At 45.8% G+C, this 72,089-nt stretch overlaps 1 protein-coding gene across 1 annotated transcript; it reads left to right on the top strand.

The window, feature by feature from the left end:
* The first annotated feature begins 13,987 nt into the window (after positions 1-13,987).
* TBC1D31 (TBC1 domain family member 31) lies at positions 13,988-67,927 on the top strand. Its single transcript, XM_069731863.1, has 22 exons — positions 13,988-14,145; positions 14,965-15,079; positions 16,047-16,193; positions 17,180-17,295; positions 18,274-18,452; positions 19,435-19,586; positions 20,835-20,994; positions 27,467-27,667; positions 27,765-27,956; positions 28,626-28,705; positions 29,609-29,755; positions 32,219-32,352; positions 33,040-33,173; positions 37,227-37,406; positions 52,361-52,593; positions 53,048-53,200; positions 53,655-53,883; positions 54,023-54,157; positions 54,853-55,047; positions 64,265-64,418; positions 65,474-65,599; positions 67,645-67,927. Exons 2-22 carry the CDS (start codon positions 15,003-15,005, stop codon positions 67,785-67,787), a joined length of 3,267 nt encoding a protein of 1,088 aa, XP_069587964.1. The 5' UTR covers positions 13,988-14,145; positions 14,965-15,002; the 3' UTR covers positions 67,788-67,927.
* The last annotated feature ends 4,162 nt before the right edge of the window (positions 67,928-72,089 follow it).

The raw sequence follows: 72,089 nt of genomic DNA, 5'->3' as shown, positions 1-72,089 counted from the left end.
TTTTTGCAGGCGCTGAAGTATGGTAAGTATGGTTAAATGAAGAATAATAAAATACTTTGTTCTGGCTGTGTCTTGTTCTTTTTTTTTAACTCTTTCACTACACTAGGATTAATAATGGATAGGCGTCTTATTGACGCCTCTCCATTATTAACATGGCTTAATGTCACCTTACAATAGCAAGGTGACATTAACCCCTTATTACCCCATATCTCACCACTACTCGGGAGTGGGAAGAGAGGGGCTAAGTGCCATTTCTGGGGCGGTTGCAGACTGGTATTTGTAGCTGGGGTGGGGGCCAATATCCATGGTCCCTCTCTAGGCTATATCAGCCCACAGCTGTCTGCGTAGCCTTTCTGGCTATGAAATATAGGGGGACCCCACGTGATTTTTTTTGGACGGTCCCCCTATTTTAATAGCCAGTAAAGGCTACGCAGACAGCTGCGGGCTGATATTCATAGCTTGGGAGGGGCCATGGGTATTAACCCCTTCCCAGGCTAAAAATATTGGCCGTCGGCTTTCCCCCACTAGCGCAGAAAATTGCGCGTGAGCCCACGCCTTTTTTTTTTTACATAAACATATTGTTTACTACATGTTGCATGTCCACGTATATTGCCCAGCCACGTAGTATATTGCCCAGCGTCGTAGTATACAGCACAGAGCCACGTACTATATTGCCCAGTCACGTACTATATTGCCCAGCTACGTAGTATATTGCACAGTCACGTAGTATATTGCTCAGTCACGTAGTATATTGCACAGCCACGTAGTATATTGCCCAGCCACGTAGTATATTGCCCAGCCACGTAGTATATTGCCCAATTGCATAGTATATTGCCCAGTGACGTAGTATATTGCCCAGCCACGTAGTATATTGCCCAGTTACGTAGTATATTGCCCAGTGACGTAGTATATTGCCCAGTGACGTAGTATATTGCCCAGTGACGTAGTATACAGCACAGAGCCACGTAGTATATTGCACAGCGACGTAGTATACAGCACAGAGCCACGTAGTATATTGCCCAGCCACGTATGTCACAGGTTAAAAAGTAAAAAATAAATATACCTTCTGATCCGAGGGCCCAGGATCGCCAGCTTCCGGTCCCAGGGTGTGATGACGTCGTGGTCACATGACCATGACGTCATGGCAGGTCCTTCTCGCGCAGGACCTGTGATGACGTCGCGGTCACATGACCGTGACGTCATGGAAGGTCCTTCTCTCGCAGGCGCGCAGGACCTGTGATGACATCCCAGTCACATGACCATGACGTCATGGAAGGTCCTTCTCGCGCAGGACCTGTGATGACATCCCGGTCACATGACCGTGACGTCATGGAAGGTCCTTCTCACGCAGGCGCGCAGGACCTGTGATGACTTCGCGGTCACATGACCGTGACGTCATGGAAGGTCCTTGTCGCATACCATCTTTATCACCGGAGTGTCGCGAGGAGCGGGAAAGGCGCCGGAGGGTGATTATATGATGATTTTTAATTTTTTTAAATTATTTTTAACATTAGATCTTTTTACTATTGACGCTCCATAGGCAGCAACAATAGTAAAAACTTGGTCACACAGGGTTAATAGCGGCGGTAAAGGGGTGAGTTACCCACGGCATAACGCGGTCCATTACCGCTGGTATTAACCCTGAGTGAGCGGTGACTGCGGGGAGTATGGAGCGGGCACTGACGGGAGGGGAGTAGGGAGGGACTAATCGGACTGTGGCCGTCGCTGATTGGTCGCGGCAGCCATGACAGGCAGCTGGCGAGACCAATCAGCGACTTGGATTCCATGACAGACAGAGGCCGCGACCAATGAATATCTGTGACAGACAGACAGACGGAAGTGACCCTTAGACAATTATATAGTTGATTAACCCCTTTCTGCCAGCTGATTGAACAATACAAAAAGTACATACCATGAGATACGGCCTTTTTTTTGCACTTTATCATATCCTTTTTTGCAGGATGTGGCCAGGCCTCTTTATGTTGGCTAGGTTTTTCTGGGGCGTCTGTCACTGTGTGCTGCATTTTTTTAGTGCTGGGCAGCCCGCCTGTTAATACAAGGGGCGTCATCAATAGGTTGCATACAGACACTGTGCACTACACTTATCAGTGTGACTGGCGTCCTATGTGAGTTATATCAATGTGCATTTTTTCTGCTAGGCAGCCAACCCCTGCAATGTTTGGTTGGGGTGGCTGTTTTTATCAAGTAGTTTGCACCTGTGCCGCCCCTAGCCTTTATCAGTGGAGGCCTGCTGCATCCTGCTTAGTGTGCATTTGTCATCAGACAGGGTTTTGGGAAGGCCGTATCTCATGGTATGTATTTTTTCTGAGTTTTTTCTATGTTAGCAACAATACAAAAAGCCATAAAATATCTGTCAAAATTATGGATAATTTGTGATGACACAACAAACTGAAGCCGCAGTACACAAGCCTCCAGAAGAAGCAAATATTGCGAAACGTGCGTTGGAGCTACGGACTCAGCGGGCACCATACCCACATGAGTAAGCACTATATGTATCACCTTATTAGCACTCTGCACTTTATCACAGCGTTAACACATGTTTCTGCCTATTATTTTGCCATTTTGTTTTCAATTGGGAAACGCTGCATGATTAAGATTTACTAGATGTTGGACAGATTCTAACGCATCGGGTAATCTAGAATATGTATGTAGTATATAGCATAGCCATGTAGTTTATAGCACAGCCCACGTAGTATATAGCACAGCCCACACAGCCCACACAGTATATAACACAGCCCACGTAGTATATAACACAGCCCACGTAGTATATATAGAAAGTCTCTAATGACCTACTAACAGCTAAATCTAATGGTCACTACTCCATGCTAATTCTCTTGGATCTCTCTGCAGCATTCGACACTGTGGATCATCAGCTCCTCCTCACTATGCTCCGCTCCATCGGCCTCAAGGACACCGTTCTCTCCTGGTTCTCCTCCTATCTCTCTGACCGATCCTTCACTGTATGTTTTGCTGGTTCCTCCTCCTCTCACCTTCCCCTTACTGTTGGGGTTCCTCAAGGATCAGTCCTAGGCCCCTTCCTCTTCTCGTTGTATACTGCCCCTATTGGACAAACAATCAGTAGATTTGGTTTCCAGTACCATCTCTATGCTGACGACACCCAATTATACACTTCTTCTCCTGATCTCACGCCTGCCTTATTAGAAAACACCAGTGATTGTCTTACCGCTGTCTCTAACATCATGTCCTCCCTCTATCTGAAACTAAACCTGTCAAAAACTGAACTCCTCGTGTTCTCTCCCTCTACTAACCTACCTTTGCCTGACATTGCCATCTCCGTGTGCGGTTCCACCATTACTCCAAAGCAACATGCCCGCTGCCTTGGGGTCATCCTTGATTCTGACCTTTAATTCACCCCCCACATCCGATCACTGGCTCGCTCTTCTTACCTGCATCTCAAAAACATTTCTAGAATTCGCCCTTTTTTTACTTTCGACTCTGCAAAAACTCTGACTGTTTCACTTATTCAATCTCGTCTGGACTATTGTAACTCTCTACTAATCGGCCTCCCTCTTACCAAACTCTCCCCGCTCCAATCTGTCCTGAATGCTGCTGCCAGGATCATATTACTCACCAACCGTTACACCGATGCCTCTACCTTGTGCCAGTCATTACACTGGCTACCCATCCACTCCAGAATCCAGTACAAAACTACTACCCTCATCCACAAAGCACTCCATGGCTCAGCACCACCCTACATCTCCTCTCTGGTCTCAGTCTACCACCCTACCTGTGCCCTCCGCTCCGCTAATGACCTTGAGGTTAGCATCCTCAATAATCAGAACCTCCCACTCCCGTCTCCAAGACTTTACACGTGCTGCTCCGATTCTTTGGAATGCACTACCTAGGTTAATACGATTAATCCCCAATCCCCACAGTTTTAAGCGTGCCCTAAACACTCATTTGTTCAGACTGGCCTACCGCCTCAATGCATTAACCTAACGATCCCTGTGTGGCCTATTTAAAAAAAAAAAAAAATAAGGTTCCTCAGTTAATAGCCCTCTGTGTCTGTACTGCTACATACTTAGGCTGTTAACTGGTTCATGCAGCTTTACATGAACACCCGAGCCTTACACTATAGCTGGTCCGAATAACTATAGCAATTGTTATCATCCACCTCTCGTGTCTCCCCTTTTCCCCATAGTTTGTAGCTTGCGAGCAGCAGGGCCCTCATTCCTCCTGGTATCTGTTTTGAACTGTATTTCTGTTATGCTGTAATGTCTATTGTCTGTACAAGTCCCCTCTATAATTTGTAAAGCGTTGCGGAATATGTTGGCGCTATATAAATAAAAATTATTATTATTATATTATTATATATATAACACAGGCCTCGTAGTATATTGCAACGTGGGCACCATATCCCTGTTAAAAAAAAAAATAAAATAAAATAAAAAATAGTTATATACTCACCATCCGGCGTCCCCTGCATCCAGGCCATGCCCTTAACCAATGCTCGTTGTGACGCTCCATTGCCAGTAATGTCTTTCGGCCATAACACGTGATGATGTAGCGGTCTCGTGAGAACGCTACGTCATGTTTGGGCATTGCCACAATGCATTCTTTGAACCGGAGCTTCGTGAGTAGTGGGAAAGGCTGGTGCGGAAGGTGAGAATGTAATGTAAATTTGTTTTTGTATTATTTTTAACATCATATGTTTTTATTATTGATGCTGCATAGGCAGCATCAATAGTAAAAAAAATTGGGCACACGGAGAGTAAGTTCACACTGCGTTCAGTGTCTCCGTTAAATGGACTACGTTACACCGCGGCATAACGCGGTGTAACGTAGTCCGTTAACGCCACCATTGAATGCAATGTCGGACGCATCGTTAGCGATGTGCCGTCATTTGAGTGACGGACCCAGAGACGCGGACTGCAGCGTTTCCGGGTCTGTCACTGCTAGCGCAGATGGAGCTAGCAGATGCTCTATCTGCGCTAGCGCGATGTAGCGCCGGCACTTGAGCTAGCAGCAGCCCGTTAGCGCATGTGCTGAACGGGCTGCTGCTAACGCAATGTGAACTTAGCGGTTAATGACAGCGTTAACGGACTGCGTTACACCGCGTTATGCCACGGTGAAACGCAGTCCTAAAACGCTATGTGGGCGCTGACTGGAGGGGAGTATGGAGGGGGCACTGACTGTGCGTGTAGCTGAATGAATATACGCAGTGAGATCTCTTTACAGTATATCATATATGTATACTAAACTATATATACTATGAAATAGATGAGAAAGAAAAAAAGCTCAAAGCTTGATCACCATGGTTGTGCAGTTCTTGGTGCTGCTTTACAGCTTGTGACCAAGATGTGACCTCTCCTCATCAGCCTGAACATAGAGGAGGGAGGGGTTGGGGTGTGTTTTGGAGTGGGTGTGCCAGGTGCAGAGTTACAGGCGAGTGCAATGCATCATGGATCTTGTAGTATTAGAGCACAATAAGTCAGGAGAAAGGAAGTTGTCGATTAACCCCATGAGAGCTGGATCCAGCACTAAAGATGTGCTGCTAAAGCATGTTAACAGGTAATATTGCTGAAATAAACACAGTAGATGTTTTGAGTGGCACATAATAGCAAGATTTATGAAAAAAAAAAAAAACTTTATAGTAGTGGACAACTTCTTTAAAGGGACACTGTCACCTGAATTTGGAGGGAACAATCTTCAGCCATAGAGGCGGGGTTTTCAGGTGTTTGATCCACCCTTTCCTTACCCGCTGGCTGCATGCTGGCTGCAATATTGGAGTGAAGTTCATTCTCTGTCCTCCATAGTACACGCCTGCACAAGGCAATCTTGCCGCAATCTTTCCGCAGCATGTGCACACCGAATGTCAATTTCACATTGACTTACATTGGCTGTGCACTACACTGCAGAGTTGATGCAATTCCGCACATACAAAAACACCGCGGAAACACCTCAAAATCCACAACGTGTGCACATAGCCTTAGGGTATGTGCACACAACGTCTTTTTCAGGTTTATTCTGCTCTGACAATCACCTGAAAAAGCGCTAAATGCTCAAAAGAATAAATATAAGCAACTCTATATAAAAACGACTTTCTGAGCATACGTTCCGATCTTGTGCTTTTTTTTAACTGCTTCAGGTTTTAAAAGATGTAAAGCAGTTAAAAGACTTGAAGTGACCGTTCTTCCAGTGGATTCCAATCTGAAAATGCTCTTTATTAATAATACAAGTCAATGGGAAAGCTCATAAGATGCCTGGGCATCTTTTTGAGAGTTTTTGTTTGTTTTGCTAGTGTTTTTTTTCGCTGTTGAATAGGGTAAAAAGGAAAAAAACGTCCAGAAAATTGCAGTAAAAAATATACCACAAAAATGCTGGAAAACGCTAAAAAGAAAACCTGCTGGTGGTCAAGAAAGTTGGAAAAGCACCCAGGAACAGATTTAAAAAAACAAACAAACTAAAGTTAAAAAAGACAATTCATCAAGAAAAAAACATTGGCATTTCCTGAAGCACTGTTGTGTGCACTGTTGTGTGCACTGTAGTGTAGCGGTAGCACTCTATGCAGTGATGAGGCAGTAACCAGCAAAGTTGCAACACAAAAGTCTCTTTAATGTTCAACTCACAATAGGACAGTAAACAATATCCTCCGGATCGCAGCTGGGAACCATATCCTCTGGATTACAGTCACTAAACACGCCATTCCACCTCTGACCTGTTGCTGTGGGCGACTGCACCGCCGTGTTAATGTTCTACTCACAGCATTACACAGTACACGATATCCTCCGGATCACAGCCGGGAACCATATCCTCCAGTTTACAGTCACTAATCATGCCAGTCCACCTCCTGAGACCAGTTGCCGTGGGCGACTGCACTGCTGTGTATGCTGTGGGGGGCCAGGCTTTTCAACTGCCTTGGCTATTTGGCTCCAGTGGCCTGTGTTGCCTCACACAGGTGGAGTGCTGCAGAGCTTTCCGCTCTGTACTCCTCCAAACAGCAGGCTGACACTGATTCTGAACCTGACACTCCCAAACCCTATACTGCAGGGTTTTTAACTAGAACCTGTAGCCTTCAGCCATATGGAAAACCCAGCCAGGAATTATACGGACGTAACGACTACCATCTTGCTGTCTGTTTCAAAACACAAGAGCCCAGAGCAGGTTTTCCCTAAATCTGCCTTGGACAACTAGCATGTCCAAGACATATTCTCACTTTAGTGTGCATTGCAACCACAGCTACGCCTGTGACAGCAAAGCACTTTCATGGCCTCAATACGCCTCCGTGCGCATCCTGGGGGAAACATACAGTGACCCTCACATGTAACATCAGTCACTGCCTCACAGCACATACCCTTATAGCCAATACATACTTGGGCTAAAGGTTGCCAGCCAGAGATGGGTCCGAGATGACACGTGCGGTCAGGAAAAAATCAGCACGACGTCAAAACACCCCAAAGTGCGTTTCGCCACTTGCTTCTTCTGGGGGCGTCATTGTTGAATGGGGTTAAAAAAAAATTCAGAAAATGGCAGTAAAAAACATGCCACAAAAATTCTGGAAAACGCTAAAAAAACTGTTGGTTGTCAAGAACGTTGAAAAAAATACACGGGCATTTCCTGAAGCTAAAAGACATTGTGTGCACATACTCTTATAGCCAATACATGCTCAGGCTAAAGGTTGCCAGCCAGGGTAAAGAAGAGAATCGTAAAACTAAAATCGATCTTTATTAGCAAACAAAATAAAATACAGAGTGCCTTGTATAGGGGACACCCCTGTATCCTGCCTGATAGGTGGACTGCTACAGTGATAGGAGTGTGGTAATCAGAATATGGGATACTAATAAGATAGAGTCAAATGATTCCTCACATGATAAATCACAAAGAACCCAATTAATAGAATCCCTATACTTATAAATATAATATTAACTAGTGTAAAGTGTCCAGATTAGAAAAAAAGGGAATATACTAGAAGCAGTATGAACTGACATCGGAATCCTATCTAAGGTATCACAAGGGGTATAAATCCATCAGCGCCACAAATAAATGCACCATAATACTAATATTACCATCAAAAATCAAGGTAAGCTTACATATAAGTACAATTGTGACCATGTACGTAGGAACTCACAGTATCAGTAGCATAGCTACTGGGGGGGGGGGGGGCAGAGGGGGCCATCGCCCCGGGCCCGGTGCTCTGAGGGGGTCCAACCGGAGCTACGCTACTGTAACTGTATTGGCATGCACAGCGCACCAATACAATTACTGTACATTCTGCGGCAGAGCAGGGAGAATCGATCTCCCTACTCTGCCGCCCTACCCCTGCGGCTACATGCCGCTACAGCTGACTGCATTGATGGGAGGAGCGTTACGCTCCATCTCCCATCATCCCCCTGTCAGCGTCTGACGTCGCCGACACTGACAGCGGGCGCGATGACGTCACTGCCCGGCGCCCGCAGTCCGGAGATGTGTGGGAACTCAGAGAAGCAGAGGAACCAGGAAGAAGAAAGGTGAGTATTTATTTACTGGGTGCTGCCTTATTACAGGGTCTGCCTATGGGGGTGCAGCCTTATTACAGAGTCTGACTATGGGGGCTGCTTTATTGCAGAGTCTGCCTATGTGGTTTCTGCCTTATTACAGGGTCTGACTATGGGGGTGCTGCCTTATTACAGGGTCTGCCCATGGGGGTGCTGCCTTATTACAGGTTCTGCCTATGGGGGTGCTGCCTTATTACAGAGTCTACCCATGGGGGCTGCTTTATTGCAGAGTCTGCCTATGTTGTTTCTGCCTTATTACAGGGTCTGACTATGGGAGTGCAGCCTTATTACAGGGTCTGACTATGGGGGTTCTAGCTTATTACCGGGTCTGCCTATGGGGTTTCTGCCTTATTACAGGGTCTGACTATGGGAGTGCTGCCTTATTACAGGGTCTGACTATGGGGGTGCTGTCTTATTACAGGGTCTGCCTATGGGGTGCTGCCTTATTACAGAGCTTGCTTATGGGGGTGCTGCCTTATACTACAGGGTCTGCCTATGGGGGAGCTGCCTTATTACAGAGTCTGACTATGGGAGTGCAGCCTTATTACAGGGTCTGACTATGGGGGTGCTAGCTTATTACCGGGTCTGCCTATGGGGTTTCTGCCTTATTACAGAGTCTGCCTATGGGAGTGCTGCCTTATTACAGGGTCTGCCTATCAGGGTGCTGCCTTATACTACAGGGTCTGCCTATGGGGGCTGACTTATGCTATAGAAACTGTCTATGGGAGCTGCCTTGTGCTATAGAGTCTGCCTATGGGTGCTGCCTTATGCTATAGAGTCTGCCTATGGGGAGTGCATTATACTATATTATAATAATAATAATAATAATTTTATTTATATAGCGCCAACATATTTCGCAGCGCTTTACAAATTATAGAGGGGACTTGTACAGACAATAAACATTACAGCATAACAGAAATACAGTTCAAAACAGATACCAGGAGGAGTGAGGGCCCTGCTCGCAAGCTTACAAACTATGGGGAAAAGGGGAGACACGAGAGGTGGATGGTAACAATTGCTTTAGTTATTCGGACCAGCTATAGTGTAAGGCTCAGGTGTTCATGTAAAGCTGCATGAACCAGTTACCTGCCTAAGTATGTAGCAGTACAGACACAGAGGGCTAATACTGCATAAAGTGTATGAGAACATGATGCGAGGAACCTTTTTTTTTTTTTTGAGGACTATCTGGTGCATTATACTATGTGGAGGCCTATGGGGAGTGCATTATACTATACTGTGGACTATTTGGTGCATTATGCTATATGGAGGCTATCTAGGGGGCCATCGTACAGTGTGGGGATTACAGTGAGGGGGCCATCATACAGTGTTGGAGCCATCAAGCAGTTTAGGGGGCTACTGAGGGGTCAGTATACTGTGTGGGTGGTACTATACAGTGAGGGGGCATTATACTGTGTATAAGAGAGCATCATGCTGTGTATAAGGGAGCTGTACAGGGGGAGACTTGGCACATTATTAAATGTGAAGTGGGCACTTATTGTTATTGGGGAACTCAGGTTACTGTGAATGTCAAAGGGGCACACAGGGCATTATTACTTTCTAGGGGGCAAAATGTGGGCACTGTTTTCTAGAGCACTTGCACCCGGCATTACTATATTATAGAGGCTTGCTTTAGAAGGCACAGAGAACCACACAGCAGGTGCAGTAATATGGACACATACGGCAACAGCGGCTCAGTATTGGGGTATCAGGTGCAGTAATATGGACACATACGGCAGCAGCGGCTCAGTATTGGGGTATCAGGTGCAGTAATAGAGACACATATGGCAGCAGCGGCTCAGTATTGGGGTATCAGCAGGATGAGGAGTTTGTGCAGGTTGGGAATAGATGGTGATGGCTGGAATATGAGAAGTGAAATGTGTCTTTGTTGTATTCTCTGCATCCGAGTCCTGGCTGGAAAAAGTTGTCATGTTGGTCTGGGCCAGATGGAAAAGATGGGAAAAATGAACAATCGTCATCAGAAAGAACGTCAGCAGTAAGTCATTATCTGTAACTGTGCTGTGCTCTCTTATATGTTCTGTAGGGCTGGTATCTACCACTGACCATATGGCGGTAATATCCATGTTGGTCTTTATATAGAGATTACTTTCAGTAACATCGCTGTCATCTGGTGAGGTTCTCCTACATCCACTATTAGGGTGCGTCACCGAGTTGTGATCAGGGTTACCTAGTTAGAGGCCCACTCAGAAGTTTCGCCCCCCCGAACCAAAACAATAGCTACATCTCTGCCCAGTATATTACATTTAGTCCAGTGGTAACCTTACTTATAAGTGTGTCAAGGAAGGTACATCACATAACCCACATATAATAGAGGGAAAGCTCTGAAGATAATACCTGTACAATGGATCAGAGATGACAGGTGAGATCAGGAAATAAAAAGCACAGCGTCCCCACACCGACGCGCGTTTCAGTACTTGCTTCTTCCATAGCCATCGTTGTTGAATGGGGTTAAAACAAACGTCCAGAAAATGGCAATAAAATAAAAGCCACAAAAATGCTGGAAAACGCTAAAAAAAACCTGCTGGCAGTCAAGGAATTTGGAAAAGCACCAAGGAAACAACAACAACAACAAAACGTTAAAAAAGACGATTTTTGCAGAAACAAAACCACTAGCATTCCCTGAAACAAAAAGATCAAACAAAAAAGCAAAAACAAAGGAGCTCCCTGATGAAGGCAGCGTGCTGAAACGCGCGCTGGGGAGGACGCCATCCAGGAGAGTGAGACCCTTATTGTCTTACTACTCTTCTATTCTTGGATCGATTTTTCACATAATTTCATTGGGTCTCTTCTCTATTTAATATATAACTCATGCTGTTCTAATGTGCCTTTATAGCATCCTAAAGATTATTCATACTTACACCAAGGATTTATGTTCATATTCACTGGAGCTGTTTTTACACTAAGCACTTTATTACTTGACATTTACTCTATACAACTTCTTGTATGCACTTTACCATTCTGTGGTTGTTCCTTACCTATTATTTATTTATTTTTATTAGTTATAATTTTGTATTAATATTGAGATTGGCACTTTACATTTGACCTGATTACATCTTATTGTTCATTGTCAATTTTCTTATCTGGGTGTGCGGCCTTGTTTTTAATTCTTTTTAAACATTGATTTGCTGTTCCTATGATTACTACCTGCCTAATATGGAAATGAATAAATACTATTAATTTTTTCACAATACTACGATTGAACTTTATGGTCATCTCTCTATTTGTTTTTTCTCTGAAGCAAAAATATGTTGTGTGCACATTCACTTATAGGCCTCAAATCCCACTATCTCTACTTCACTTTCAGGCCCGGCCATGTGTCCAGGCTACAGATTTGTGCCTCTTTGGGGTATTTCTCAAATCAAGGAAAAGAGCCCAATATGGTTTCACACGTCCTGATATTTCCAGTAACGGAAAAAACGGTACCGGAGATACCAGTGTCCGTGTGTATACTACGTGCGGCACATGTGTGGCAACTGTGTGCTGCATCAGGACCACACAGACAGCCGCCGGGGAAGAAGCGCTACAGTAAGCGCTGTTCCCCTGTGTGTGGTGCTGAACGCGGCTTTCATCCTGTGGGAAAATGCAAGAGATGAGGTCACGGCAGTTCAAGCTCTGTGACAGTGACCTCATCACTTGCATACTCCTGAGGTCACAGGAGTTCATGGCGGCAGCGAGCACAGACTCAGTGACGTCACCGCTAGTTACTGAGCCTGTGCGCGCTGCTTTTCATTCATTCCCCAGTAGTTTACAGGCGGGACGGTCGCATTAGCACCGCTCCGGTTGTAAACTGTACATTCCCCAGTCTGGAACTGACTGTACGCCGGATAGGTATGGGTATATTGTTGTTTTTTTATTTTTTACAGGAGATCGAGGGCTTCGCTTGGATTACCAGTATAATAAAGATGGCAAAACTGTGTTTATTGATTTATTTGATTAAAAGACTTTATTCTTACTGTGTTTTATCAACCCTTTAACAACTATAGGATTAGTAATGGCGAGGTGTCCTATTGACGCCTCTCCATTACTAATCCGGCTTAATGTCACCTTCCAATAGGAAGGTGACATTAACCCCTCTTAACCCAACTTGCCACCACTACAGGGCAGTGGGAAGAACCCTTCAAAGCTCCAGAATTGGGGCATCTAATAGATGTGCCTTTTCTGGGCAGCTGCGGGCTGCTAGTTTTAGGCTGGGTGGGGCCCATATCCATGGCCCCTTACTAGCCTGAGAATAGCAGCCCGCAACACAGGGGGACCCCACGTTGGGTTTTTCATTCATTCATTCTCCCCCGCTCGCCGGCAGAGCAGGGGAGAATAATGACAGCCGCGTTCAGCACCACACGCAGGGGAACAGCGCTTACTGTAGCGCTTCTTCCCCGGCGGCCGTCCTTGCACAAGGAGGACAGTGTACACTGTTCTCCATGGGCACGTGTGTCGCACGTTTTGCATCCCAGTCAAAACGGACATGTTTGCAAGAAAAAAAAGGAACCATGTGAATAAGATTTTAGAAATCTCATTTATTTTACTGCTACTGTAAAATGCATGAAAGAAGAAACTGCACCATGTGAACATACCTATAGGTACATTTCTTGATGGGTCAAAAAATATTGCCGTGTGGCCCCAAACTTATTGCTGCCATCTTACAGTACGTAGGCTTATTTATCACTTTTCCTTCTCTTTTTGGGTTGGGGGTGGGGGATGGAGATAAAATAACAGTGACGTTGATATTTATTTTTAATGGTGCTCACCGAGCTCTATAAAGAACATCATTTTACAGTTCGGGTTGTTATGGATGTGGTACAGCACATTTTCAAAGCATTTTAATACCAGCGGGACTAAAGTTTATACTTTCTCTTTAGTAAAGCTGACAGGTGATTGGCTACTATGCGTTATATAAAATGAAAGCTGACAGGTGATTGGTTACTATGCGTTATATAAAATGAAAGCTGACAGGTGATTGGTTGCTATGTATACATTATACATGTAAACTGAAAGCTGATTGGTTGCTATGCATAATGTAAACTGAAAGCTGACAGCTGATTGGTTGCTATGCATAATGTAAACTGAAAGCTGACAGGTGATTGGTTGCTATGCATAATGTAAACTGAAAGCTGACAGCTGATTGTTTGCTATGTATAATATGAGGTGAAAGCTGACACGATCCCTATGCATAACTACTCTTATTTCCCCTAACGCCAGTATTTATAAATGTATCCATCCCCCTCAAGTCTGCATGTACGACCCCTCTGTCAGTAGACTGTAGTCTGCCTATGTATTCACATTGCAATATTATTAATCCTTTTACATTACTGGCAATTTTCCCACAGTTAAGATGGCGGTCTCGGAGACATGCGCATACGTCATCCCTCGTCCCGTGCGTCTATGTTTTTAACGGTCAACATGACGTCACACGTTCAGCTTGAAGCATTACCCAGGATTCCAAGCAGTTCCACTGTAGAGCGTATGGGCACTGTAGCAGTAAGGGGGCGTGGCTTACCTTCCCGCTGCGTTGCCCGGCGACTGCACAGGTGAAGCTGCCGGGAAGGGGGCGGGGCTTCCTTCTCCTTAGAGTTTTACCTCAGCCGCTTGCTGTCCTCCGTGCGCTGCAGACCAGGTACAGTACATATCGCACGGGGGCCGCGACTGCGGACGATATGTCACGATAGGCACAGTGTTTAGCTGAACTCTTAACCTTTCAGCTCTATGTAAGAAAGCTGGGTGACAACCAACACGGCCGCCATGACAGTTGTCACTTATGGTTGTCACTCAGCTTTCCCAGAGTCCTGTGCGGCCCATGTGCCTGGAAATCCTGAGAGGTGTGTGACCCCCAGGGCAGCTGGCTTTTTACCTCCATGATGTCACTTTTTTTCCCCAATATTTCTGCAGACAGCGCGGTTTTTGGCTCGGGGGGTGGCGACACGAGCTGAAGGTTCATCTGTCTGACTTTCTGGTGTATATATATATATATATATATATATATATATATATATATTTTATCTGAATATTTTTGTATTGCCGTACCTAGAGGCCTGCACCGTGCGATCACCTGCACAGCGCTCATGGCCGCGTGCTGCTCATCTCCCATACGACTCAGCACCGGCGCTCCTACAGTCGGTCAGCATGTGACCTCTGCAGCCAATCGGTGGCCTCTGCAGTCACATGCTACATTCCTGCCATCATGCCTCCCATCGCTGAGTGGTGATGCCAGGCGTACTGATTGGCTGCAGCGGTCACACGCTAGACTGGCAGGAGCACCGCACTGATCTGATATCGCCGATTCTGCTCCTGTCCAATGAACGGGCTTTTTGCAGAGTATTTCACTTTGACCAGTAGCAGGGGGTCCGTGACACTGCCCCCCATCTTCTAGCCTCAGGTCCCAATACAGGGTTCCCCTCTAATGCTTCTTTTTCGTGTTTTTTGTTTTTTTTTACAGCTCGTCGAAAAAAGCACTGTCCTTTTTAATCTGGTGTCATGCAGATTACAGATCTGGGAAGCAAAGAGACGGGGAAGATCTGGCACAGAAAACCCACCCCGGCTACTAACGATGGGTACGTGTAGGGGCACACGGTCAGTAAGCGCCGCCGGTTGGATGCTGCGTCCATCCACAGCGTCCAGATGTAACAGCATAGTGGAGGGGGATTTCAAGCGCTGCCGATTCCTGATCGTGGGCATACCCCCTAAGAGTTGGCTGAGGACGGCACGCTGAATGCTGTTCTCATACATTTATTAAAGGGGCTTTCAAACTTCTTAAAAAATTAAGGCAATCGCGTGAAAATAATTGAAAAAACACCAAACTTTCCAGCTCTCCCCATCGGTCCTACTCGCAGTAGCGACGTCCTCAACTACTTTTTTGACTTTTACATCCAGTTAATACTTTTATCCATTTACGCAACGGGTTCACAAGGGTAGTCGGGGATGTCGTTGCAGCTGTATGAAACCAATGGCCGGAGGGGGTGCACCAGAACGGTGGTGGATTAATCCGGTAAAGTCTTTCGTTAGAGGGGTTGTCCAGGCTTCTGTGTGACTGCGGACTTGTACACTGTCAGGATTCTCCAGGAGCAGCAGGCGTGTGACTGCTAGTGTGTGATTTGGATACATACGGTCACTTGCCGACTAGACGTGCGCGGCTTCATTGAACACGAGTGATGCCGGATACGTGTAGTCGGATTGTGGCCAGAAGTGTATAAATCGCACATTTGTCGCGAGGGATTCCTAAAATTAGGACACAGAACAGCGCTTTACGCACACAGTTTTCCTAGGGGTTCCTATAAGTTGTCACCTATTCACAGGATAGGTGGTAACTACTAAATCAGTAAGGGAGCGACTGTGGAGACCCCAATGTCTCGTTGGGCTGTCTCTGGCAGTACTATAGGTATTAGAGCGGCCGCTGTCACGTGTGACCTCTACCCCTTATTCTGGACTCGCTGAGGGTCTCGGCGATCACTCTCACTGATCTAGTAGTCCTCATTTATCCCTGTGACTAGAATTTATAACTTTTTTTCATTTTCTTTGCAGGATTATAGTGAATGTAGTCCATGGAGCTGCGGGTCCTCAGTCAAAAACGATGCGTTTTTTGCAAGTTGCATTTGACAGCTCCGGCGATCGCTTCCTGGCTGGAGATCACTTAGGAAGCATCTATGTTTTCAACCTTAACAGAAACAGGTAAAAATGTCCTTGTCCTCAGAAAATGACTTGCGAAACAAAACACGTAGAGCCTGTTTTATTTTATTTAGCACCAAATTCATTCTTCAGTGAATTTACTCCCGTTTTGAAGTTTAGAGTCATAGACTGTTAGAGTTGGAAGGGACCTCCGGGGTCATTGTGTCCAACCCCCGGCTCAATGCAGGATTCACTAAACAAACTCAGAGTGTGTGAAGACTTCCATTGAAGGAGAACTCGCCACCTCTCGTGGCCGCCTGTTCCTCTCATTGATAACCCTCACATTCAAGAAGCTTTTTCTAATATCTAATCTGTATCTTCTCCCTTTCAGTTTCATCCTCGTATTTCCACGAGTAAATAACAATAATAATGGTCCCTCTACACTGTGACAACCCTTCAGATATTTGTAGCCAGCTACTAAGTCTCCTCTTAGCCTTCTTTTTTGCCAGCTAAACATTCCCAGGTCCATTGTTTGTGTGTTTTATCCCGTTTCCCCCTGTAGACCTATGGTTTGTTTTTTGTTATCCAGCTGTTCCCCTGACTTATTCCTCATTTGTGACTGTGTAAGAAGTTGCACACTTTTGGTGTAGACTCTCCAGTGTTCCCTTTCTCCTTGGGCAATTTTTTTTTTTTAAATGTACCATCCCTGACTTCTCACACATCCAATTTCTGCTTTGTGTTTCCCCCTTACTGTTACTGTACACTCACTCGCAGGTTGAGCACGCTCAGTTCCTCCTGCCTCTGTTCCTCTACAGTTGTTGTCTCTCCCTGTCCTCTCCATGGGCGGAGGATACAGAGGGAGGAGGCTCATCATCCTCTCCACACCGTGATGACAGGCCTCCTGCTCCTCACAAGCTTACGGCTGACAATGGGTTAATGTGCTCCAGCGTTGTGGTGGTCTTCACAGCCCTGATATAGTGGCAGAGATAGTGTGTAACAACCCAAGTGCTAATATTCTGTTTCTGTCCCACGTTCCCTTATTCCCTTAGGTTCGATCTGGTGCAGAGAACCCTGCAGGCGTGCACGGCGCTGGCATTTAATCTGCATAGGAAATCTGAGTTCCTGGTGGCTCTGGCTGACTACTCGGTGAAGTGTTTTGATGCAGGTAATTGCAATATCTAACAACACTTTTCAGGGCCGGTGTGGGCAAACAGTTTTGTCTTGGGGACTATGATATTGATGACGTATTCTTCAATCTGTGGAGGGTGGGGTATGGCTCCTGTCCGCGGTGGTGGCCGTCCCCGGCCTTGGTCCGCGGTGGTGGCCGTGCCCGGGCGCTGGTCCGCGGTGGTGGCCGTGCCCGGGCGCTGGTCCGCGGTGGTGGCCGTGCCCGGGCGCTGGTCCGCGGTGGTGGCCGTGCCCGGGTGCTGCAGCTCAGATCACATTCACTTCAACAGGAGCTCAGCTGCAGTACCCGAAAAAATGGCCAATATATTGTGTACGGAGCTGCTCTGTTCCGGCCCCATGTACTGATTACTTCCAGCGTCACTGAACTGCAGAGAGTTGATCAGTTGGGTTCTCTTGCCTCCACCACAATTGGGTTGTCTTGCCTCCTCCAATCTGACAGTGGTGACCTGTCCTGATGCTGACTCTTTGGCCGCCTTCAATATACACAGGTTTTTGTCGTGCTCAGACATCTGCTGTATAATTTACAGTTTCCTTCCTCCTCTATAAATGCATAAGAAGCAAAGTTTTGCATTCAACAGTGTGTATGTTTTGGCTGACCGGTTCTGTGGCATCAATGGCTGCCCTTCTGATAATTCCCCACCTTTTCCAGAAATTGCTAAACTAACAAATTATGGGCATAAACTGTGTGCGCCATGAATATTTCACATCTTGGCTCAATTGCCCAAAAGGCACCGCCCCAGTCATAACCACAATACATGTGATACGAAGAACCTCGGCCATTTAGGTCAGGAAGTGCCAGCTCCTGGAGCAGGAGTCTGTAGGTGTGTAATAACCGCTGAATCCTAATACAATGAGCTCCTTATCCATTGCTGGTGTCTGGGAAATGATCGATGTCGATGCTTAGGATGCAGGTTATTTGCTCTTCATCTGGTGACTTTTATTTTTGGTTTTGCAGATAACAAGGAGCTGGTGAGCTGGATGCGAGGCCACGATTCCACCGTCACATCCATCTCTATACACGGGTCAGGCAGACACGCCGTCACCACATCCAGCGAGACGGCTCAGCTCTGGGACTTGGACACTTTCCAGAGAAAAAGAAAGCTGAATGTTCGCCAGTCTGTAGGAATACAAAAGGTGGGCATGTGACCCCCTCTGTGCATTACTGAAGGGATATGCACTATCACACAAGCACTCTTGTCAATCAAGGGACATCTTATTTCCCAGCAAACGTAGATTGTCCATTGAATTAACTGCAAGGTGAAGTCTCAACCCACCACCCCCATACACTTTGGGACGCATTCAGACGTCCATGCAAATGGGTCTTAAAGGGAACCTGTCACCTGAATTTGGCGGGACTGGTTTTGGGTCATATGGGCGGAGTTTTCGGGTGTTTGATTCACCCTTTCCTTACCCGCTGGCTGCATGCTGGCTGCAATATTGGATTGAAGTTCATTCTCTGTCCTCCATAGTACACACCTGCACAAGGCAAGATTGCTTTGCGCAGGCGTGTACTATGGAGGACAGAGAATGAACTTCAATCCAATATTGCAGCCAGCATGCAGCCAGCGGGTAAGGAAAGGGTGAATCAAACACCCGAAAACTCCGCCCATATGACCCAAAACCAGTCCCGCCAAATTCAGGTGACAGAGTCCCTTTAAGATAAGACAGCAATGCACAGACTGGCCGCAACTCTCCCAACCCGAGCGTGATGGCTTCATAGAAATACATGAAGCTCTGTGGTCAGGAGACCGGTGACAAGTCCATGCAAATCTCAGACCGATTTGCACGAACATCTGAATGCGTCCTTAGATTAACTTCCCCAACAAGTCTCTGGGCCCCTGTACACCTGACTGTCAGATGAACCTGTTACTATCAGTGTTCTGCCAACATTGGTCTAATGTTTATAGTGGGGCTTAATTGGACAACGAGGGAGTACCAGACTCCTAGAAATGACTATTAATTTATCCAGTTGATTCTAGTGTCCCTCCGTCATAGGATAGACTATGAGCGCCCTCTGCTGGATTCATGTACTTACAGCCAGGACACTTGGTGCTTTTTTTATTATTATTTTTTTGCAATTTGTAATTTCTCCTTTTTTATAATTATTTTTTTACAGGTATTTTTCCTTCCATTAAGTAACACAATCCTGAGTTGCTTTAAGGATAATTCCATCTTTGCCTGGGAAAGTGATACCCTGACCTGCAAATACCAGCTGCCAGCTCCAGATGGGGGATCTGTTTTCCCGTATAAAGCTTTTGCAATTACAAGGTATTTATAGCCCCTCGACACTGTGGAAAAAAATCATTGTGATTCTTAAAGAAGATGACTCTGCATCGCAACTATATTAAGATGCTTACCTATTGCCGTCTTCTCTGGTCTTCGGTGCTGCTGCTCTTCTCCTCTTCTGGCCCACATGACCGCTCTTCAGCTTTGCCGGCTCACACTGTGCGGAACATGCTACTTCTATTAGTGTAAGTCTATGGACTCAGCGCGAGGCCCCATAGTCTTACATTGACAAAGTGACTTCCACTCCATTCATTAACCCCGTGTGAGCCAGCTACTCTGATTTCAGGTCATGTGGGCCAGAAAAGAAGCGGAGCTGCGCAGGAAACTGGAGAAGATGGCGATCGGGAAGCACTTTAAATATATTTGCACGTTTATTTTTAGGTGGAATTATGGAAATACATTTTTACTGAGACAACTTCTTTAAACTTTAAAGGTATTTTTAGTAGAATTCTATAGATATTAATTCCACTATAAAATCCTTAAAGGGAACCTGTCACCCCGAAAATCGTGGGTGAGGTAAGCCCACCGGCATCAGGGGCTTATCTGCAGCATTCTGTAATGCTGTAGATAAGCCCCCGATGTTACCTGAAAAAGGAGAAAAAGACGTTATATTATACTCACCCAGGGGCGGTCCCGCTGCTGGTCAGGTCAGATGGGCATCTCTGGTCCGCTGCGGCGCCTCCCATCTTCATTACAAGACGTCCTCTTCTGATCTTCAGCCACGGCTCCGGCGCAGGCGTACTTTGCTCTGCCCTCTTGAGGGCAGAGGATAGTACTGCAGAGCGCAGGCGCCGGAAAGGTCAGAGGCCCGGTGCCTACGCACTGCAGTACTTTGTCTGCCCTCAACAGGGCAGAGCAAAGTACGCCTGCGCCGGAGCCGTGGCTGAAGATCAGAAGAGGACGTCTTGTAATGAAGATGGGAGGCGCCGCAGCGGACCAGAGACGCCCATCTGACCTGACCAGCAGCGGGACCGCCCCTGGGTGAGTATAATATAACGTCTTTTTCTCCTTTTTCAGGTAACATCGGGGGCTTATCTACAGCATTACAGAATGCTGCAGATAAGCCCCTGATGCCGGTGAGCTTACCTCACCCGCAATTTTCGGGGTGACAGGTTCCCTTTAATATGTGTAATATTGCTGGATTTTTTTTTTAAATAATTAAAGGAGTTTTTCACAACTATGATATTCATGATTTAAATTACAATTAGTGGCTTGGTGTTTTTCTTGCAGGGACGGCAGGATGTTGGCAGCTGGAGGAAAATCCAACAATCTGCATCTGTGGTGCTTGAGCTCCAAGCAGCTGTTGAGAATTCTCCAGATGCCCAGTACTGTGCGCAGCGTGCGCCAGTTGGAGTTCCTGCCTGACAACTTTGATGGTGGCTCCAGCCAGGTCAGTGAGTTGCTATTGTCCTGGGTTGCATATAGTACTTTTTCCTATGTTGTTGTTAAAAGAAAGTGACAAAGTGGCTCTTTTCTATTGGTTTTGATTTGCAATTTCATGATTTTTTTTATTTTTTTTCATTTTGTATCATCTTTGTATGAACTGAGAAGTTTTCACAATTTCTTTAAAAATTGACTCGAGAGGTACGAAGCCTCACCTAAAGTGACTTTGTCTAAACTTGATATCCATTGCAGAGATATTAGTATTAGTGCGTTCCAAAAGCAACAATGTGAAACCTTTGCTTTGCAGTACAACTGGGCATTTCTTCAGAGTCTTCTCCAGTGGCGTGCGCTTTCACCCCTCCCTCCCAGATGCTGCCAGTCACAGCCCAGCAGTGTCCTAGTCTGTTAGACTTTTAGGTCAGCTTTGATTGGCAGTACCTGAGAGGTTGAGCTGAAAGCTCAAGTCCCTAGAGAAACCTTTGAAGAAACGCTCAGTTGCACTAAAAGCAGAGACTTCACATACTGCGCTACAAAAGCAACAAATGTGAAAATCTCAGCGATGCAGCACAAAATGGGAAAGAGCGGCAGAATCATGAAAGGGAATTATTTATTTATTTTTTTTCAAGGTATTTTAAATAATATATACTTTTATCAAGTGTCATTATTTTACTCTGTCGCCTCATTGGGGACACAGGACCATGGGTGTTATGATGCTGTCCACTAGGAGGCGACACTATGCATAATCTGAAAAAGATTCACCGTGGCTCCTCCTCTGCAATATACACCCCTGGATGGCGTCAGCCTTCTCCAGTTTTTGCTTAGTGTCGCATAGGAGGCACACCTAAAATTTTTTTTTTTTTACTCTGTATTTTTCCGACGGGATTACAGATGAAGAAAAGTGGGTCTCCTGCGAGACTCTCGGCATGGCTCTTTCCTCGGCCCCCTATTACAGGGTGTCCGGTTGAAGTAGAGATGGCTATTCCCTATGTCGCTCCTTCCCCAGTCCCTCGGGTGCTGGTTCGAAGTCGAGACCCCCCCCCCCCCCCCTTCCCCAATTCCTTTTGGTTTCTGGGTTGAGGTCAAGGCGAGGATAAAGCCCCCTGAAGGTGACATCAGCACCCTCCCTAATCCCCCTCTTGAGGCATTAGGTTGAGACGCCTCAGGTAGGGCCTGTACAGGCAGCACTCTGCAGCTCCCAGCAATGGGCCAGCATGCTGCGCCTGCAGCCAGGGACCCCAGCCCAGCTGCGGGCTCCTGTCGGGGCCGGGGGGGAGTGCAGGCAGGCATGGCACATACAGACACAGGGCTCCCGGCGCCCCTGTCTCTGCGGCAGCACCAGCTCTATAGTGCCTCAGGGGGACCCCTCACAGGGCCCCCCTTCCGCTTATAGCCCCACCGCTATCCTGCCTTTAAATCCGAGGGGGTCCAGTTCAGAGCAGGGATAGCATCAAACGCCATCACAATTCGGCGTATCCTCTGGCTGCGGTAATGGGAAGCGGACGCAGCCTCATAGAAGTCCCTCACGCACCTCCCCTACCTAAGTGGGCGACTCTTCGGTGAACAGTTGGACACGATGATCTCCAACGCCACCGGGGGTAAGAGTACCTCTCTTCCCCAACTGAAACCTAAACGCACTTAAAAGAAGCGTAACCAAACTCCATTCCGATCCATTTGGAACTCCTCGGGCTGGTCCGTCTCGCGTCCAGCACAAAATAGTAACCGTTCCCCACGCAGGGACAACTCGCGTTCGAAGCAAAGGTCGGACAAGACCTGGCAGTCAAAAGCAGGCCAGTCTAAGCCCAGAGGAGAAAAATCTCAGACTTTCTCCTCATCATGACTCACCGACTCCGGAAGACACCACACCCGTAGGCGGCCGACTTTTGCTCTTTCATCAAGTCTGGCTGCCTATTACAGAAGACAGGTGGGTCAGGGAACTAGTGTCTTCCGGATACAAGATAGAGTTCACCTCCAACCTACCGGACCGATTCTTCCTCTCTGTCCCATAAAACCACCAGTTAAGGCTCGTGCCTTCCACCAAACGGTCTCCTCGCTTTTTCAATCAGGAGTCATAGTACCGGTCCCCACGGCCGAGCGCTTCCGAGGGTTCTACTCCAATCTATTCGTAGTTCCCAAGTAAGGAGGCAGTGTACGGCCCATACTGGACCTAAAACAGCTCAACAAATATGTACGGGTCCGTCACTTCCGCATGGAGTCCCTTCGGTCCATCATTGCGTCCATGGAGAAGGGAGAATATTTTGCCTCCATAGACCTACAAGACGCATACCTGCATATACCGATTGCACCTGCCCATCAGAGATTTCTCAGGTTTGCAATCGACCAGGACCACTACCAGTTCGTGGCTCTCCCGTTCGGACTCGCCACGGCTCCCAGAGTGTTCACCAAAGTCATGGCAGCCACCATGGACGTTCTGCACTCCAGAGGCATAGTAGTCTTTCCATACCTGGACGATGTACTCATCAAGGCTCCCACCTTCAAGGACTGCGAGCTCAGCGTCTCAATCACAATCGTCACTGAGTCGCATTGGGCTGGTTAGTCAACCTACAAAAGTTATCACCAACCCCGAGTCAGTCTCTGACCTACCTGGGAATGCTAATCAACACCTCCAGGGGTCTAGTGCTCCTTCCCAAGGACAAGGCACTGGCTCTCCGCCTAGGAGTTCGCACCCTCCTCCGCAAACCCCCTCGATCTCTCCAGTTTGCCATGAGAGTCCTCGGCAAGTGGTCCCCAGTGGAAGCGACCATGCCCATCAACATCCTGGAAATTCGTGCCATCCTCCTGGCATTGAGGGCCTTCCATCACTTACTGGCAGCCTCTCACATCAGAATACAGTCGGACAATGCCATGGCTGTGGCAAATGTGAATCACCAAGGGCGGACCCGCAGTACCCAGGCGATTCGAGAAGTGTCACACATCCTCCACTGGGCGGAGGACACAGGGTCAGTTCTCTTGGCGGCCCACATTCTGGGTGTGGACAACTGGGAAGCAGACTTCCTCAGCCAACAAGGAATAGACTCGGGAGAGTGGTCTCTCCAACCCGAAATTTTTCGCCAGATCTGCCATCGCTGGGGGACCCCGGATGTGGACCTAATGGCATCCCACTTCAATGCCAAGGTCTCCAACTTCATGGCCAGAACACACGATCCGCGGTCGCTCGGAGCAGACGCTCTGGTTCAGGACTGGACTTTGTTCCAGCTTCTGTAAATTTTTTCACCTCTTCCCCCTGATATCCAGAGTGGTGAGGAAGATCAAGCAAGAGGGAGTTTTAACCATCCTAATCGCACCTGCCTGGCCAAGACGTACATGGTACGCCGACATCATACAACTTACAGCAGACGCCCCCTGGCATCTCCCCGACTGCCCGGATTTTCTATCACAAAGCCCATTCTACCACCAGAACTCAGGGGCCCTCAATTTGACGGCGTGGCCCTTGAAACCTGGGTTCTAACCCATACAGGGCTCTCGCCGAACGTCATTAGGACCATGATAAGGGCACAGAAGCCAACTTCTGCCAAGATTTATTACCGTACCTGGAAAGCTTTCTTTACCTTGTGCGAATCTCGTGGCCAGACCCCATTCCCTTATTCCCTCCCCAAACTACTTGGTTTTCTCCAATCGGGTCTGGAGGCCAGGCTTAAGAGCCAGGTGTCAGCCCTCTCAGTGCTTTTTCAAAGGCGCATTGCTGCCAAGCCGCAAGTAAGGACTTTTCTTCAGGGGATTTCCCGATTTGGTTCCCCCCTACAGACGACCACTAGAAACGTGGAACCTCAACCTGGTCCTGACAGCATTGCAGGAACCACCCTTCGAACCCCTTAAGGAGGTCCTGCTCCGCCTCTTATCCCAGAAGGTGGTTTTCCTGGTGGCAATCACCTCGCTACGCAGGGTGTCTGAACTGACAGCACTCTCCTGCAGACGGCCCTTTCTGGCTTTTCACCAGGACAAGGTAGTCCTCCGTACGGTCCCTTCCTTCCTTCCGAAGGTTGTGTCCAACTTCCACCTCAATGAGGAAATTTCTCTGCCTTCCCTTTGTCCGGTCCCGGTTCATAGAGTGGAGAAGGCTCTGCATACGCTTGACCTTGTCAGGGCATTATGTATATACTAGATGGCAGCCCGAATCGGGAGTCTAGAATCCATATATACTTTATTTATTCAAATGTAAGAATAATACAATTAATAAATAGTAAGAAAGAACAAAAATAATAGGCAGTATATGGAGAAAACACCAAACAAAAGTTCAAAATTGGTGTGAAAATGTCACTGAACCACTTCACAACTAAATATATATAGTTTTGGTAAATGGTATTATCATTTTTTTGACGAAATTCGGCAGGAGCTTGAAGAGCAACGTCACTGGGCCCGCCTCCACGCAGTAGAAACTTGCTGTGAGGTAAAAATTCAAAAATCACACCAAAATGGCGGGCGGAGTGTGTCACAGTACGGCACGTTTCTGTTTGGTCGCTCGCAGCAGGCGGCAACCAATCAGACACTGGACACTGTTGACATCACTTATCTCCGGACATTAGCTCCGGAAATTAGCTCCGGACATTAGCTCCGGACAAAGCCACGGAAGTTGGCACAAGTTGCAGGAAGTAGTATTCTAGGCAATTATATATTAGATGTGTCTAGGACTGCGTCCTTCCGGAGGTCTGATTCTCTTTTCCGTCTTCTGGAAGGCGGCTGCAAGGGTCTGCCAGCTTCCAAAGCTACCCTTGCCAGGTGGATCAAATCCACCATACAAGAAGCCAACTGCTTTAAGAATTCTCCTCTTCCAGCCGGTAATACGGCACACTCTACACGGGCAATAGGGGCCTCCTGGGCCATTTGGAACCAGGCTTCAGCACAACAAGCGTGTAACTTGGACTAGCCTACACACGTTTACTAAACACTACAGGGTTCATACCCAGTCCTCAGCGGACGCGAGCCTGGGTAAATGTGTTCTGCAGGCGGTGGTGCCCCAAGTGTAGGGGCCTGTCTGCACAATATTCGTCCATTGCTTCCCACCCAGGGACTGCTTTGGGACTTCCCAAGGTCCTGTGTCCCCCAATGAGGCGACAGAGTAAAGGAGATTTTTGTGTACTCACCGTAAAATCTTTCTCTTAGCCTCTAATTGGGGGCACAGCTCCCACCCTGTTGCCCTTTCCGGGCCGTTGTCACTGTTGAGTTCTCATTGTTTTCTTGAGCACGTACATAGTTGCCTTCTTATAGGCATGGTTATGTTATTCATGTTACTTTCCTCCTAATGCTTTTGCACAAAACTGGAGAAGGCTGACGCTGTCCAGAGGTGTATACTGCAGAGGAGGTGCCACGGTTAATCTTTTTCAGATTATGCATAGTGTCGCCTCCTAGTGAACAGTAGCATAAAGGTACCTTCACACTGAGCAACTTTACAACGAGAACGACAATGATCCGTGACGTTGCAGCGTCCTGGATAGCGATCTCGTTGTGTTTGACACGCAGCAGCGATCTGGATCCCGCTGTGACATCGCTGGTCGTAGCTAGAAGTCCAGAACTTTATTTTGTCGTCAGGTCGGCGTAATTCGTCATATTTGACAGCAAAAGCAACGATGCCAGCAATGTCTTTACATGGAGCTAACAACCAGCGAGAACGATAAGTACGTCACTGGATCGCTCCTGCATCGTTCTGGTGTTGCCGTGTTTGACGTCTCTATAGCGACCTAAACAGCGACGCTGCAGCGATAGGCTCTTTGTCTATATCGCTGCAGCGTCGCTTAATGTGACGGCGCCTTAACACCCATGGTCCTGTGTCCCCCAATTAGAGGGTAAGAGAAAGAGATTTTACGGTGAGTACACAAAAATTTCCTTTTTTTTTTTTTTTTCTTTTTTTACAGCTGCGAACATTATTAAATTTTTACTGTTAGCATTTTTCTATTATTTATTTATATCGCAGTCGCCGGCTGAGGAATACTCTCATCAGCCACAGCCTTCTCTCACTGTTATTAGCAGCAGCAGGTGTAGTCTGATGGGAGTAGTAGTCCCATCAGCCGATGCCTGTGACCGTAGGTAAACTTTTTTTACCTGCTGGTCACAGCTGCGGGCTCATGCTATCATCTGACGGCAAATGTGCCACGGTTCTCTGACCGTGATAATCTTGCCACTGATCAGAAACACCCGGTGTTCGGGGCGCCGAACCCGAACAGTAACAGACTTCCTGGTGAAGTCTGTGCCTGAACAGTAGGTGTTTGGTATTGACACCAAACTTTACTGTTTTGGTTCATCCGTCTCTAGTGATGGGTGCCCTTTAAGTTTTTACTATGAATGGAAGAAGCATATTATATATATATATATATCATCACAAAGGACCTGTGACATTTATTAGGGCACCGTGCTCTTTCATCCCGTGTCGTCCTCTTGCAGCTTTTACCATGATTGTTAATTGGCCTCTCTAGAGTGATATCTGGCAGACAAGGATATCGCGTGTATGAATTTTTTTTTTTTTTTAGGTTTTAGGGGTTCTCAGCCAAGATGGGCTAATGAGATTCATCAATATTCAGACGTGTAAACTTGTGTTCGATATTGGAAGCCACGATGACGGCATTGTGACATCATCTGTCAGTCCAAATGGCAGATACATCGCCGGCCTCATGGAAAATGGCAGCATAAACCTTTACAGCGTCCAAGCTCTGACCAAAGAAATCAATAAGGTAGGGCCTAGATCAGTTGTTCTGATGAACGTCTTTGACCTATGTTTTGCTTTTGGAGATCCAGTTACTAATCTCGGTGCTCCTTTCTTTATTGCAGCCGCCACCACCGCTGGTGAAAGTCGTGGATTTAACAAAAGACAAGGACTCAACAGGTAATAAATCTGCAATAGCGAGTGAGAAAGTGAACATCTCGGCCGGACGACCTTGCCGGCCTTGGAAGTCCAAACAAGAAGTGGTGAAGACTAAATATCTACAGCCAGAAGAATATAACACATCTGATAACAAAGAGGTGTGTCTGAGGAAATGTTGTTTTGCTTGTAAAAAAAAAAAAAAAAATGGTGTTAAGATAAAGCCAGAGATGTGCAGGGAAACTAAGTGTGCAAAAGACAAACGGTGCAGAAGTTGAAGTGAAACGCAATTGAAAAATGTATTTCTAGCCCAAAATACATGCATTTAAAGAGAAAAATCAATAGTTCACATGGGAAAAAAAAGAAACTCTGCAATATATCTTATTAGAGAACTGATATAGGAGATGACAGTTAGTGCTCATAAAGTTCTATGGAGAACTAGAACTTGCAGTAAAATGTCTGTCACCTCTATCTCCCCACATAGAATTTTTGGCGCACCAATTGTTTTCTTGTATCACAGTAATGAGAAAATATGTCGTCTTTGAACACAGATTTTGTAGATTTTACCAGTGAATTGAGAATGAATGATCAGTCCAGGAGAAGAAAGAAGCAGATTTCTTTGATAAAATATTTTACAGAGTTGCTTATTTTCACGTGTACTATTGATTTATCAAATAAAAATTAAAACAATTATTAATTTAAATACCCAAATTGATATGTGGTTGCAATAAAAGGATATTACCATTTATAAAGTTTTGGGGCTTATATAAAACCACATGCAACCAATCTGCCTGTTACTAACCCTCTAAATATCTTGCTTTCTCCTTCAGAATGAGACATCGTGTGTGCTGAGCAAGCAGCGGCTTCGAGCTATCCTGAAGGGGTTTGGAGAATATCCTGCAAAGTACAGGTATAAAAAACATAATCTTGGCCATATGACCATTCTTACATTTATTATGTCTTTTTCTGGATGCCCTTTGTCCCATCGTATTTCCATTCTCTGTGCTGATCACGCCTGTGTTCTGTACAAGAGTCGCTGCCAGATTCCTCTGGCAGCAGCTTATCTCAGCAAGAGCAAATGGATCGGCCGTCCAATATGTGAAGTGTCGGTTCGTTATCTCGCTCGCCATCTTCATTAAACTGCCGGAAGAACGCGTCAATATTGGCCTAATGTGTAAGGGAGCCTTTAGAGCAGTGTTCCCCAACTCCGGTCCTCAAGAGCCACCAACAGGTCATGTTTTCAGGATTTCCTTAGTATTGCCCAGGTGATCATTGCATTACCTGGAAAGGCAAGAATTCCATAACCTGGGCAATACTAAGGAAATCCTGAATACATGACCTTTTGGTGGCTCTTGAGGACCGGAGTTGGGAGCACTGTTTTAGAGGATCACCGTGTTCCCATTTATTCTTGTGATTTGTTGAAATCTTAAAACTGAGTTTAGAATGACTGTCGGCAGAGAATGACTGTTCAAACCAAGCACCTGCACCCAGTGCACCCTTGGTGTGGCCAAACATTGTTTTACCCCTTCCCATCTGTTTGTTTTCCATCTCTGTTCTTTTCTTGCTCAATAAAGCTAGAGCTGTCAATCACAGAGGGGAGATGGCGTGAAAGCAAGCAGGTGGGAAGGTGCGCTGCAGTTTTTGGCCACGTCAAGTTGCCGACATTCTGTGCGTACCGAGTCCCTGTAAGTGTGAATCTTTGCTTTGAACCATTTCTCATTTGTTAAACTTTTTGGAGCATTTATGGTGTAGATGAGAAAACCTGGCTCAGTATATAATGTGTGTCACTGCTGCGCACTTCATGTTGCCACAGGATGTTCATCTGGCGTTCCCTGCTCCATCTGCCGGAGAACCACGCCGCGTTCAGCAGCCTCACCGACAAGGGCACACATACCCAGTACCTCCTGCTTCACCGGGAATACCCCCTTAAGAGTATGAAGCTCCTGAGAGTCTTACAGAGGTAGGAACAAGTTGCTGTCAGAACTTAATCCATTTTGGATACAAATTCTACCTTTAATGGGCGATCCGGGAGAAGATTGTGTTCACATGATGTCTCCATTTATGATACGGAGGACTCCAACAGGCAACGTATCGACCTAATTAAGGCTACTTTCACACATCAGGTTTTTGCTGTCAGGCTAAATCCGGCTAAATTAAAAAAAAAACAAAAACGTACCCTGCAAATGTTGCCGCCGGATCCGTTTGTTTTCTTATAGACTTGTATTAGTGCTGGATTGCACCGGATGACATTGCGTTTCATCCAGTTTTTGCCGGATCCGGCAAATCAGCCATTTCCGGTTTCTGGAAAAAACATCCATAGCAACGTTTTTTGTCTCCGGCGAGAAAGCCGGAAGCGCCGGATCTGGCGCTTCCGGCTGTATGCTAGAATGGAAGCCTATGGGAGCAGGAAGGTGCCAGATCCGGAAAATGACGGATTCCGGCACCGGATTTTATTTTTTTTAAACTGAGCATGCTCCAACTTTTTTTGTTTATCCAATAATCTAGATATGCTAGCCGGATCCGTCGAAAAAATGGATCCGTTGCATCAGTTTTCACAATCTGCGCCGGATCCGATTTTTCCCAACATTCGCCGGATTGTGCCTGATGCGAAAAACCTGATGTGTGAAAGTAGCCTAAGGTAGATTGTGGTCCATCAGGTGCCATCGAGGTGTCTGCTGCACTGGTAAAATAAGCTGGGATATGTGGCATTAGATACAACACTTAGGTATTTCATGTGCAGTTATTTCTTTTTCATTCCCATGGACTTGATTAGGCGATCTGCAGAAACCATCCACTATAACTCATTCATTGAGTCCCTGGATCAGGCATACGGGTCCTTGAAAATTAAAATAGGTGTGTGACTAGCGTCATGACTTGTATATAATAGTATATCAAGGGGATCAGACTTCAACAGCGCCCGTGCAGACATTGCTTTATGTGACCAGAAAAAATTACAACTTTGGCCATTAGAGAATCTGTCTCCAGGTTTTCCCAATATAAACCAAGGCCACCACCTTTATCTGCTGGATTCCCACAGACCATCGACCTGTATCTAAGCTCCAAACTCCACTCGTATATCCCAAGAAATACCTCTTACACTTCAGGCGTGTTTCACGGTCTGGTCTGATGTCTCGGCGCCTCATCAATCTGGATCTACGCCGCTGCCGTCCTCCTGGCTTTATTGATGTGGATAACGTCATCCACAGATCGCGGCAAATCTTGCGCCTGCGCAGGTAAGGTGCAGGCACTCTGTGTAACCAAGGGAAGAGCAAAGTCCTGTAATGTGCCGCGACGACTTCATTTCCGCACTGTTAGCCAGAAGTATAAAAGGTATTTGCAGGGGCAGTGGGGGCTTAGCTACAGGTCAGTGGACTGCTGTAATAGATAGGGGATGGCTGTAGAGCAGGCAGATGGCCGGATGGGCAAACTGCAGCCAGCGGGCCACAACTCTGACCTAACAGGTACTCGTGCTTTTTTCTTTAATGTGCACAGACACTATATGCCAGTGTACTTAAAGGGGTATTCCCATTTCCAAGATCCTATCCCAATATGTAGAATAATTTTAGCAAATGCCTCCAGTTTGGTTTCAATAAGTTTTTATTTAGAAATCTAGTAAACCAAGTTCAAGTTATAAACTCCCATACAAGGGGGTGTAAATTAACAAATTAACATAAATTTAAAAAAAACAAAAAACTTCAAATAGTATAAGGGAAGACAGGACATAGACAGGGGTAGGGAAAGGCACAAAGGATTTAATTAAACGACATCCAATAATCTATAATGGTAACATCGATAATCAGTCCAGGTGGCAAAAAAAATGCCTCCAGTTTAGTAATGTATAGTTCTCCTGATAACATATGTTGCTTACCTCATGTGCAGACAATCACAGTAGCTTTGGTATCCATGGATACGACCACTCACATAGTGAGTTAGTTAGTTCCTAGTGGTCATAGCCGTGGATACCTAAGTTACTGCAATGCCCTGCACATAAGGTAAACGACCACTAATCTGAGAACGATACTACATTTCTAATTGGAGGTATTTGCTAATACTATTTACTCTGTCGCCTCATTGGGGGACACAGGACCCCTACTATATAACCGGATAGGATCTTTGGAGATGGAAATACTCGTATTAAGTATGTCAGGATATTGTAGGAACACAATGCTATGTTTGATGAAAAATTTTAAAATGAGAAGTTTAGTTCTGGAAAGTTGAGATAAAAAAAAGTGGTCTGAAGGCCAAAGTTTCCTTTTGTTATTTTTTTCCAATGGCTTCATTTTGCATGAAAACTAAAAACCCTTTAAACCTCTTATTCCGCTTCCCAGACTGAAAATATTTGTTATAAGACGGGCACATTTGGATTTGCATCATTGTTCTGACCGTCTTCCACGTAGTAATTGTGTTCTTACTTACTCACTAGGACACTCTCTACATTGGCCCACTGGTCCGCAATATTTGGAGAAACAAAGTACCTTCCTCTCTTGACATTTCCATTTGTCAAACTTTTTCAGAACAACCAGCTCATCTGCTTCGAAGTAGTGGCCACAGTGATAAGTAAGATTTTTTTTTTTATATATATATATACTGGGAATGTCACTTTTTAAATGCTCAACTCCTTTGACGATCACTACTTTTTCATCCTACAAATTAGACTTTTGAAATAATCTTTATTAAAAAATCTCCTACTGTTTTTCTACCAGATTGACTGACTGTGTCACTCCTTCACATAGCTGGTTACCCCGATGCCTTTAATGTAGAACCAACAGCACCTTTACTCCTGCTGTGTCCGTTTCTGTGTTCTCGCCCTTCCTCCTGTGTTTTAGAGATACCTGCAGGGAAGGAACGGTTATGTAACCAAGGCAGATCAGAGTCTGGAGAGAATATGGAAAGCATTTATGTTATGTTAGGCTAGATAGATCACGTGCTGTTGGGTGTACTGCACACATGATAAGTTGCAGGAGATGGTAGAAAGAAATCGCACACTCCTTCACAACAGTGACTGGGAGAAATCGGTCCAGGAATGAAGCTGTGCTTAATATGACAGCTAGGGAAGACATCCCAGAATATTCCATTACCTCGGAATTCTCTAGAATGTTTCAATATAGGTTTTCCACATCAGATGACATCTGTAACACCCAGATACTAATTTTATATGATCCTCCTGAAAATTATATGTAACTGTGGGTAATAATTTAATTGCGATTTTTTTTTTTTTTATTTATTTATTTTTTTTCTTGCTAGCTAATTGGTGTCAGCATTGGTTTGAGTATTTCCCAAATCCTCCAATTAACATTCTTGGTATGGTTGAGAATGTGTTGGCACATCACGACAAGGAGCTTCTACAGCACTTTGTGAAGTATGACGTCACATCGCAGGTAACCAATACAACCTACCACATGTTCTTCAGATATATTGTATGTATGCATGGCAAATTATGTGCTTCTAACATATTTTATAACTATGAGAATACTGCCTCTAATGTACACGAATAGAACTACTATAATACTGCTCCTATATACATGAATATAACTACTGTAATACTTCTCCTGTGTACAAGAATATAACTACTATAATACTGCTCCTATGTACAAGAATATAACTACTATAATACTGCTCCATATGTACAAGAATATAAATACTATAATAATGCCTCCTATGTACAAGAATATAACTACTATAATACTGCTCCTATGTACAAGAATATAACTACTATAATACTGCTCCATATGTACAAGAATATAAATACTATAATAATGCCTCCTATGTACAAGAATATAACTACTATAATAATGCCTCCTATGTACAAGAATATAACTACTATAATACTGCTCCTATGTACAAGAATATAACTACTATAATACTGCCCCTATGTACAAGAATATAACTACTATAATACTGCTCCTATGTACAAGAATATAACTACTATAATGCTGCTCCTATGTACATGAATATAACTACTGTAATACTTCTCCTGTGTACAAGAATATAACTACTATAATACTGCTCCTATGTACAAGAATATAACTACTATAATACTGCTCCTATGTACAAGAATATAACTACTATAATACTGCCCCATATGTACAAGAATATAAATACTATAATAATGCCTCCTATGTACAAGAATATAACTACTATAATACTGCTCCTATGTACAAGAATATAACTACTATAATACTGCCCCTATGTACAAGAATATAACTACTATAATACTGCCCCCTATGTACAAGAATATAACTACTATAATACTGCCCCTATGTACAAGAATATAACTACTATAATACTGCCTCTATGTACAAGAATATAACTACTATAATACTGCCCCTATGTACAAGAATATAACTACTATAATACTGCTCCTATGTACAAGAATATACCGTATATACTCGAGTATAAGCCGACCCGAGTATAAGCCGACCCCCCTAATTTTGCCACAAAAAACTGGGAAAACTTATTGACTCGAGTATAAGCCTAGGGTGGAAATGCAGCATTTACCGGTGAATTTCAAAAATAAAAATAGATCATTATTTCCCCATAGCTGTGCCATATAGTGCTCTACACCGTTCATTATTTCCCCATAGCTGTGCCCCATATAGTGCTCTGCACCTTTCATTGTGCCCCATAGCTGTGCCATATACGGTGCTCTGCACCGTTCATTGTGCCCCATTGCTGTGCCATATACGGTGCTCTGCACCGTTCATTGTGCCCCATATCTGTGCCCATATACGGTGCTCTGCTCCGTTCATTGTGCCCCATTGCTGTGCCATATACAGTGCTCTGCACCGTTCATTGTGCCCCATTGCTGTGCCATATACGGTGCTCTGCACCGTTCACTGTGCCCCATAGCTGTGCCCATATACGGTGCTCTGCTCCGTTCATTGTGCCCCATTGCTGTGCCATATACGGTGCTCTGCACCGTTCATTGTGCCCCATATCTGTGCCCATATACGGTGCTCTGCTCCGTTCATTGTGCCCCATTGCTGTGCCATATACGGTGCTCTGCTCCGTTCATTGTGCCCCATTGCTGTGCCATATACAGTGCTCTGCACCGTTCATTGTGCCCCATTGCTGTGCCATATACGGTGCTCTGCACCGTTCACTGTGCCCCATAGCTGTGCCCATATACGGTGCTCTGCTCCGTTCATTGTGCCCCATTGCTGTGCCATATACAGTGCTCTGCACCGTTCATTGTGCCCCATTGCTGTGCCATATACGGTGCTCTGCACCATTCACTGTGCCCCATAGCTGTGCCCATATACGGTGCTCTGCTCCGTTCATTGTGCCCCATTGCTGTGCCATATACGGTGCTCTGCACCGTTCATTGTGCCCCATATCTGTGCCCATATACGGTGCTCTGCTCCGTTCATTGTGCCCCATTGCTGTGCCATATACGGTGCTCTGCACCGTTCATTGTGCCCCATATCTGTGCCCATATACGGTGCTCTGCACCGTTCATTGTGCCCCATTGCTGTGCCATATACGGTGCTCTGCTCCGTTCATTGTGCCCCATTGCTGTGCCATATACGGTGCTCTGCACCGTTCATTGTGCCCCATAGAAATCTCTGCCGCCGCTGCTGCAATAAAAAAAAAAAAACCACATACTCACCTCCCTTGATTGCAGCTCCCGGCGTCTCGTTCCGGCGCCTCCATCTTCCCGGCGTCTCTGCTCTGACTGATCAGGCAGAGGGCGCCTCGCACACTGTATGCGTCATCGCGCCCTCTGCCTGAACAGTCAGAGCGCAGACGCCGGGAAGATGGAGGCGCCGGCCGGGAAGATGGAGCGGCGCCCGGCGGCTGGAACGAGGACAGGTGAATATGCTATACTTACCTAGTCCTGGCGATCCTCGCGCTGTCCCTCTGCCTGGTCTTCGGTGCCGCAGCTCTTCCTGTCAGCGGTCACCGGCACCGCTGATTAGAGGAATGAATAGGCGGCTCCGCCCCTATGGGAGGTGGAGCCGCTTATTCATATCTCTAATGAGCGGTCCCACGTGACCGCTGAAGAGGGGAAGAAGCTGCAGCACAGAAGCCCGTGGGACGGCAGGGACAGCGCGAGGATCGCTGGGACTAGGTAAGTATGCCTCAGCGCCCTCACCCCCTCACCCGCCGACCCTGCCACCCACATTGACTCGAGTATAAGCCGAGAGGGGCACTTTCAGCCCAAAAATTTGGGCTGAAAATCTCGGCTTATACTCGAGTATATACGGTAACTACTATATTACTGCCCCATGTACAAGAATATAACTACTATAATACTGCCCTTATGTACAAGAATATATCTACTATAATACTGCCCCTATGTACAAGAATATAACTACTATAATACTGCTCCTATGTACAAGAATATAACTACTATAATACTGCCCCTATGTACAAGAATATAACTACTATAATACTGCCCCTATGTACAAGAATATAACTACTATAATACTGCCCCTATGTACAAGAATATAACTACTATAATACTGCTCCTATGTACAAGAATATAACTACTATAATACTGCCCCTATGTACAAGAATATAACTACTATAATACTGCCCCTATGTACAAGAATATAACTACTATAATACTGCTCCTGTGTACAAGAATATAACTATTATAATTATTATTATAATTGTGCCTCTATGTACAAGAATATAACTACTATAATACTGCCCCTATGTACAAGAATATAACTACTATATTACTGCCCCGATGTACAGGAATATAACTACTATAATACTGCCCCTATGTACAAGAATATAACTACTATAATACTGCCCCTATGTACAAGAATATAACTACTATAATACTGCTCCTATGTACAAGAATATAACTACTATAATACTGCCCCTATGTACAAGAATATAACTACTATAATACTGTCCCTATATACAAGAATATAACTACTATAATACTGCCCCTATGTACAAGAATATAACTACTATAATACTGCCCCTATGTACAAGAATATAACTACTATAATACTGCTCCTATGTACAAGAATATAACTACTATATTACTGCCCCGATGTACAGGAATATAACTACTATAATACTGCCCCTATGTACAAGAATATAACTACTATAATACTGCCCCTATGTACAAGAATATAACTACTATAATACTGCTCCTATGTACAAGAATATAACTACTATAATACTGCCCCTATGTACAAGAATATAACTACTATAATACTGCCCCTATGTACAAGAATATAACTACTATAATACTGCCCCTATGTACAAGAATATAACTACTATAATACTGCTCCTATGTACAAGAAGATAACTATTATAATTATTATTATAATTGTGCCTCTATGTACAAGAATATAACTACTATAATACTGCCCCTATGTACAAGAATATAACTACTATAATACTGCTCCCATGTACTACTACTATAATACTGCCACGCAGTGGTTTACGGTGTGCGCTCTCATGTGCAGGTTTACGCATGGCCTCTGTTGGAAACTCTATTTTCTGAGGTTTTGACAAGAGAAGAATGGCTGAAGCTGTTTGATAATGTGTTCTCCAATCATCCTTCTTTCCTGCTGATGGCGGTTGTGTCCTATATCTTGTGCTCTCGTTCCCCATTACTGCACTGCAGCCAGAAGGAAGACTTTGAGGTAATACAATGACTTCCCTACAGTCGAGGTCATAACTGTTGTATTGAAGTGCAATAATAAGGGAAGCATGAGAACAGCCACAGTCACACACGCAGAAAAGTGAATCTGTGTATATATATACACACACACACACACACACACACACATATATATTCTGGGCGTAAAGTAAGCCCATTGTCTAATGTTTAGATTTTATACTGAGCTTCATATGAGACCTTGATTTTTCACTGTAATGCTGCAATACTGTGGTTTTGTAGCATATAGTATAAGCGATTGGTTGATCACAGGTTCAAGTCCCTTTTAATAGGACTAAAAAATAAAGTAAAAAAATTATCTAAAATCTAGAATCGGCCTTCTTTCTGTATTGCTTCATTTGGGGACACAGACTATGGGTGTATGCTGCTGCCACTAGGAGACTGACTGTATGCAAAATACTAGCTCCTCCCCAGCAGTTTACACCCGATCAACTGACACCAAGATGATCAGTTTTAACCTGGTGTCAGTAGGAGGTAGACACGGCTCTCTGCTCTCAGATCCATTTCTACTTTAGGGATTTGTGTGTTATTAATTTTCTTCCTATTCTCCTTCCCCTCATTGGGGGACACAGGACCATGGGTGTAATGCTGCTGCCACTAGGAGGCTAACGTAAAGAAAAACACAAAAAGATTAGCTCCTTTTTTCAGGGTCCGCTTGTATCTAATAATAATAATAATTTTATTTATATAGCGCCAATATTTTCCGCAGCGCTTTACCAATTATAGAGGGGACTTGTACAGACAATAGACATTACAGCATAACAGAAATATAGTTCAATACAGATACCAAGAGGAATGAGGGCCCTGCTCGCAAGCTTACAAACTATGAGGAAAAGGGGAGACACGAGAGATGGATGGTAACAATTGCTTTAGTTTGTCGGACCAGCTATAGTGAAAGGCTCGAGTGTTCATGTAAAGCTGCATGAACCAGTTCACTGCCTAAGTATGTAGCAGTACAGACACAGAGGGCTATTAACTGCATAAAGTGTATGAGAACATGATGCGAGGAACCTGATTATGGTTTAAGTTTTTTTTTTTTTTTTTTTGAATGGGCCACACAGGGATCGTTAGGTTAATGCGTTGAGGCAGTAGGCCAATCTCAACAAATGAATTTTTAGGGCACACTTAAAACTGTGGGGATTAATCGTATTAACCTGAGTAGTGCATTCCAAAGAATCGGCGCAGCACGTGTAAAGTCTTGGAGACGGGAGTGGGAGGTTCTGATTATTGAGGATGCTAACCTCAGGTCATTAGCGGAGCAGAGGGCACGGGTCGGGTGGTAGACTGAGACCAGAGAGGAGATGTAGGGTGGTGCTGAGCCATGGAGTGCTTTGTGGATGAAGGTAGTAGTTTTGTACTGGATTCTGGAGTGGATGGGTAGCCAGTGTAATGACTGGCACAAGGTAGAGGCATCGGTGTAACGGTTGGTGAGGAATATAATCCTGGCAGCAGCATTCAGAACAGATTGGAGCGGGGAGAGTTTGGTAAGCGGGAGGCCGATTAGTAGAGAGTTACAATAGTCCAGACGAGAATGAATAAGTGAAACAGAAAGAGTTTTTGCAGAGTCGAAAGTAAGAAAAGGGCGAATTCTAGAAATGTTTTTGAGATGCAGGTAAGAGCAGCGAGCCAGTGATCGGATGTGGGGGGTGAATGAAAGCTCAGAATCAAGGATGACCCCAAGGCAGCGGGCATGTTGCTTTGGAGTAATGGTGGAACCGCACACGGAGATGGCAATGTCAGGCAAAGGTAGGTTAGTAGAGGGAGAGAACACGAGGAGTTCAGTTTTTGACAGGTTCAGTTTCAGATAGAGGGAGGACATGATGTTAGAGACAGTGGTAAGACAATCACTGGTGTTTACTAAAAAGGTCGGCGTGATATCAGGAGAAGAAGTGTATAATTGGGTGTCGTCAGCATAGAGATGGTACTGGAAACCAAATCTACTGATTGTTTGTCCAATAGGGGCGGTATACAAAGAGAAGAGGAGGGGGCCTAGGACTGATCCTTGAGGAACCCCAACAGTAAGGGGAAGGTGAGAGGAGGAGGAACCAGCAAAACATACAGTGAAGGATCGGTCAGAGAGATAGGAGAACCAAGAGAGAACGGTGTCCTTGAGGCCGATGGAGCGGAGCATAGTGAGGAGGAGCTGATGATCCACAGTGTCGAATGCTGCGGAGAGAACCAAGAGAATTAGCATGGAGTAGTGACCATTAGATTTAGCTGTTAGTAGATCATTAGAGACTTTAGTGAGGGCAGTTTCAGTAGAGTGTAAAGAGCGGAAACCAGATTGAAGAGGGTCGAGAAGAGAGTTATCTGAGAGATAGCGGGTAAGACAGGAGTGGACCAGGCGTTCGAGGAGTCTAGAGATGAAGGGAAGATTAGAGACAGGTCTATAATTAGCGGCACAGTTTTGATTGAGGGATGGTTTTTTAAGTAATGGATGTATGATGGCATGCTTAAATGAGGAGGGAAAAATACTGGAAGAGAGAGAAAGGTTGAATATTTGTTAGGTGACAGGTGACAGGCGAAAGGGAAAGGGACTGGAGGAGATGTGACGGAATGGGGTCACTGGTGCAAGTAGTTGGGCGAGAAGATGCAAGGAGCCTGATTACCGTATAAGCCGACCCCCCCCCCAATTTTGCCACAAAAAACTGGGGAAATGACTCGAATATAAGCTTAGGGTGCGAAATGCAGCAGCTACCGGTAAATGTCAAAAGTAAAAATAAATACCAATAAAAGTAAAATGAATTGAGACATCAGTAGGTTAAATGTTTTTGAATATCCATATTGAATCAGGAGCCCCATATAATGCTCCATGTGGTTTATGATGGCCCCATAAGATGTGCCATATTAAAATATGCCCCATATAATCCTGCATGTAGGTTAATAAAGGCCCCATAAGATGCTCCATAGACACATTTGCCCCATATGTTGCTGCACAAATGCTGATTATGGCCCCATAAGATGCTCTATAAAGATATTTGCCCCATGTAGTGCTGCACAAACCTTGATTATAGCCCTATAAGATGCTCCATACAGACACTTGCCCCATATACCGTAGTGCTCCACAAACGTTAATTACGGCCCCATACAGACACTTGCCTCATATAGTGCTGCACAAACGTTATGGCCCCATATAGTGCTGCACAAACGTTATGGCCCCATAGATGCCCCATACAGACACTTGCCCCATATAGTGCTGCACAAACGATATGGCCCCATATAGTGCTGCACAAACGTTATGGCCCATATAGTGCTGCACAACCATTATGGCCCCATGAAGTGCTGCACAAACATTATGGCCCCATATAGTGCTGCACAAACGTTATGGCCCCTTAGATGCTCCATACAGACACTTGCTCCATTTGCTGCGATAAAAAAACCACATACTCGCCTCTCCGTCGCTCAGGCCCCCGGCACTTTCAATAGTCACCTGCACCTCGTTCCGGCGCCACTCCATGCTCAGCACTGACGTTCAGCAGAGAGCGCGCACTAACCACGTCACCACGCCCTCTGACCTGAGCGTCACTGCTGAAGACAGAGCGGCGCCCGGAACGAGGAAAGGTGACTATCGCGCAGCGCTACGCTCCCCTCCCCGTATACTCACCTGGTCCTGGTGCTGTGCAGTCCCTGCTTCCCCAACGCCGCAGCTTCATCCTGTACTGAGCGGTCACCGTTACCGCTCATTACAGGATGGGAGGTGGAGCCGCATATTCATAACTGTAATGAGCGGTACCATGTGACCGCTCAGTACAGGAAGAAGCTGCTGCTGCCGGCGCCGGGGAAGCCAGGGACCACGCCTGGACTAGGTGAGTATTTTTAGACAGCCCTCGCTCCCCCTCCCCTGCCGACCCCTGGGTATGACTCGAGTATAAGCCGAGAGGGGGACTTTCAGCCCAAAAAAGTGGTCTGAAAATCTCGGCTTATACTCGAGTACATACAGTACTTCTTCTTCTGTAACTGGTTCAAAGTCAGAGAGTATGAACTAGATGCAGTGGGGGAGGGAGGACAGTGCATGGTATGAAGGAATTGGGAGATAATTTCCTGTCGAATGTGGTCAATTTTTTCTAAGAAGTAATTGGCCAGATCGTCAGCGTGGAGATCCGTGGTTGGGGCCTGCACTCTTGGGTTGAGTAGAGACAGGAAAGTGTCAGAGATGTTTAGGGTTATTGGACAGCGAGGTGATGAAGGTGTTGAAATAGGTTTGTTTGGAGAGGCGAAGGGCAGAGTTGTATCTTTTTAGCATGGGCTTATAATGGATGAAATCTTCGGGTAGATTAGATTTTCTCCACAGACGTTCTGCGCACCTGGAGCACCGCTGCAGGAAACGTGTTTGCAGCGTGTGCCACGGTTGTCGCCGTCTGTGCCGAGTTGTTCTATGTATAGGAGGTGCAGCTTCATCCAGGGCACTTTGCTGGGTTTCATTGTAATGCTTCAGAGCAGAATCGGGACATGAGATGGAGGAGATTGGGGCCAATGAGGACTGCAAGTTCTTCATAAGTTTCTGGGTGTTAATGGCCTGTATGTTTCTATAAGTTTGGAAAGTGGGGGTGACCTGAGCGGGATGGCAGTTCTTGATAGAGAATGAAAGAAGGTTGTGGTCAGAGAGCCGGGGAGGGGAGTTTGTGAAATCATCCACTGAGCAAAGCCGGGAGAAGGCCAAGTCGAGGGAGTTTCCATCTTCATGCGATGGAGAGTTAGTATGCTGCGAGAGGCCGAAAGAGGAGAATAGAGATAAAAGGTGAGAAGCAGATGGGGAGAGGGAAGAGGCAATGGGGATGTTGAAATCACCCATGATGAGGGTGGGGGTGTCACAGGAGAGAAAGTGTGGAAGCCAGGTGGCAAAGTGATCCAGAGACTGATGAGAGGGGCCGGGAGGACGATGCACCACCGCCACTCGCATGGAGAAGGGGCTGTAGAGTCTGAGGGCATGGACCTCAAAGGAAGGAAAGACAAGGGGATGGGAGAACTACAATACCCAGATAGATTAGCGAAATTAGGATTATTTAGTCTAGAAAAAAGACGACTGAGGGGCAATCTAATAACCATGTATAAGTATATAAGGGGACAATACAAATATCTCGCTGAGGATCTGTTTATACCAAGGAAGGTGACGGGCACAAGGGGGCATTCTTTGCGTCTGGAGGATAGAAGGTTTTTCCACCAACATAGAAGAGGATTCTTTACTGTTAGGGCGGTGAGAATCTGGAATTGCTTGCCTGAGGAAGTAGTGATGGCGAACTCAGTCGAGGGGTTCAAGAGAGGCCTGGATGTCTTCCTGGAGCAGAACAATATTGTACCATACAATTATTAGGTTCTGTAGAACAGTGATTTTCAACCTTTTTTGAGCCGCGGCACACTTTTTATACTTAAAAAATCCCGAGGCACACCACCAACCAAAATGGCACAAAATGGTGCGTCCAGGTGTGAGATGAAAGTCTGCAGTCATTCTATGTGACTGCAGGCTTCTGAATTCTCACAGCGCAAGCACTGCACACTTTCAGGATTCTCCCTTGCCGGTGGCCAGAGTGGACGGTCATGACAGCACAAGTATGTGATTTGGATACTTCTGGCCACATTCTAACTAGACGTGTCCGGCCTCAGTCAATTCATTTTCATTGAATGAGGCCACACATGTCTAGTCAGCACGTGACCGCATGTATGTAAATCACCAACATCAGAGAATTATGATAGCAGTGTGCACTGTGAGAATTCAGAAGTCTGCAGTCACATAGTATGACTGCAGACTCATCACAACCTTGGACATCCAATTTAATGTTCCTAACAAATAAAAATGAGAATTAGTATCACAAAAAAAACACATTTACATCCAGGTACCTGATAGATGACGTTGTTTGTGGAGTCGCCTCTTTCTTTTCATCTTCACCTTGTCCAGATGCCATGATGACTCTTCTCATCCACCGGCAGAGCTCGTTTCTGCAGACTTCCATCTTCTCCTGTCTTCTGCAGCACATCCCGACACAACACCCTTAAAGATAGCAGTGTTATTATAATGCTCCGGAATAACAATATCTGCCCTAGGCTGAGCCCCTGAGTAAATAATTGCCCCTCACTTTATTCCCAGCACATAATATGACCCTCACTGTCCCTCTTATGGTACATGCCATCCACACTACCCTCTCTCTCTTTTCTATACTTCACACTGCCTTCTCATACGGTGTCCCTCATAGAGAGCCCAGTCTCTCTACTGTGCCCCTTCATTACACTCCTCCTACTTGGCATACTGTCTCCTCCTGGCTGTTACCCTCACACTACTCAGTATCTATTATGTATCCACTCACACTTTCATCCCCCCATACTGTCTGCACACATTTCTAATAGCCTCCTCCTGTACATCCCCCCCCTAACATACCCCTGTGCTCTCTCCATATTTCCTCCTCACACATTCCCCCCTCACACATTCCCCCGACTCCCCATACTGTCCTCACACATCCCATCACCGTTGCTCCCAGTACTGTCAGCACACATTTTTCCCCTCGCTACTGTGTCCACCCCCATCTCCCCACTCACCCCCACAGAATATATCCACTGCCCTTCCGATAGAATAAATCCATCCCCTTCCACAGAATAAATGCACCCTGCCCCACACATGCTAAATAAATTCCAGCCCCCCCCCCCCCCCACGTACACACTGAATAAATCCCCCCCACACACTGAATAAATCCCCCCCACACACTGAATAAATCCCCCCACACACTGAATAAATCCCCCCCACACACTGAATAAATCCCCCCACACACTGAATAAATCCCCCCCACACACTGAATAAATCCCCCCCACACTGAATAAATCCCCCCCACACACTGAATAAATCCCCCCACACACTTAATAAATCCCCCCACACACTTAATAAATTCCCCCACACACTTAATAAATTCCCCCACACACTTAATAAATCCCCCCACACACTTAATAAATCCCCCCACATACTCCCCATAAACCCACCCCATGCTGAATCTTCGGTGTCTTCAGCTCCACAGCACAGGAGCACCTACCACCAAGTGTCTTCTGTCCCCTGCGCGCCGGATATTGACGTCAGTAGCGTGATCACATGACTTGATCACGCTGCTGGCATCGCTCTGACCCAGCGGTCAGAGCCTCAATTGTACTCGCAGCTGGTAGATGTCTGCGAGTACAATTGATCTCCGGGAGCCGGCGCGCTGCAGCTTCTCTGTGCCGGGTGTCAGCTTGACAGTCGGCACAGAGAACAGCTGACTCCCGTTCCCCGCGGCACACTGGTTGAAAAACACTGCTGTAGAAGGACGTAGATCTGGGGATTTATTATGATGGAATATAGGCTGAACTGGATGGACAAATGTCTTTTTTCGGCCTTAATAACTATGTTACTATGGGTACTTTCACACTAGCGTTTTTTGTAAATCCGTCACAATGCGTCGTTTTGCAGAAAAAACGCATCCTGCAAAAGTGCTTGCAGGATGCGTTTTTTCCCCATGGACTTCTATTGGCGACGCATTTGCGACGGATTTGCACACTTCGCATCCGTCTTGCGACGGATGCGTCGTGCTTTGGCGGACCGTCAGGAAAAAAAAACCCTACATGTAACGTTTTTTTCTCCCGACGGACCGCTTTTTCCGACCGCGCATGCGCGGCCGGAACTCCGCCCCCACCTCCCCGCACCTTACAATGGGGCAGCGGATGCGCCGGAAAAATGCATCCGCTGCACCCATTGTGCAAAGCGTTAAACGCTAGCGTCGGAATCTCTCCCCGACGCATTGCGACGGGGAGATTCCGACGCTAGTGTGAAAGAAGCCTTAGTTACTTGGGGGATAACTTGGAAGGTACATTTGGTTGAAAGGAGCAGAGCAACGCCTCCACCTGCTCTGTTGTCCGATCTTTGGGTATGAGAAAAGTGTAGTCCACCATATGAAAGAGCAGCAGCAGCCGTGGTGTCTGTCTGCTGGATCCAGGTTTCAGTAAGAGCCAGGAGATTAAGAGAATTAGAAAGGATTCGGAAGAAGTCATGGATGAAGGAGAGTTTATTACACAGAGCGAGAATTCCAAAGGGCACAATTGAAACAGACAGAAGGCATGCAGGTAACCGACTGTAGCATCTCACTCTAATTTCCTACCTAGAGACTGAGAGAAAAGTATGGTCATGTACACATCGTACCTAGTGATGAGCGAGTGTACTCGTTGATCGGGTTTTCCTGAGCACGCTCGGGTGATCTCCGAGTATGTTAGTGCTTGGAGATTTAGTTTTCCTTGCAGCAGCTGAATGATTTGCGGCTACTAGCTTGCTTGATTATATGTGGGGATTCCCTGGCATCCAGGCAACCCCCACATGTACTCAGGCTGGCTAACAGCCATAAATTATCCAGCTGCATCTAAATCTCTGAGCATTCATAAATACTTGGAGACCACCCGAGCAACGAGTATACTCGCTCATCACTAATCGTACCCTCTCGTAGTTACGTGGCAGGGCCGTATTCTTCCCTCCCCCCCAACACATCTAGAGTGTCTCAGGGAGGCCAGGAGCACGGTCCTTTTTGCCACCTAACACCTGACCAGTTGTCAACCATAGCGAGATGGTGCCTAGGATGAAGACTGACCATTTCCAGTGCCCCTTCAGACTTGTGGGCCCCTGAAGAATGTTTTCCATACTGTAAAGAAGGAGTCTGGACTGCGTCAGGACATGTACCTCTCCTTCCCCATGTCATCGCGCAAAAGAAAGGGGAAAAATTAAAAAGGGAAATAGGGGGGTTCCTGGCCTAATCTACTCACTGACTCCAGGTCTCTATCCCCTCCATAACGCAGGGCACGCTCCCTTGGCTGGACTCACCTCCTTTCTGTGGCGCTGGCATCCTCCCTCGGCCTTCTCGATCCCCTGGCTCCCTCTTCCGGCCTAACGCTGAAATCGCTTCCCCGGTGCCTACTTTTCAAATCTCTATCTCTCTCTCTGCAGCCAATCCTCACAGAGGTGCTTGTCTGGGTGCAATTCCTCACGTGCTTATCTCCCAGACTCTGCATCTTCTCTCCTGCTTGGCGCCATTTACCTCAAGTTGCCGACTGCTTCACACCTGCAGCCACTTCAGGATTGCCTCAATTCCCGTCACAGTACTCCTCAGGACTGGTAGGCACTGTTCTTTGGACTCACAGGCTCAGCACTCCTCAGTAGCTCTCCCCTGGTGCATGCTATGTCTTTCCCTGAGGAGGCTCTCTCCCGCCTATCCCCTGAACCCCTCCACCTTATTATTGTTCACTTTGCCAGTTCCTCCTGTAAGAAAAAATTGCCCTCTGGTCAGCAAGTGGCCCTCTGCCCTGACTGCAGCCACCCCATGATGCAAACCTTCCAGGAGCCCCCCCACTACCCGGGAAAAGAGTGCACACCTCCCCCAAAGTGGGCTTCACGCTATCATTCTGTCACCCACCTAACCAAGCTTTCCCAGAGTCTGGTTTCATTCATTGAGTGTCTGCCCAGTACAGCAGCAAACCCTGGTACTCCGAACATTCCCGGGGACAAATCTGAATCCACCCCATATTCTCTCCATCATGGCACATAGCACGTGAGATCCAGGAAGCAGTCTCATTCACCCACCTCTGCCCCTCACCCTCCACATCCTCCAGGATCTCCTGTGTCTCACGCTCATCCTCCCCCAGACCCCATGCAGCTCCAGATTCCAAACTTTAATCTGAGTCAAACTCTGACCTTATTCCGAACAAGCATTCCATTTGTGGGACATGATGGACAGCCTGATTGTTGCCATAAATCAGACCCTCAACGTCAAGGATCGGGCCAACAGTCTTAAGAAGCTGAAAGTTCCACATGGGTTTTCTCAAACCATAAGGGGTTTGATTACATTTTTTTCCCAGGAGTGGGAGCACCTGGTAAAATGCTTTGAGAAGGAGACAAATGAATATTTTGTACCACTTCTGAGTTGCTCAAACCCTGGGCTGAATCTCCCGTTGTGGATCCTCCAGTTTCCGGACTGTCCTCAAATACGATCTTTCCTCCTTCAGACATTGCCTCTCTCAAGGACCCTTCAGACAGACACATCAAATCTTTAGCAAAGTCTGCCTTCGAGGTGGCGAGAGCTTTGTTCTGACCCGCCTCCACCTGGGTCTGTATGTCAGTCTCTGCCTGGGCTAAGCTCCTTCGTCAATGCATCCTTTCCTGCGCCCCTTCCGAAGAACTGGCAGATCTTGTCAATCAGATTGCCCGTGCAGGTAAATACCTTCTCACTGCGTCTCTTAACGCTGCAGAGTGCTCGGTGCTAGTGTCCAGCAACATTGTGGCCATTCAGTCATGTGGTTCAAGGCATGGAATGCAGACACGGACTCCAAAAAAAATGATTCTTCAGTCTCCCCTTCCAGTGTCTACGGCTGTTATGAACCAGATTGGACCAAATTCTCTTAGTTGTCACCGGAGGGAAGTATACCTCACTTCCCCAACAGAGACCAAAACGTCCACCAGCCAGGAAACGCACCCTGCAGTTTTGCTACTTTCTCCAATTTTTCTCCTCTGGGACTTCTAACCACCAAGACAGCTCCCTGGCACAGCGGGATGAGAAGAGGCCCTCCTTTCAGCCAGATTCCTCCTGGTGGCTACTCAGCCATCAAAGCAAGACCTCCTGATCCAGGTCAAACAGATTTTCATCCTGATGAGAGGTCGTCCCCATCTGGGTCCCTTCTCAGGGTGGGTGGCCATCTTCTATACAGGGACGTGGGGCTTTCTAATGTTGACGATGCCTGGGTCAGAGAGGTCGTCTACACCAGTTACAAAATAGAGTTCTCATATCTCCCCCATTATCACTTCTTTGAGTTCCCACCCCCAAACGATCCTTCTCTGGCATCCTTTTTCTTTTTAAAGGCAATCTCCTCTATCCTTAAGTCTGGTTTCATTATTTCCTTTGAGGAACGCTTCTCAGATTTCTACTCAAACCGTTTTGTGGTTCCAAAGAAGGATGGTTCTGTCCTTCCTATATTAGATCTCAAACTCCTAAACAAGCAAATGCGCTTCTGCCTCATCAGGATGGAATCCCTCCGCTCGGTAGTTGCCTCCATTGAGTTTGCGGAATTCCTCTGTTCAGTGGACATCTAAGATGCCTACCTTCATATTCCAACATGTGCATCTCACCAAAAGTTCCTTCGTTTCGCAGTTCATAGTAACATAGTTAGTAAGGCCGAAAAAAGACATTTGTCCATCCAGTTCAGCCTATATTCCATCATAATAAATCCCCAGATCTACGTCCTTCTACAGAACCTAATAATTATATGATACAATATTGTTCTGCTCCAGGAAGACATCCAGGCCTCTCTTGAACCCCTCGACTGAGTTCGCCATCACCACCTCCTCAGGCAAGCAATTCCAGATTCTCACTGCCCTAACAGTAAAGAATCCTCTTCTATGTTGGTGGAAAAACCTTCTCTCCTCCAGACGCAAAGAATGCCCCCTTGTGCCCGTCACCTTCCTTGGTATAAACAGATCCTCAGCGAGATATTTGTATTGTCCCCTTATATACTTATACATGGTTATTAGATCGCCCCTCAGTCGTCTTTTTTCTAGACTAAATAATCCTAATTTCGCTAATCTATCTGGGTATTGTAGTTCTCCCATCCCCTTTATTAATTTTGTTGTCCTCCTTTGTACTCTCTCTAGTTCGATTATATCCTTCCTGAGCACCGGTGCCCAAAACTGGACACAGTACTCCATGTGCGGTCTAACTAGGGATTTGTACAGAGGCAGTATAATGCTCTCATCATGTGTATCCAGACCTCTTTTAATGCACCCCATGATCCTGTTTGCCTTGGCAGCTGCTGCCTGGCACTGGCTGCTCCAGGTAAGTTTATCATTAACTAGGATCCCCAAGTCCTTCTCCCTGTCAGATTTACCCAGTGGTTTCCCATTCAGTGTGTAATGGTGATATTGATTCCTTCTTCCCATGTGTATAACCTTACATTTATCATTGTTAAACCTCATCTGCCACCTTTCAGCCCAAGTTTCCAACTTATCCAAATCCATCTGTAGCAGAATACTATCTTCTCTTGTATTAACTGCTTTACATAGTTTTGTATCATCTGCAAATATCGATATTTTACTGTGTAAACCTTCTACCAGATCATTAATGAATATGTTGAAGAGAACAGGTCCCAATACTGACCCCTGCGGTACCCCACTGGTCACAGCAACCCAGTTAGAGACTATACCAGTTCAGGCTTCTCATTTTCAATTTACAGCGCTCACCTTCGGTATAGCATCTGCTGCCAGAGTCTTCACGAATGTCATGGCCGCTGTCATATCTCTTCTATGCCCCAAAGGAATTCTAGTCATCCCCTTCCTTGGCGATCTGCTGATCAAAGCTCCACTCTATCTGGACTGTTGTGAGAGTCTGTGATTCTCGCCATTCTCGCCTGGGCTGCATCATCGACATGGCAAAGTCGTCTCTGATTCCAGCGTCTTGCTTTCCTATGCATGGTCTTCGATACTGTACACGGCAGAGTTCTTCTTCCCAAAGAAAGCGGTATTCATTCTCTCAGACGCCCATTACCCTGTCCGCTTGAGACCTGCATGAGTATTGTGCTTTAATGGCAGCTACAAACTTACACACACACACACACACACGACAGTTGCTGATCTGGTGGCACCAATCTCCCCTCTTTTGCTGCGGTATACTTTCTCCCGCTACACTGGCAGATCATGACGATGGACTCCAGCCTGCTTTGTTTTGGGAGCTGTCTTTCAACACTTCCTGATTAAGGGTCATCGGAAACCTTGGGATTCCTTACTCCCCATCAATATTTTGGAGCTCGGAGCCGTCTAACTAACCTTAAGGCACGTTCAGGTCCTCCTATCAGGCTGACTTGTGGACAACCAGCCCAACAATGCCACAGCTGTATCATACACCAATCACCAGGGCAGAACCTGAAGCACATCTGTCATTTCAGAAGTCTCTAGAATCCTGGCCTGGGTCAAAAAGAGGGTGCCTGCGATCTCAGCAGTTCACATTCCCGGAGTGAACAACTGGGCCGCTGACTTCCTAAGTCGTCAGTGCCTTTCCTCATGCAAGTGATCTTTGAACCCATTGGTGTTCAAGCAGATCTGTCAATGGTGGGGCACACCTGACATCGACCTAATGACATCCATGATAAAGAACAAGGTTCTTCAGTTCGTGTTCAAGTCGTGCGATCGCTTCGCGATAAGACCCGATGCCCTTGTTCTCCCGTGGCTGCAGTTTCACCTTCCAAAACTCTTTCCACCTCTGCCGTTGATGCCAAAGCTCATCAAGAAAATCAAGGTGGAAGGAGTGCCAGTCATCCATGTGGCTGCCAACTGGCCCAGAAGAGCGTGGTACTCAGAAGTGGTCAATCTCATTGCAGACGTCCCATGGAACTTCTAGATCACCCACCTACCTTCATTCTTTTAAAGTTTTTTTTTTTTTTTTTTTTTCTTGTGCGAGGCCAAACCAAGTGGCCCCCATGTATTTCTCGGTCCCCTCACTTCTGGTTTTCTCTCCAGTCAGGTTTGTATTGAAGTCCGTACTATCACTCAACTCTCTTACGGGCCAAGTCTCTGCCCTTTGAGTCCTATTTCAGAGGAATCTAGCTTTCCATCCTCAAGTCAGGACTTTTCTTTGTGAAGTTGTTCATTCCATTCCTATCGTCCTCCCGTGGACCCCTGCGATCCCAACCTGCTTCTAAATGCTCTTCAGGGGTGCCTCTTTGAGCCTCTTTGAGATGTCTTTTGTCCTAGCTCTCCTGGAAAGTTTCCTTTCTAGGGGCATCCATCAGGCACGTCTTGGAGCTGGCAGCCCTTTCCTGCCGTTCTCCCTTTCCTGTTTTTCACCTAGATAGGTGGTGGTGCTTTGTCCTGTTGCTTTTTTTTTTCTCTCTTCCTAAAGTGGTTTTCCCCTTCCACCTTAACGAGGACACCATTCTCCCATCCTGTCTTTCTCCAATTTATCCTCATGAGAAGTCTTTCTCCACAAGTTGGATTTTGGCAGATTTCAATGTCTCTATCTTTCCAGAACATGATCCTTCAGACGCACTGACTCTTTGTGATTACCAAGGGTCACCGCAGAGGTCTTTCGGCCTCCAAGGCCACAAACTCCTGCTGGAATCGTTCTGCCATCCTGGAAAGTTAATCGGGTGCAAAATAAGCTGCCCCTGCCCAGGGTCAAGGCTCACTCTACACGTGCAGTGGGGGCTTCCTGTGTTGTTCGTCATCAGGCCTCTGCGTTGCAGCTCAGCAAGGCTGCTATATGGTCCTATGCACACATCTTCTCGAAGGTCTACAGAGTGCATACATACGCCTTGGCTGATGTGATCCTAGGTAGGAAGGCTCTGCAATGACAGTCGCCTAGACCTGTTTTGAGTGTTCATCCGTTCTTTTTCCACCCTTGGAACTACTTTAGTATGTCCCATGGTCTTGTGTGTCCCCCAATGAAGCATTAGAGAAAAGAGGATTTTGGATACCTACCACAAAATTCCTTTCTCTGAGCCTACTTTGGGGAACACCCCTCCCGTTGTATATATGTTGAGGTTTAAGTTTTTCTTGCTTCTCCTACTGCTTTCTCGCTAACTGATTAGCTTTGTGTCAATTGGTAGAAGTACACTGATGTGGAGAAGTCGATTCTTTGCCTAATGTTAGCCTCCTAGTGGCAACAGCATATACCCATGGTCTCCTGTTTCCTCCAATGAAGGCTCCGAGAAAGGGATTTTATGGTAAGTACACAAAATCCTCTTTTTTCCCCATAAAAAAATAAAGCTATACCGTATATGCCGTAATTGCTATTTTTCAGTCACCACTACTCCAACTTACAACATTTTGGTTGTTTTTTTTTTTTGTTTGATTCTTTTTTTTTTTTTTATGTATTCAAAATTAGCATCAACAAAGTTGTCGGCTCAGCACAAAAAAATAATAACCTATATATTTTACTATTCTAGTATTTTTTCCATCACCGGAATAACCTGGATATCAATGCGATGATTAATGAGGCTTATCATGTTATGGATGCTACTCCGGCTGAAATTCACCCACATCAGCTACTAAGCGAATTTGTGCCTCTTACTAAAGGACAGTATCCTATATTCAACAAGTACCCCAAATTTATCGTGGATTATCAGAGTCAAGAAAGGGAGAGGATCCGACAGGAGGAGCTGGAGTACCTACGAGAGAGGTAAGAGAGCAGGGACAATCGCTGATCTTGTGCTCGGATTGGAGACTGATGCATGGTTTAACGAGAAATGGAAGCGGCACACAGACCGGTGTTGCTACCACATATCCCTCTTGGTGCAGGCTAGTATAATATTAGTATTTACTGCCTTTATTGAGCATGTATTATTTCCATATATCATAATGTGGATTGCTGGGGGGTCGCACGCAATCTCGATTCTGAGCTCTGAAGTGTCCAGTTAGAATTGGGGGTGGCCACACATGCCCTCCATTCATTGTCTTTGTGACTGTGGAACTTCATGGACACCTTCTGATCAGCAAGTTATTTTCCTGGTCATAACTTGCTTAGTTGGGTACAAGAAGATAAATGCTCTTCTTTTTAAGACTTGTCAATACTACATTGACGTTGTTTCTTGCTTGTTCTCTGGAGCTTTCACACTTTATGTTCATACATGTAGACAGATATCCCATGAAATGGAGGTCGAAGCTTTAAAGCGAAGAGCAGATGATGAGGCCTGGTACCAACAGCAGGAGCTTCTCCGAGGAGCAGAACAACAGAGACGACAGCTACTGATCGAGGAGGAACAAAGGCTCCTGCAGCAGAGGCAAAGGTAAAAGAGCCGAGATCTAGATATCGCAGAGATCTGCAGGGGCAGCCATGTCTGAGATCAGGCCTGCAGTGATGTACCCCTCTTCCATATTCTCTACTAGAGAGCGATCAAGCGAATGTTAGAAATGGGGTCAAATAGGTATTGCCTAAACACATGCTGTATTCGCAACTGCATGGGGTCCCATTTATTGTTTATGCCTAAGCATTAAATGGACATATTGATGTAGACTTGCATGTTTTAGATAGAGATTTGGGCTCTCAGTTCTGGCCCCCATGCTATAAATGGGGCCCGGTTAGAGCGAGAATGATTTTTGCCATTTTAGCAGACCTTGCTAGTATATTTCAGTACTTTAATTACCCCACCACCAGTCCTCCAGTATCTCACAATTTGTGTCTTTTACATTAGCATACTCGGGTTGGATAACGCCTCGTGCTGTGCGTGTGCTTTCTCTTAGGCTCGCAGCTGTAAAGCGAGAGCTCAAACTGAAAGAGCTTCAGCTTTTAGAAGCCGCCAGAAAACGTTTCATGAAATACCAACAGGATCAAAGAAAGATGGAACTCCGACGTCTGGATGACGAGATCGAAAGGAAGATGTGTATACGGGAAAGGGAAACTGCTGCCGTGGTACAAGACGTGGAGATCCGACAGATGGAGCTGGAGGCCCAGAGGCGCTTCTACGAGCAGGTACTTCTCTGTGACTGCTGAGGAGGATGGAGTATAGGACTGATACTGTGTTGCGTTGTACATGTGATTCCTTTCAGATTTTTCCTTTCTAGTGAAGCAGTTTTTTGATTTTTATGTATTTATTTTTTTAAATATTTAGCAATTGGCTAAAGAGCTTGAGGCTGAGACACAAGAAGTGAAAGGAGAACATGACGCCAACAGGAGAAAAGCCGACCTGGAAGAACAGATGTTCTGGAGGCTGATGGAGTCAGAGGCTGATCTCAAAGACAAGAAGGTCGGGGAATAAAACCACAGTCTACAGATTAAGTTCGATCTGCTTTAGTCATTACATTAAAGTACATTGTCTCATCCCGCTGGCATGTAAGGCGACCAACACATTACTCTGAAAATGTGCGAAAGTCAACAGCTAATGCTCGATGATAAACTTGATGCATCTTTAGCATAACTTTATACCGGCTCTTGGTTGTCCTACATTTAGTTTTTGAGCTTAAATTTTGGAGCATTGTCAGCCGCATCTTCTTTTTGAGTGAGCGACAAGTCTAAAACCAGATGTGCCCAAATTTGGGGACTTTTTGAGGTGCATTCACAGTTGTAAACCTGCCCTCATTACTGCCCTCATTTATAACTTTACATGTCGACTGATCATGTAATGCATGGATCAGGGTAGGAGACAGCTTGACAGATAAGCCCTCAGTTCATATGTTGGGGGATCCCGAGTGGAGAGCCCCCTCAAAGTCCATATAGGCAGGCATTATTGTTGGAAGAGAACCCCTTTTAAATATCTAATGTCCGTACATAGACTGTATTACAATCCTTGTTTCATGAATCCCTCCCGTTAGTCGTGTGTTACAGCATGTTATCAAGATTCACGAGTGAAGCCGTCAAAAAGAATAAAGCAACAAATTCAGCTCTGCTAAGTCTGTAGATTTGTTTGTCTTTCCACACTAAAGCATTTTATCCCCTCTACAGCTCCTGGAAGAGAGTTTGGCAAAAGCCGACCGCTTATGCTCCGAGACGGAGTGGAAGCTGCAGGCTCTTCATACACAGAAACAGGACGACGTGCAGCGCGGGAAACACTACGAAGACGTGGCAAAATTAGCGGAGAGCATCAAGGAGCAGGAAAAGCAGCTCTGTGATGTCATTAAGGAACTGGAAGCGAGAAAGGTAAGGGAGATCCGCTGACATTGCTCCATACCGCACACAGTTGTAAGACTAGGCATTCAGTGGTGCTCAGTTACAGACGGTGTTGTCCTGTAATACATACTTGTATGGGAGCCCATCATTTATGCTCATGGTAGTCATAGTAACATAGTAACATAGTTAGTAAGGCCGAAAAAAGACATTTGTCCATCCAGTTCAGCCTATATTCCATCATAATAAATCCCCAGATCTACGTCCTTCTACAGAACCTAATAATTGTATGATACAATATTGTTCTGCTCCAGGAAGACATCCAGGCCTCTCTTGAACCCCTCGACTGAGTTCGCCATCACCACCTCCTCAGGCAAGCAATTCCAGATTCTCACTGCCCTAACAGTAAAGAATCCTCTTCTATGTTGGTGGAAAAACCTTCTCTCCTCCAGACGCAAAGAATGCCCCCTTGTGCCCGTCACCTTCCTTGGTATAAACAGATCCTCAGCGAGATATTTGTATTGTCCCCTTATATACTTATACATGGTTATTAGATCGCCCCTCAGTCGTCTTTTTTTTTTTTTTATTTAAATAGATTTTTATTAACAATATATAAAAAAGAGAACAACAGAATGCCATTTACATTGCATTATATCAGATACACATTTTCTTACTTTAATAAACCCCAACCTTACCCCAACTACCCCCCTCCCCCATAAGACAGCTCAGTCTCAATCTCCACCCCACCGAGGCATTATCTGCCTCTTGTAATTTATCCTCTTCCAGGTCTTAGGAAACACGACGCCTATACTCCTCAATCCAAATCAAGCCAAGGAGACCATATTTTATTAAAGAGTTCTATTTTCCCCCTTTTACTGTACACCCCCTTTTCCAATTTTAGACCATGTTGAACATATTGGAGAAATTCCCTTCTCACAGGTGGTTCCGCGTTTATCCAGTTTCGTGCTATTACTTTCCTGGCCATGTAGAGTAGCCTAGCGATTGCAATCTTCCAAGTATTGTCAACTCCAATTTCTTCCACATATCCCAGCACGCATACTATCGGGTCTCTAACAACTCTGCACTTATATGCTGCTTCAACCCGGCTCAAAACCACCACCCAAAAGGCAGCCAGTCTCGGACACGTCCACATCATGTGATATATTCCTGCCTTCTCACTCGCACACCTCGGACACTCAGAATTGGCACGCAATCCCGCTTTGTATAGCACTTCCGGAGATTTATATACCCTATGCAGAATGTATAGCTGCGAGAGCCTATATGGTTCACTCAAGGATAGTCGCGGAACCCACTCCATCACCGATTCCCAGGTTTCATTTTCCATCGGCCCCACTTCTCTCTCCCACTTAGCTCTCGCCTTTATAGGGAAATCTAGCAGAAATGTGTGCATAAGGTCCTTATACAGAGTGGAAATAACTCCCCTTGTAGTGCCCTCACCACACACATATTCCAACACTATATCATCTTGAACCCTGATATCAGCCTTCTTATTCTGAGCTCTAAAGGCATGTCTCATCTGCGCATACTGATATTCCCCTGTGGATCGCAAACCAAATTCTTCCTGCAATTGGGAAAAGGACTTCAGCTCCTGCTGCTGGATTATCTGGTGAACAAAGCAAATTCCCTTATTCTGCCATTCCATCAATCCTCCCAGGGCCTCAAAATCCTTTAAGTTGTGGTTAGACCATATCGGTGTGAATTTAGTCAACCCTGTAACCCCACGAATCTGCCTTAGTCTATTCCATAATTTACGAATCAGGAACAGGGTTGGGTATATTTTCCCCAGCGCGCCCAATGAGCCATCCTCCAAACACCTGGCCATCGGTCGTCAGTCCGTCACCTCTTCCTATAGCTGTTGTACTGCGCTGGATGACGCCCCTCGCGCCCAGCCCTTCAAATGCTGGCTCTGGGCCGCAAGGAAATATATTTCCGGGTTGGGCAAAGCCAAACCACCATCTTCCTTGGGTCGTTGAAGCGTCTCCAAGCTAATACGTGGATATTGTCTACCCCATATCAAACTTCTAAAGAGGGCATTAATCTGCCTGAACTTCCCCCGAGGGATCCAAATTGGTGCGTTATGCATAACATAAAGAATTTTAGGCATAAGGACCATTTTAATAAGGTTTACCCTACCGACGACCGATAGATGTAGCTTATTCCAGGCGTCTACCTTTGCCTTGAGTACCCCCATAACAGGAGTCAAATTTCTTTGCAGAAACTCCGCCACCGGCACCGAGATCCATATTCCAAGATATTTAAATTGGGAAACCACCTTCAGCCTCTCATCCCCAACATCCTCACTCACATTCTCTCCTACGTCATCCACTCTAAAAAGAACCGTCTTATCCCAATTAATTGTTAGTCCCGACACAGTACCAAATCTCTCAACAATTTCAACGGCCCCTCTTAGTGAATTGTCTGGATCCTCCAGGAACAGCAAAACATCATCCGCATATAACGCTATTTTTTCCTCTACTTTGCCATACCTAAACCCAGGGACCCCATCCGACTGCCGAATCTTAGCAGCAAGAGGTTCTACAGCCAACGCGAACAGGAGGGGTGACAGCGGGCATCCCTGCCTAGTACCCCTAGCCAGCCCTATAGGACGAGATAACTCCCCATTTACTCTAATTCTAGCGGATGGTAATGAGTACAACAGCTGTATCCAGGCCACAAACTGCGGGCCAAACCCCATACATTCCAACACCTGCCAGAGGTACCCCCATTCGACACTGTCAAACGCCTTGTGTGCATCTAGCGATACAATCACTCTTCGACCACAGTTATCAGACTCTACCTGCAAATTTACATATAACCTCCGCAAATTGATCGCCGTTGATCTATCCGGCATAAAGCCAGATTGGTCCGAATGCACCAGACTCGCAATAACACTAGAGAGGCGGAGAGCCAACACCTTGGCCAGAAGCTTGACATCAATTGTTAGTAAAGAAATTGGGCGGTACGACTCCGGTTTCCCCAAGTCCTTATCCTCCTTTGGAATGACCACTATTATGGCCTCTCTCATAGAGGCTGGCAAGCGCCCACAAGACCTAGCTTCCTCCAATACCATTTTTAATCTAGGAATCAACACTTCTGCCAACCCTTTATAGATCTCAGCGGGTAACCCATCGACCCCAGGCGCCTTCCCATTGGCCATAGACATCAATGCCCGACTCAATTCCTCCTCAGTGATAGGGGTCTCAAGGCTCTCCCTATCTGCCTCACTCAGTCTCGGCAAATCCAGACCTTCCAAGAAAGTCAGTGCATCCTCGACCGATTCACCAACCCGAGAGGAATACAAATCTGCATAGAAGTCCGCAAAGGCTCTCAAAATTTCAGGTGTTTCCGTTATTTTACCTCCACTAGCAGATTCCAAAGAGTGTATATATGAAGAACCTCTCTGAGCAGCAGCCACTACCGACAGCATATGTCCCACTGTTTCTCCCTCCTGATAGAACAATACCCTTTGGAAATCTCGTTTCCTCTCAGCTTTGCCTAGCAGAATTTTTTCCAAATGATTTTGTGCGTTTTTCATTCTTCTCTCTGCCTCAGGGGTTCCCAGTGTGGCCATCCCATCCTCTGCTTCCTTCAACTCCTCAACTGCCGCTTTTTCTACCTCTCTCGTCCTCCGCTTACACCTACTAATGTCCCTAAACAGTAGTCCCCTCAGGTACGCCTTCATTGCATCCCAAATTGTAAGAGCGTCGGCGCTTCCATCATTTAAGAGAAAGAATTCCGCCACCTCCCGTCCTATACTTTCCAACTCAATACTCTGTAACCAATTAGGATGGATCTTCCATTCTCTCCCACTTAGCGAGCGAGCCCCCTCCAATCTAACCTCTACTTCAATTGGACTATGGTCCGACAAGGCCCTTGGCAGATATCTCACCTCCCCAACGAGTGTGTCCAAAATCCTGTTACCCAGAGCCATATCAATCCTAGAGAGTGTGGTATGTGCCGGTGAATAACATGAGTACCCTCTCTCCCCCACATGTCTAACCCTCCACAGATCAATCAAACCTATCTCCTGTATATAGGTGCCAAATGTTGTTATGTGTCCCTCCGACCTATTCTGAGTATTTTTATTTTTATCCCAATATTCATCACAGATGTTATTTAGATCTCCGATAATTATTAACGGTGTCGGTCCCCATTTTTCCACTCGCTCCATTACTTCTCTAATCTTCCTGCTAGAGTAGGGAGGCGGAATATACATCGCGGCAACACACAGCATCACTCCATACAGTATACACCGTAATAGTACATACTGTCCCTCCACGTCCACATATACCTTCACCTCCTCATACTGAACTCCCGCTGGAACCAAGATTGAGACTCCTCTTGCATACGTGGAGAAGGTAGAATGATATCCCCTCTGGATCCATCGTCTATTCAAAACATCCACTTTTTCCCTTACCAAATGCGTCTCCAGCAAGCATATCATTGAGGCCCGTTGGTCTCTTGCATATTGCAAACACGCAGCACGTCTAGATTTCTCCCCTAGACCTCTCACATTCCAGCACAAAATCTTAAAACGGGTCCCCATCACTTGGCTCATCTTCACTATAAGTATCATCAATTTTGAGCTCAGGCTGTCTAACTACCCTCCCCCCCTCCCCCCTCCCAACTCCCCCTCCCACCCTTCCCCCCTCACATCTAACCATTCCACCTCTTTCCAAGAGTGGGGCATCATCGCCCATAGCGAACACTCCGTTTGGCATTACCATCCCAACCCTCCTCCCACCACTGTACATAACAGGATTTCAGACATTTTGAAAAATAACGTTCTCAAAACATTTTAACTTAGAGTTATTTGCACACGCAAGAAGCCTGCATACACTTAAAATATGTCGCAAACCCTTCCTCCCCCTTTCCCAGCAACCATTACACTCTCCCTTTAACTTAACTGAATACAATCCAGCTCCCTTCTTCCCCCCCCATACCCCTTGGCTTGTCAATCACATGACTCTTTTCCAACTGACAGATAAGTAAACAACTTCAGACTCTTCCCACAGTTTCAGTCTCCTTTTCCTTTAAGCTTTTTAGCATTAATATCGATCCACTGGGTAGCGTCCTCCGGCTTCTGGAAAAAATGAATTTTATCAAACGCCACCACCCTCAGTCTTGCTGGGAACATCATGGAATACTGCACACCCAATTCCCTCAGCCGTCTCTTGATACCCGTGAACATCATCCGTTGTTTCTGCACCAGAGTAGAATAGTCTGGGTATATAGCAATCTTTTGACCTTCAACTGTCAGATCCGTCATGTCTCTGGCCTTCCTCAGGATAATGTCTCTGTCTCTATAGTTTAGAATTTTGGCGAGCATGGTACGGGGATTCGCTCCAGGGACAGGTGGTTTCGGCGGGACCCTATGCGCTCTTTCTACCGCGAACACTTTTGTTAGCGCCATATCTCCAAATGTCTCTAACAGCCATTTTTCAATATATTCCGTTGGATTCCTCCCTTCAGCTTTTTCAGGGATGCCCACTATGCGAATATTATTTCTTCTGGACCTGTTCTCAAGGTCCTCATTTTTCGCAGCCAATTCAGCAATTGCTTGAGTGAACTTTTTCTCTGCTTTTTGCAGCTGCACTATATGGTCTTCTGCAGTGCTCACTCTCTCCTCTACCTCCCCCACACGTTTGTCAATCTTCTGCATGGCTGCGTTTATCTGGGCTGTGTCCCCCTTAACCTCCTGTATCTGTAAGGTCAGAGACTGTTTACATGAAGAGACTAGCGCAAAAACGTCTCTTAGGGTAGGCTCAGCTTCTGGCGCCATTTCCTCGGGTCCCCCTTCTGCCACCGCCATTTTACTCTCCTTTCTCCCCTGTTGTACCTCATGTTCTCCTGCTGGGCTCTCCTCCTCCTCCTCCTCTTCGGTATCAGCTCCGGCTCCCTCCTCTGCGGCTTCCGCTCTCGCAAACTGCTGGAGCTTAGCCGCTACCTCCATACGCTTTCTGCATGCGGCGTTCTCCTTGTCTGCCTTTTCCCTCAAGTCGGCGCCATCTTGGATTGCGCCTGCATCCCCGGCTCCCGCGTCCTTCTGCCGTCTCCTGGTCATGTTCGTCGGTTCCAGCGCTACCGAACAGCACCGCCGGCCTCTCCAAGTCTCCCCGCAGCCAGTAAGCCCCCGCAGGGACCAAACAGCAGCGGCTCTGCAGGATTTTACAATATACAGCGGCGGGAGCTCACAGCCGCACGTCCGCTCACATGGACTCTCAGGCCACGCCCCTCAGTCGTCTTTTTTCTAGACTAAATAATCCTAATTTCGCTAATCTATCTGGGTATTGTAGTTCTCCCATCCCCTTTATTAATTTTGTTGCCCTCCTTTGTACTCTCTCTAGTTCCATTATATCCTTCCTGAGCACCGGTGCCCAAAACTGGACACAGTACTCCATGTGCGGTCTAACTAGGGATTTGTACAGAGGCAGTATAATGCTCTCATCATGTGTATCCAGACCTCTTTTAATGCACCCCATGATCCTGTTTGCCTTGGCAGCTGCTGCCTGGCACTGGCTGCTCCAGGTAAGTTTATCATTAACTAGGATCCCCAAGTCCTTCTCCCTGTCAGATTTACCCAGTGGTTTCCCGTTCAGTGTGTAATGGTGATATTGATTCCCTCTTCCCATGTGTATAACCTTACATTTATCATTGTTAAACCTCATCTGCCACCTTTCAGCCCAAGTTTCCAACTTATCCAGATCCATCTGTAGCAGAATACTATCTTCTCTTGTATTAACTGCTTTACATAGTTTTGTATCATCTGCAAATATCGATATTTTACTGTGTAAACCTTCTACCAGATCATTAATGAATATGTTGAAGAGAACAGGTCCCAATACTGACCCCTGCGGTACCCCACTGGTCACAGCGACCCAGTTAGAGACTATACCATTTATAACCACCCTCTGCTTTCTATCACTAAGCCAGTTACTAACCCATTTACACACATTTTCCCCCAGACCAAGCATTCTCATTTTGTGTACCAACCTCTTGTGCGGCACGGTATCAAACGCTTTGGAAAAATCGAGATATACCACGTCCAATGACTCACCGTGGTCCAGTCTATAGCTTACCTCTTCATAAAAACTGATTAGATTGGTTTGACAGGAGCGATTTCTCATAAACCCATGCTGATATGGAGTTAAACAGTTATTCTCATTGAGATAATCCAGAATAACATCCCTCAGAAACCCTTCAAATATTTTACCAACAATAGAGGTTAGACTTACTGGCCTATAATTTCCAGGTTCACTTTTAGAGCCCTTTTTGAATATTGGCACCACATTTGCTATGCGCCAGTCCTGCGGAACAGACCCTGTCGCTATAGAGTCCCTAAAAATAAGAAATAATGGTTTATCTATTACATTACTTAGTTCTCTTAGTACTCGTGGGTGTATGCCATCCGGACCCGGAGATTTATCTATTTTAATCTTATTTAGCCGGTTTCGCACCTCTTCTTGGGTTAGATTGGTGACCCTTAATATAGGGTTTTCATTGTTTCTTGAGATTTCACCTAGCATTTCATTTTCCACCGTGAATACCGTGGAGAAGAAGGTGTTTAATATGTTAGCTTTTTCCTCGTCATCTACAACCATTCTTTCCTCACTATTTTTTAACGGGCCTACATTTTCAGTTTTTATTCTTTTACTATTGATATAGTTGAAGAACAGTTTGGGATTAGTTTTACTCTCCTTAGCAATGTGCTTCTCTGTTTCCTTTTTGGCAGCTTTAATTAGTTTTTTAGATAAAGTATTTTTCTCCCTATAGTTTTTTAGAGCTTCAATGGTGCCATCCTGCTTTAGTAGTGCAAATGCTTTCTTTTTACTGTTAATTGCCTGTCTTACTTCTTTGTTTAGCCACATTGGGTTTTTCCTATTTCTAGTCCTTTTATTCCCACAAGGTATAAACCGCTTACACTGCCTATTTAGGATGTTCTTAAACATTTCCCATTTATTATCTGTATTCTCATTTCTGAGGATATTTTCCCAGTCTACCAGATTAAGGGCATCTCTAAGCTGTTCAAACTTTGCCTTCCTAAAGTTCAATGTTTTTGTGACTCCCTGACAAGTCCCCCTAGTGAAAGACAGGTGAAACTGCACAATATTGTGGTCGCTATTTCCTAAATGCCCAACCACCTGCAGATTTGTTATTCTGTCAGGTCTATTAGATAGTATTAGGTCTAAAAGTGCTGCTCCTCTGGTTGGATTCTGCACCAATTGTGAAAGATAATTTTTCTTGGTTATTAGCAGAAACCTGTTGCCTTTATGGGTTTCACAGGTTTCTGTTTCCCAGTTAATATCCGGGTAGTTAAAGTCCCCCATAACCAGGACCTCATTATGGGTTGCAGCTTCATCTATCTGCTTTAGAAGTAGACTTTCCATGGTTTCTGTTATATTTGGGGGTTTGTAACAGACCCCAATGAGAATTTTGTTACCATTTTTCCCTCCATGAATTTCAACCCATATGGACTCGACATCCTCATTCCCTTCGCTAATATCCTCCCTAGTCATTTGATCCTACCTCGATTAATGCAGTTCCCACAAGCCAATGATGACATGATCGCCACGTCCAAGATGGTCTCTCTCAATTCACTTCTATGGGAGTTCTGGAAACATTTTTGCTGCTTCTGTAATTCCCATAGAAGACCTCCTCTCCCTATCCACCTGGATGTGGCAGCCCCCTTGCCGGGTCAGGGGACCCACACCTTTTAGACACTTATGAATAACGCTGCAGAAATGCCATAAATGTACATAGTTGGAAGTAGTAGTAATAATAATTATTATTTTTATATAGCGCTAACATATTCCACAGCACTTTACAGTTTGCACACATTATCGCTGTCCCCGATGGGGCTCACTATCTAAATTCCCTATCAGTATGTCTTTGGAATGTGGGAGGAAACCGGACAACCCGGAGGAAACCCACGCAAACATGGGGAGAACATACAAACTCCTTGTAGATGTTGTCCTTGGTGGGATTTGAACCCAGGACTCCAGCGCTGCAATGCTATCCACTGAGCCACCGTGCTGCCCCAAGTAGCCACTTGATGGCAAACCAGGGCATTAAGGTTGATGTTTAGCCTCTTTGTAACTTCTGGGTAAGACGTGAAATCTATGCAGTGTATGATAGAGAGAGCTAATGTCTGTATGGGCCAGTACCACAAGGGTAGGAAGAGGTAACGACTGACTGCTGGTTTCCATATTGTGCCATTCCGTCTCCTCAGTGGGCAGAAGTGTCGAGCAGACAGTCACAGCTGGAGACTGAACGGCTCTCAAAAGCCACATGGGATCCGGAAACGAGGACGTTATTACACCCAAGAATGGTGCAGGAGGTGAAGCCAGAGGACGTCCTGCCAGAGACTGACAGTGAATATTCTGGTCGGTGCACACCATATTTACTGACTATTACAGCTCTTAATCTGCACGTGTTGTCCAAATGTATCTCTGAACACAGCTCCATCTATAATCTGATAATTAAGGTTTAAAGTAATTGGCCAGCATTGGGGACAACAAAAACCTCTCTCTTCCCCTACCTTGTTAAACAGTGCCACACTTGTTCAGGGGATTGGTCAGGTATTGCGCCTGAGCCCTGTTTTCTTATTTGGAGCTCAGCTCAGGACAACCTTTTCTCCCCTCTTCATGTCACACCTACAATTGGATTTAGAAAGCTGAGATCATGGTTCCTAATACTTCTGAGGAACTGTGAGTAAATACACAAGGATCCTTTATTAAAAGGAACCTGTCAGCTTGATTTTTACATATGGAAGTAGTGGTATAGCTGTATAGGTGCTTCTCACCCTATACAAATTATACCTTTTTTTGTAGGTATCTGATGTGCCAGTCATGAGAAATCTAGGGTAGAAGAAACATGCAAATTAAGCTTGAAGTGCAATGGGGGCGTATTAGTGCACTGGGAAGAAGTCATCGAAGTGCATTGATACACCTCCAGTGCCTTCCTGCGTGATTTGCATGTGTCTTCTACTCTAGATTTCTCATGACTGCCACAGGATCCCTACAAAAAAATGTATTTTTATTAGGAGAGAAGCATTTATACATCCACACCACTAATTTAAAAGTAGAAACATTTGCTGACAGGGTAACTTTAAAGAGACTTCGCCATTAATCAGACCAAAGAGCCATACAAGCAGTGTCTTTAGCAATGGAAGACCTGATTTCTCAGTGCAACACAAATACAGCCCACTGATTTCGACAGGCATTATGTAATGCTCCACCTCTCCTGCGGAGGCACTGCAGGGAGACTACACGCTTCCTTACTGGGTCTCTCACAGATTATAGCTGATCACAGGGGGGTCTGAGCAGTTGTGAACCATGTGATCAGCTTATTTTCATATAAACCCCCTAATTAAAAGGGATTTCCATTAAACCCCTAAGCTGCAGATTTCTGGACCAGTGTGGGTTGCTTTGTTTTACAGAGAGACTTCACGACTTGAATCAAAGTTCTCCAGTGAAGAATTCTACACAGGAGGATAAGGAAACTCAGAGCAAACCACACAATGTTTGCCTCAACAACGTCTCGTCCTCAAGCTCATCAACCCACTGTAAGTCCTGGTATTAGAAAGGCATCCGGCACTTACCTCCGTCATCCCAGGATTCAGACTGCTCAATATTGGGTATATAGAGGGGTGATACAGGACAGGGTAAACTTACTGCACTGCAGGAGCTCAGGTAGGTTGTTGGGGACCAGTATGACAATAAGCTGACTATTTCCAGTAACAACCAGGAGAAGTTATGGGCAAAATAATAGCATTGTAACATTACTAATGTGTTTAATCACTGTTTTTGGCTGAAAAGATCAAAACAACATGGGAAAAAATTCTTGACTTGGGTGTACGAGAGCCATTGGCAACCAGCAGTTGTAACATGCATGCTTGTAATTAGGTGTAATTGACTCATTTAATGAAAGGGGGTGTTCTAATTAATAACCCTGTAGAGTTCACTTAGTGAGGTCATTCATTCTGTGAAGCAACAGGTGTCAATTATGGCCCTTATTTAAAGAAGGAGGGCAACAAATATTGTACCTGCTGGTTTCAGCCTTTGTTCAGTGAGTAAAATGGGTCGTTCCAGACATTGTCCTGAAGGAGAGAACTTGACTGGAGAATGAAAAACATATAAAGTAGTGCAGAAAGTAATTAGCTGCTAAGCAAAAAATATTTCCAATGCTTTAAAATGACAAATGAAATACATTAGTAGGAAAAGAAATGCTACCAGATCATAGAATCACAAGAATGGCAAAGAAGCATCCAACGATCAGCTCCAGGGAGATGAATGAAGGTCTTCAGTTACCTGAGAGTCCTGCAACCATCAGAAGACACATAAGTGATGCCAAACTATATGCAAGACACTTATGTAAAGTACTGCTGCTGAAAAAAAGACGTTTTGAAAAGGTTCCATTTTGCCAAAGATCACATTGACCGGCCAAAAGAAATGACGCAACGTTCAATGGACAGATGAGAGCAAGATCGGATTGGATTGTGAGACGACCCATAAACACTGAATTCAGGCCAAAGTTCACTGTGAACATGGAGGTGCAAGCATAATGGTATGGAGATGTTCCTCATACCATGTAGATGGCCCCATTTTTCACATACCTGGACTAGTTTGAATAGTACGAAATACTGGAAGAGGTCATGTTGCCTTATGCTGAAGAAGAAATGCCCTTGAAATGGGTGTTTTCAGCAGGACAAGACCCCAAATACACCAGCAAGCGGGCAACATCCAGTTTCGAGATGAACAAGATCGAGGTTATGAAGTGGCCGCCCGATCACCAGACCTCAATCCGATGGAGAATTTGTGGAGCAACATAAAAAATGCTGTTGTTGATACAAAACCTAAGAATGCAAAAGAAGTGTGGAATGTAGTGCAGTCAGCGCGGGCTGGAATATCTGTCCGCAGATGTTCGGTGACTCCATGCCGCACAGATGTAAAGCGTTATCGGGCACATAACTCTATAAGGTGCATTTAGTCGGGCTGAGAATCGGTGAATGAGCCTCCATTAGAGCGATTGTTCCCAATTATCAGCCCAGAGATGACCTAAAAAAACAAGCAAAATGGATTGGATCCTTTTTGTCGGCAATAAAAATCGACAGCAGCAGTACTTTGTCCTTTATAAACCAGACATGTGCTGGCGATAACCTGCCCTCTGTATAAGTGCACAACGTTCGTTCTGTACCCATCACTGCTCGTCCGCCTGTGTGACAGACCAGTAAATGAACCGCATCGACTTGTACATACTGTACAACAGTCAATCTGCGCCTATTACTGGATCGAAATCCAGCACAAGTCAGATGCACAGGCTGCAAATAATTTCTGGAGGGGAAAATTGACCAGTGCGGCGGCGACCATAAAATTCTCAGTCAGTTTACGCTGCAGGTATCTGCGTGCATTTCTGCAATACAAATGGTGAAATTGGTGACTTTTTTTTTTTTTTTTGCAATAATCTTTTGCGTTGACACCTTCATTGCAGCATGTCCGCAGCGCAAATGTAACAAGGCAGAGTTGAGAACATCTGATGACGTTGGTACAGTTCCACAGGGAGCACCTATATGAAGTCTCTAGGTTTATATGTGTTTTTGTCTCTATTTAGTTTCTCTAGATCGAGGAAGAGAAAACTTGGAGTATAAGGAACGTGCCCTCATGTCAGAAGTGCGAGAACTCCGACACAAATTGGCTTCACAAGCCCGGAGGAAATACCCCACGGCACACTACCCGGGCACACAGTGGACTTGACTGCTGCCACGGGGTGGGAGTTGGGGGTGGAGGTTATTTTATTTATTTTCATTCCTTTTTTTCTTACCTTGTTTTGTACGGCAAGTTGAATCCTCTCCAAATGTATATGATCATTAAAAAATTTTATTACTTATTTCATTACGTTTTTACAAGCTGCTTATTTTGACTACGACAGCAAAAAAAATGAGTGAATGGGAGGATTGTTCAACGTGGTTTTATGGATTACCTGCACTAGACGGCGCATGCTTCCCGGATAAAGGAAACGTAGAGTCGTTTGGACCATTACAGAGTTTATATCATAAAAAAATATATATTCTGTTTGCTCCTCCATCCAGCTCTACCCCTGCAGGCACTGAGCTGAATCCATTTTGGCTTTGTGTCTGTAGGAGGCAGACCACCCTGCTCTGGGAGGTTGGGCTGCACTTATGCCTGCACACCTTTTCTCCTTTATCCTTGCCTGCTACGCCTCCCTGTGGTAACTTTACTCCCCGGCACACTTGGTTGTGTCAACGCATTGCACTTGGCCTATTTTAAGGCATGGCATCATCCCTGCCCGTTCCCATGCCATCTCTAAACTGACATCCATCAACTGTGCCACTCACTTAGCTCTTGCTTCAGGTTGGGTTTAAACGTAATCCGTCAGCAGGTTTTTCTATGTAATCTGAGAACAGCATGATGTAGAGGCATAGAGCCTTATTCCAGGGATGTCACTTGCTCAGCAGCTGTCTGTTTCAATGCAATCTTTCTTTTATAAGCAGGAGATTATCACTGCAGGACTAGGTGTCCTGTGTACAACAGTCCATCTAATCTGTGTAACCGCCACTAATTGGCAGTTGGCTGTCAATGTACAGTATAAACAGGATGTTGCCAAGCAGGAGTCATCTCAGATTAACAGCCAGATTGTGTCCTTGCAGGATACCTTGAACCAAGATTACAATAGTCCTCATCCATGAGAGGTTCTGTTTCCTCCAGCATTAAGTAGGGTGTTTTGATCCTGCTCTTCTTTGAGGCATTGGAAGTTTTCTGATGGATCCTTTGTCAAACCCAAGCATCTGGGTGGCAGGCACCTTCCCTCATTTAAAAATGCATTTTGAGGTTGACAGAAACCCAGTGTTATGTGAAGCAGAAGTATTCTCTCTGTTATTTATATTTCTCATGATGTATAAATAATGGGTATAAGAAAAGTACACTCTGCCTACCGTGAAGCATGGCGGTGCCTCTGTGCTGCCTACAGTGAAGCATGGTGGTGGCTTGGTGATGCCTAACTGCTCTGTGCCAGTCATTGCACTGGCTGCCCATATATTATAGGATTCTATTTAAATTGCTTGTTGTCACCCACAAAGCTCTCCACACTGTGGGCCCCATACATTCTGTTTATCGGCCCACCCGCTCTCTACACTCCGCAAGCAACATTCTACTAACATCCGCACTAATCTGTACCTCCCACACCCAGGTTCACCACTTCCTCCAAGTTGAACCAATTCTTTGGAATGTTCTATCCCAAGAAATTAGGACAAACCACAACTTACTCAGTTTTAGTCTCTCTAAAAATGCATTTGTTTAGGATTGCCTTTCATGTTCCATTATCAAAGTCCTTTTTACATATAGCGCATTCACTTTAAGTGCTTTATTAAGTCAGTAAAAAGTAGGTAGGAGTATTTAAAACATGAAAATGATAAGGGTGCCCATACTTATGCACCTGTCAAATTTTGTTTGAATGCAGATTGCACATTTTCTGTTAGTACAATAAACCTCATTTCAAGGCAGAAACATTACTGTGTCCAACAGTTATTAGATATATGAAACTGAAATGGCTGTTGCAAAAAAAACTATTTTTTATAAAACATTAAGCTTAAGATTAATAGGGGTGCCCAAACTTTTTCATATAACTGTAAAGCCACAAAAATTACCAAAAATTTCACTGACTGTTGTGGACAAGCAATAACTAAAATATAACCATTAATAGTATAGATAAAAATTTAATTTTATGGCCACCAATTATTGTGTACAGTCTATTCACTTTTTAATTTTCAGTAGTGTATATTGATAAATTACCAGAAACTGGTACAACACGGAATGGGTTAAACCATCCCAGAAGAGGGGAATGAGGAATGTTTCTTAACATTGAACTGGGGCCCTTTAATGAGATCCTCAATTGAGTATTGCACTAATGCCCTAAACCCACACCTCCATTTCCAAACAAGGGGTCAGCATAGATAGGATTGCATCAGATCTAGCCTTCGCTGGGTTAATATGTCAACCACCCCAGCTAGGGTTACTAGATCAATTGCACACTAGCCCACTAGTAAGGGCTCCTTCTCACTTGCGGGAAATATGTCCCGAGTCTCGCAGGTTAAAACCAAGTTCTGGAGCTGGCACTCCAGAGCGGAGCGTGCCGCCGCACAGCAATACATGGAGCTGCATGCTTCGCTCTGGAGTGCCACCGCACAGCAATACATGGAGCTGCATGCTTCGCTCTGGAGTGCCGCCACACAGCAATACATGGAGCTGCGCGCTCCGCTCTGGAGTGCCGCCGCACAGCAATACATGGAGCTGCACGCTCTGCTCTGGAGTGCCGCCGCACAGCAATACATGGAGCTGCATGCTCCGCTCTGGAGTGCCGCCGCACAGCAATACATGGAGCTGCATGTTTCGCTCTGGAGTGCCGCCGCACAGCAATACATGGAGCTGCATGCTTCGCTCTGGAGTGCCGCCGCACAGCAATACATGGAGCTGCATGCTTCGCTCTGGAGTGCCGCCGCACAGCAATACATGGAGCTGCGCGCTCCGCTCTGGAGTGCCGCCGCACAGCAATACATGGAGCTGCATGCTCCGCTCTGGAGTGCCGCCGCACAGCAATACATGGAGCTGCATGCTTCGCTCTGGAGTGCCGCCGCACAGCAATACATGGAGCTGCATGCTCCGCTCTGGAGTGCCGCCGCACAGCAATACATGGAGCTGCATGCTTCGCTCTGGAGTGCCGCCGCACAACAATACATGGAGCTGCATGTTTCGCTCTGGAGTGCCGCCGCACAGCAATACATGGAGCTGCATGCTTCGCTCTGGAGTGCCGCCGCACAGCAATACATGGAGCTGCGCGCCCCGCTCTGGAGTGCTGCCGCACAGCAATACATGGAGCTGCATGCTCCGCTCTGGAGTGCCGCCGCACAGCAATACATGGAGCTGCATGCTTCGCTCTGGAGTGCCACCGCACAGCAATACATGGAGCTGCATGCTTCGCTCTGGAGTGCCGCCGCACAGCAATACATGGAGCTGCGCGCTCCGCTCTGGAGTGCCGCCGCACAGCAATACATGGAGCTGCACACTCCGCTCTGGCGTGCCGGCGCCAGAGCAGGGTTTTAACCTGCGAGACTCGGACATATTTCTCGCAAGTGAGAAGGAGCCCTAAGTCAGACATTATAAATCACCAAATTTCACATGTAAAGTGCCATGGAATAAATGGCGCTATAAAAATGTATAATAATAACATTTTGTATTGCGCATCATGTATCGCCATATAGCGTTGACTTAAAAACCAGTGTAAAAAAAATAGACACTTAGCAAAAAGGCTCAAAACACACTGCTATCAAAGGAATGAGGCTAAATTCACTTTGCACAACATTCCTTCTGTGCATGTGCTGTCCTTATAACTAATTAGAGAACATCAAGCACACAACCTTAATAGTATCTCTGCTCCTATCATTCATATCTAGGTGGAAGTTAATGGGGTTAAGTATAGTTCATTCCATTTCCCCATACACCTGTCCCTTCCACTCACTAACAATGCTGTCTCCAATAATCATGCTGTGACCAGCGTCGATGTGAATCGTGCCAGATCATCGTGTGCGCCATAGGCACTGTGATAATGTCGCCTCAACGTATTTCGTCCAGTATTTACTGGATACATCAGGAGACTATTGTTAGTATAATATTTCATGTTATCACATATAACGGAGCATAGTTGGCTATGATATGAGCCACCATAAAAATATTTTTTTATCTATACTATTAAAGGTTATATTTTAGTTATTGTTCACCACAGTTAGTGAATCCTTTCATTTGGTGTTAGTGATGTGTGGCGGCCATTGTTGCTGTGGTTTTATGCTGGCGGCGCGGTCTAGAGACGCCAGACCGTCTGCGCTGTTGGTGCACTGATGTGGCGGTGGTCAACGCACGGCTCCGCTCCATTAGGGCGATAGGGATCCACTACGATTTTTGCCGTGACGTGGCAGTGGGCTTCATACAGTCTGATCAGAATGGTAAACTAAGAACCTCATGTTCAGTTATATATATTTTTGCCTA

The sequence above is a fragment of the Ranitomeya imitator genome, chromosome 6, assembly GCF_032444005.1.
Source record: "Ranitomeya imitator isolate aRanImi1 chromosome 6, aRanImi1.pri, whole genome shotgun sequence".
Classification (NCBI taxonomy): Eukaryota; Metazoa; Chordata; class Amphibia; order Anura; family Dendrobatidae; genus Ranitomeya; species Ranitomeya imitator.
Note: the sequence above shows the minus strand (reverse complement) of the source record. Positions and strands in the feature narration are given on the sequence as shown.

Coding starts and splice junctions, on each gene's coding strand:
- TBC1D31 (XM_069731863.1), top strand. CDS start 15,003: ATGCAGATTACAGATCTGGGAAGCAAAGAGACGGGGAAGATCTGGCAC. Junction 16,194..17,179: donor TTCAACCTTAACAGAAACAG/GTAAAAATGTCC, acceptor TTATTCCCTTAG/GTTCGATCTGGTGCAGAGAA. Junction 52,594..53,047: donor CTGGAGTACCTACGAGAGAG/GTAAGAGAGCAG, acceptor TCATACATGTAG/ACAGATATCCCATGAAATGG.